Source organism: Lissotriton helveticus, chromosome 4_1 (assembly GCF_964261635.1).
Source record: "Lissotriton helveticus chromosome 4_1, aLisHel1.1, whole genome shotgun sequence".
Classification (NCBI taxonomy): Eukaryota; Metazoa; Chordata; class Amphibia; order Caudata; family Salamandridae; genus Lissotriton; species Lissotriton helveticus.
This window is the reverse complement of record NC_136063.1, coordinates 10,906,048-10,978,136: the sequence shown is the minus strand read 5'-3', so window position 1 is coordinate 10,978,136 and position 72,089 is coordinate 10,906,048.

Below are 72,089 nucleotides of genomic sequence, written 5' to 3'. Positions count from 1 at the left end.
CAGAACTGTTTTGAAGGGTGTTAACAGTCCCGAAAAAATTGTCTTAAATATATGTGGGATACCACTGGTATCAGACATATTTAGGATTTGGCTTAGCATTTCTGCGAAATGTACGGGGCAATTTGTTGATAAAAGGGTATGTATCTCTGCCGTTGTCCTAGCAACTTGCAGATCATACGTTTCTTTTGATGACGTCAAGGGCATAGTTGTCTGTAAAAGAACAGACTTAATTCTGCTTAAAGTATCAATTCGAATAGAAGAGATATTCAAAAAGGGCCACATTTTTGCCTCCCTGTCTGGAGTGCTGTTTGGATACAATACTTGCATACAACAAGTGACCATGGAACTAACGCTCACAAGATAAGCTTTTCCTGGAACCATGCCACAACAGCTGTGGTCCACTATTAGAATATAGCTCCCGTTAGAAAGCCGTTTAAAGAATGGCTCTATTTGTGTTGCAGGTGTGCCATGCTGGTGACATGAAAGGTTATTTGAAGTCCCCTCACAGGCCCCATGCAAGTTAATACCTTGACACAGAAGTATACCACTTGGTGATCGTTTACAATTGTTACCACTAAGAAATACATTCTGTTCCTTTTCACTATAACATGTGTGTGTGTAAGGTAATTTCCATGACGACTTAATGTACCCTTTACCCAACCTTTCATACTGGCCTGCTGGTATATACTCATGACAGTATTTAAATTGGAAAGTAGTTATTGGAAAAGTTATTATTCCGTGTATTATCCATTCAATGACAGGTCTTTCTGACATTGTCAATAGTAATTTCTCAAGTTTTTCAATGCTAAGAATCGTATAGTCTGCTCCTTTTTGTGCCAAACTGATTTGTTTATCAGTAAGGTTAAAGAGAGAAAATAATGACGTTGTGTTGATTAAACGCCGTGGTACGTAGCCTGAACGCAGCTTTTGCAACGTCCAGCCAAGCTGTAAAATAGAACGTAATTGGGACTGACCATGTTGTAACATTAGTAAGTCCTGCTCTATTATATAAATAGCAGATGATACAATACTGTCCAGTGAATATATTCTGCAGGACAGAGTCATTAACCTATTGTCCACAACAGAAAGTGATTTTTCCAAATTAATACGGTCAATTTCCCGTATTTTTTCTGCTGTTTTAATTTGCGTTTCTTTCCAAGCTTCGTTGTACGCAGCGTATATACCGGCCGCTATGCAACGTTTTTGACGCTGTTTACGTGGTCCCATTATAAAATCACGCAAGTCAGCACCGTCTTTAAGTAAAGTCAAGTGTTGCTTAATTTCTGCCAGTGTGGATTTCTGTAGCCATTCGAGGTAGAGTTTCCCTACACTGTATGTTGTAACTATCCCTGGATGTTGTCTCTGGGAGTATCTAGGGTCTGGCCTGGTCAGTTTGAACCCCTGTATTTTGTTCAGGAATCTATCTTGACAGTTATTTGTGTCTGTGGGCCAGATCAACCATTTTTTCCAATCAGGATGTGTTCTGTTTTGGTTAAAAATATGGGATACGTCTATCTCAACATCTGTAGTGCTATTACTGTCAGGTGTTGGCTTTGGAATAGACGGTTTGTTTAATTCTTTAATTTTGGCTAGGCCAAAACAAGTAGTCTGTTGAATGGTATCATTCAAGAAAATAATTTGTTCTGGGATCATGCAGGCTCTAAATAATGATTCTAAACCTTGGACCTGCCAATCTTTGGTACCCCAGATGGTTTTTCTTTCAATGTTCTTTTTCCAAAAATCAAAACCAAACGTAGTCATTTTTTCATAAAATGTTTCCGAATAGATTAATTTAGTGTTTGTCAGCATTGTTTTCACCCCTGTCTTATTTAACAGTTTGAAATAAAACGTTTCTGCATCACTTGTGTTAAACCCTGAGAAGTATGGGAATTTCTCGTAAAATGTTTTTGAACTACCTTTTGGTGGAGTTGCACAATGTTCCCATTGATTATAATTAAAAACATTTCTAGGCTGAGCAGATTTATGCAAATAGTGATGTGCAAAGTGGTTGTAGCAGTACATTTCTTCATAGTTAGATGAACCCTGTAAATAATCATGTTCTGTAAATGTTGCCGACATTACTAAATCTGACATCATATCATTAATACTTTCAAAGTCCCAATCATCAGAGAATGTGCTCGGTTTTACGAAGTCACTTAATGAAACCTTGAACTGATGTGGATATTTCAAGAGCTCTACCGGGCCATAGATTTTGGGGTCGATTCCGATCCGGTAAAATGCGCTCCGAATCGTCGTACGGAGCATTTTTCCCCGTACGAATCGTACCCGTAAACGTCCCCGTACGTACGACGAAGTACGATCCGTACCAGGAGCCAAAGTCCGTACGAGTCGTACAGGACTCCGTACGACTAAAATATCCGTACGAGTCTCACTCTGAACCTGCTGTACACGACATCGCTACGGTTCGCGGCTGGTTTTTACGACCCAGCAAGTACGATTCGTGTCGGGTACGCACCGTACGACCCTTTTCCTACGGGAGCTGAAAACAGTCGTAAACGCAGAGTTCGCGCCGAAACAGGTACGGAACGCCCCCCCCCCCCGGGTACGGCACGTACCCCACATGATTGCAGGGGTACGCGCCGTACCCCTGTGATCATGCGGGGTACGTGCCGTACACCCAGCGTACATGGGGTACGCACCGTACCCCATGTACGGTGGGTGTACGGCACGTACACCATGTACGCTGGGTGTACGGCATGTACCCCGCATGATCACAGGGGTACGGCGCGTACCCCTGCGATCATGGAGGGTACGCACCGTACGGTGTGTAGGTGATCGTGCGCTTTTCCGTACGAATCGACGTGTACCGTATGAATCGCGTCCTGGTCGGCCGATCGGGATCGGAATCGTCCGGTCGTACGGCGCCCGTACGAGTCGTACGGAAACGGCTCCGGATACGATTCGTACGGATGGGGATTTTACCGGATCGGAATCGACACCTTTGTAATCTGTTTTGTCCCAAGCTACCCCACCGGGTATTGGATTGGCTGTGACATTCACTGATGATAGTTCTCTTTTCTCGATGTGAGATGACTTGTGTGGCTTTAGGACCAAGTTGATGTTCTGACTTGCTGTGTCCATTGTACGGTATTTTCCCTCAATGAATTTTCCCAAACAAAGAACCATGATGAGCCAAAGCAGGAGGAAAAGTACACCTAGCACAATCCAAAATTCAATCCATGGAGAAATCAGATAGGTTTCTTCGAGTTGATGAAAGAGTTCTGTTGCTTTGTCTTTAAAAGTTTTTGTTGTTGGCTGTTCTTCAGGCTCGCTTGGATCTTCGGAAAAGTCATCGAAATTGATGAAGTAGCCAGATGCAGTTCTGTCAATTGTTGGAATCGCTTCCGGATTTTCATTTGCTTTTGGAATTTTCTTTGTTTCATTAGCATAGTCTGAGGCTACATCGTTGTAGACAGGTGTTTCTTGACGAACTGTTGCAATTTGGGTTTTAAGAGGCATAAGTTCCACGTAAACAGCGTCATAAACGTTGCATAGTCCTTTTTGATTCACTGTAGGTTTATCAAATGTGATTAGTCTCTCAGTTTGAACCTCTTGTATTGTAGCAAACTTTGGTATTCTGCTATTTCTTGGGAGTCCACTGGGCCTACTACTTATTATTGGCCACATGATTGTGGTTTTACCAGGTCGATGGATACAACACGGTTCTCCTTTTTACCAGCAAAGGGCGGTAGTACAACTGATCTTGTTCCGCTGACAGTTAAGACAGGTACTGCTTTTCTGTAAGAAGACCCAAATTCCTTCTTCACCGCGATCTTCTCTCTGACCAGATCCCCAATCTTTGGAATCCAGTCAGGCCTTGCTGGGACAGGTGGTTTATCTTCAGTGGCTGTTGGCTGCTGTTTTAACTTTACGTTGCTCAGGTCTTTTCTTGTTTCATTTAAGTCCTGTAAAATAGCCAAACGATCTTTGATATCAAATCATTTTTCTTCTACCACTGAAGTCTGACTATCTAAGTCCTGAATATGCATTCTAGTACCGAACAATAGTTTGTACGGACTGAAACCTTTTAGAGAATTTCTTGGCAGATTGTTAAGACTACATTGGACACTTGTTAAATGTTGGACCCACCCATCACCCGAACCTAATACCCTCGCCGTTATAGATTGCTTTATGTCTCGGTTTTTTCTTTCCACAATCCCATTTTTCTCAGGATTAAAGGGACAAGAGTACTGCAATGCAATGCCCATGCTGGTCATGGCCTCCTTATAAGCTCGAGAGCTAAAAGCAGGACCCTGGTCAGAATGTAGCATGCCAATTGCGTATGTGCCGATATAGACTCGCAAATCTTTTCTAACAGTTCTGGCGTCAGCCGAGCACTGGTGTCTACATTTTTAGTGAATCTAGTCTTAAATGATATAAATTGAGACACATTTTTCCTGTTTGATTTTGCGTATAGATCGCCTTATGCTTTCTAATAGGGGTACTGGCAATACTCCGGCTGGTTCGCCACTGCGATCTCTGTTGCAGTTTTGACAGCCCATTGCAAATTTGTAGTTGTGCAGGCTCATCCCCGGCCACCAGTATTCTGATTGTAATTCTTTCAGAGATTCATTGATCTTCTGGTGCCTTAGACCTAATCCCATATGTGCTTCTTGAATCAAGAACATTCTCCTGTTCGTGTTTGGAATTACTCTATCCCCCACTCCAGGGATTCGAGCAAAAGGAACGGAGTTTGCATCGATTATGTATGTATAATTGAGTGGATAGTTCACGGGTAGTGCTGCACAGTCGCCTTTTGAAGACGTTTTTACCGCCAGCATGGTTTCCCCGTCTATGTATTTTTCTGAACGCTTTTTTGTGGCTACGGAAGCCGGATTAGTTGCTTCCGCTGTGGCTGTGTCAGCCAATGAATTCCCTGCAACGTGAACGCCATCACGCTGATGGCTCAGTGTATGTATCACGTGAGTCTTTTGTAGTTCTTTCTGTAAAAGAACTACCTGTTCCCAAAGCTTTTTATGCTTTATTGTGGCACCTGTGTCATCTTTGTAACCATTTTGAACCCAGTTCTGCAAGTCATTATTGTAAGATTTGACGCAGTAATTCGAATCGCACACTATTAGTGTCGGGAATTCGCGATCGGCATTTTCAAGCGCCATCTTTAAAGATCTTATTTCAGCTCGCTGAGTTGAATAGTTTCTGAGTGATTCAGTTTTGGTAATTAATGGTCTGAATTTACCTAAGCGCCAGCGACCTTTAACAATCGCGCACGCTGCGTTGTAGGAATTTTTCTCTACATCGTAGTGTTGTGCAAATCTGTCCATGTAGATTACACATTTGTACTTTTTGAGAGGCAGAATTTCGATTGGCAGGGGATATTCTTCTTCATATTCTAGATTTTCTAGTTTTTCATTTCCAGGTCAAAATAGTATTTTACTTTTTCTGTGGCAAGAGAATTTTCCCATTCTATCCATTTTGAATCTAATGCCACGGTAGTCAAATTTCGTGGGCTTGTTAATGCCTCAAAGGCTGATTCTGCTGTTAAAACAGTTATCCTTCTGCCTTGGGCTTGGTCTCTTTCTCTTGCTACAGCTGTTTGAACCGCATTTACAACATTTTCCGCAAGACTGAATGTTTTTTCAGCTTGTGTGAACAAGTGTGATTTGTAAGCTATTGGTACCGTTTCTCCCTCATTAGAGGTCAGGTACGTGAATCTGCTTCTTCCTGGGATGACTCGGATTACAAGGTTGCGTGTGTTATCGCGAGTTTGCAATTTTGTTTTAGCTAACATGTCTGTTTGCAATGATCTCAAAATTTCTGTGTGTTTTTGAGTCCAATTGATTGGTTTAAAATCAGGTTTTATTAATTCATAGAGAGGTTTAACCCTCTCTGCATAATTTAGAATGTAAGTTCTTCCAAAATTCAGGAAACCTAGTATTGATTGTAAGTTCTTCAGCGATTTAGGTGCTTGGAGTACAGCGCACTTCTCTAAGAAATTGTCTGCTAGGCTTTTGCCTTCACTTGATAATTCATATCCTAAAAACAGGACTGTTAGATGGGCAATTCGTGACTTTTTAAAGTTGAATTTGTAACCCTCAGCTGCAAACCCAAGTATTATGGTGTTTACTCTTTTCAAGTCAGTATCCAAGTCATCATCTGTGAGATAGATGTCATCGACATAAGATAATGCCTCATCATCATATATTTGTAGTAACTCTGTTACCCTTGCTGAAAATAATCCTGGGCTATTCATGAATCCCTCTGGGAGTCGACAGAAATTTCTGCGACCCCATTATTGAGAAAGTGGTCAAATACCTGCTTTCAGGTGCAATGTTTTGACAAAAGAATCCATTAGAGATGTCTAATGTTGTTTTGTATTTTTTGCGCACGATTTATTCATTAGTGCTGCACTGTTTGAGTTTTGTACTGCAAATGTTTTGCAACATGAGTTAAGGTGTCTGTAGTCCAAAACTAGACGATATCGTCTGGCTTGGAGACAGGAAACAAAGGATTGTTCATTTGTGAGGTGCATGTTTCAATCACCCCTGGTATTCAAGTTGATCTAAGATCTCCCTGACTTGTTTTTTAGCTTCTCGCTTAATTGGATACTGCCTTTGTGCAGTTGGTTGACATTTTCACTGGATTTTGTGAGGAGGAGAGTCCTCATCCCATCCTACATGATTTTTATATAATGCAGGAGCTTGGGCTACTGCCCATTTTCTTGCATATGTATATTTTTTATGAATTGGAATATGATTTGAGAAGGCAGGCATAATCATTTTTTCGCCATGAGGGCACTCCCTGACAAACTCTGGTGGCCAGTATTTCTCAGCTAAAAGGATGTCATAGCCTTTGGAAAGGTTATCCGAAAATAGACCCCTTACTTTCCTAGTCTTTTATCCCTCTATGTGTAATGTTATTTCGTATATTTTATGAGGTTTGCTAACTCTGGTATCTGCAGTTTCCACCTGAATGTATTCATTCGTGTCCACTGTCTCCAGATGATTCATCAGGATCTTGCGAGCTATGGTCACTTCTACTGCACTGTCTAGCATTGTCTGGGCCCACTCTCCGTTTTTTAGTTGTGTCCTCAGTATCCTCGGCATGTTTGATTATTTTAACACTGGCTACCTTCTTTCTTGGAAATTGTAATTTTTTACTTTGAGCAGGTTCCTTGTCTTTGGACTTGACGTGCTCTTCCCTGTGTTCTGACCGTCCTCTTCTTTCCGATTTCTGCGAGGAAGTCTGAAAAGATCGAGAGGGACGTGTATCAATATCTTGATATCTATCACGTTTTTTCAGATTATCCCTATTTCTAAGGTTGTATCTTTTCTAAGAGGGCTCCCTCTGGGGAGACTTGTGTCCTTGGTCTGGAAATCTTTCTCTCCGCCGAGGAGACCTTCCTCTGGACTGGAATCTTTTTTCTTTGGGAGTGGATTGTTTATTTCCATCCCAACTCTTTTTTGGAGTGTTTAGATTATTTTTAATAAATATCTTTTCAGGATTTTCAGTTAGTTGGGGATTTACTGGTTTCCCACCCAAACTATCTCTTCCTAGTTCTTCATAGGATTTTTCTATGATTCTGGCAAGTTGAAAAGGTTGGTCTGCTATATCTGTTTCTTTAAATTTCTGGTGGTATGTTATGTCCTCCGTTGCCAATTGAACTAATTCTCTATATGCCTTTGTTAATTCTTTTATTTTAACTAAGAGTTCTTCGCTTGACATTTTTTCAATGTCTGGATGTGGTGTGTAACTGGCTAGAACCGGCCACGTTGCTCCTGGTCTACCTAGTGGACCGAGCCTGGTGATGTGATTATTATGTTTTAGGGCGCCTTTAAACCAGAGAAGGTGCTCTTGGTATTTTAATTGCATTTCCACCTCCTCGAAAGGGGTGTATTCCTCCGGAGGTTCCTCTATTTTGTAATAGTGGAATTCGTGTGTGACAGCGTTTGCTGCTGGAAAGTTTATCCATGAATAGAATACCTCTGTCTGCCTATATTCATGGGCCTCAATTACGAATACGACTATACCACCTCTCGATGTTAGTCCATTTTCTATAAGTTTAAGAGTTATAGTTTTTCTGATGTTGACCGGAATGAGTATAACATTCGGGTCATTCTGTAGGAGACTTGTGTCATCCTCTAGGAGTCGAGCTGCTATTCTAGCTGCCTCTCCTTCGTCTTCACTTTCCCCCATTTTAATGGCAGAAAGTTTTTTGTTGCAGATCAAGTTTCAAGGAAACAAAGATTAGGTGCACAATATTTTTGGAACACTGTATCCTTCAATGTTGACTAAACCAAAAACTATACATAGAAATCTCTTCCTACTAAGTTCCGGCAAATTTTAACCTTTTACCCACTCCAGACGTCTTTTGGAGTATTTACGGGAAAAAGGGTCTGTGTGAAAAAGCACGACTGAGTTACTCTGAGTCTTGCGTTAGATTTATCGCCTTACCAAACGTTGGGCGCCATGTAGTGTAGTTCCTATATACCCAATAGGCTCTGCACATTGGAATAATATAAACAGCAGTGTAGATGTAGGACTGAGGTCGACTAGGTCTCTACTGACTATATTAGACTTAAGGTTGGCCAGCTAGCTCAGAGGTCACTAGACACTTTCTTGAATAAGCGAGGAGGAGTTTAGCCTCCCTGGATAGACAAGAAGGGATTAGCTTCTGACAACCATATAACATGACAACTTTGCTCCCCCAGAATAAGAGTGTATCTCTAGAGTCGTGTGAAAACAATAGACAGCTATTTCACTCAGTCAAGTGTGCATACTTAGTTTCACCAGAGTGCAGAGAAAAGAGAGACGGGCGTTTTCAATAAAAGGTATTATTTATTGAGCAGTCTTCTTTCTCATGCAAGAGAAATGAATTGCCACAATTGTAATACTTATAGTAAAGTAAAGTGCGTACAGTAAAAGGAGGATTATAAAATAATACTGTAAAAGCATTGATATGGTTTTTTAGCCATATGATACTTTAAAATAGATAAAATATATACATACATATATGCATTGACTAATGTACTCAACTGGTGCTTCTAAATACGCCTACCCCGGTGTACCTGACCTAAGCCTAATACGTGGGAAGGAGAAAGTAAGTAGCAGTTTAAGTTAAGTTGGTTTTGCCAAGAATCTGACTCAAGAATTCTCTTTAAGGGTTTAGTCAGCTCCGTACCTGGGTAATAGAAAGCAGGAGATCTTGTATCTCTCTCTCAGGACTCGATATCCCAGTAACCCGCGAAGGTATCTGGAAACACCGGAGCTGGATTTCTCGGCAGGAGAAAAGACAGCGTCTATCTCAGTGCGTCAAAGGGGAGGGGCAGCGTCCGTGGGCTCTCGCATGAGCTGGGCTCTCGGGCAAGTAGATAGCTGCTCTGCTCCAAAACCACCACTGTGTGTTTGCTTAAGGCAACGTTGGTATTTTTATACCTGAAAGGTGCCGGGTAAATAAAGATGTCACTAAGAACTGGCCGTTCTTGCAGTGCTTTACAGGAGTTCTATGACGAAATCAAAACAAAAGCAAGGGGGATTTCCCAGGTTGCTGGGCGTTTGGTTTGTTTAGAGAACTTGTTGTGCTTTCTAGGAGTCCGGGGAAGTAGCCTTGCTTAATGTGACTGCATGGGCTACGACTAAAATGGATATGATTCGTTATGCCTTTATAGGGATATTATTGATTATAGCCGAACAAGGGCATAAAATAGAAATATCGATTTAGGTTCCTAGATAAAACACTACACAACTCGCCATCTTACTCCTCCTCTGCAGAAGCCTTAACAACAATGCAGTTTTTTAAAAGAAACGCAATTTAAAAAAGGATACGCTGTACACAACCACAGCTGACAGCTCTGTCTATTTCATAGCACATGTCCTGAAGGATGCATAGGATGTTGAAACAGGTGGAGATCACGGCGATTTTGAGATGGAAGAAGGAGTCGAGCTTGTTGCAGAGGTCCTGGGAGGGAGTTATGTCCATGTTTCGCTGGTAGGATTGGTGAATTCCTGATTGTTGCTGAAGAGTTCCTTGGAGTTGCTTGAGTTGGCGGGGATCTTTTTCTAGGAGAAAGTCCTTTTGGTGGATCTGATGAGTTGGTGGTATTCTGTCATGACGTTCTTGTATGTGGTGTGGTGTTCTGGGGATTTCCTGTTTCCCTATTTCTTTTCGAGGCATCTGCAGGTGCGTCTAGAATCGTGGTGGTCGGCGGTAAACCAGGTAGCCCTCCTGGGGTGCTGTCTGTCGGGATTGTGGAGGAATGCAAGCTCATCTGCGCAGTTGGCAGTCTATCTGTGAAGTTCTTCGGCTGCAAGGTTGGTGTTGGTTGAGGTGGGAGGTATCGTGGTTGAGGGTGGAGTTAAGGTGTTCCTCAGTGATCTTGCTCCAGTTAAATTAAAGTTAAATAATTATGTTACTAAACAGCTAGACTCAAACTTTGTGTAAAATATGTCTATGTATTTGTTTTTCCATTTGTCATTTGTATTGGTGATTACTGATGTCATTGTAACCCCTAGTGTTCCAGTAAAGAAGGAAAATGCATTTTTGATTTAGGTATTTTGACAAATGAATACAAAGGGAAAAGTAAAATTTGTATCTTACTAAACAACTACACTGAAACCTTATGTAAAATATGTCTATATATGTTTTTTATAGTTTGTTAAAAACACTATGTATTCGCAGTCTGTCCTTGGCAATGGCACTCATAGAAACATACAGGCACTATCTGTGCAATCATCAAGGACTTTCTTTCTGCCTCACTCTGCAAACATGCCTCCTGGCATAGTACTTGTTGTAGGATGAAGTGTCCTTGGCTATAGAGGGTGTTTGGGGCCCAAGTATCCCCCTTGTTACTTCCAGCAAGTTCCACACAGTCAGTTTACTAAGAGGTGTTCTGAGGCCACACTCCCTTTCTGCCCCTCTATGCAAACATGTCTCCTGGCACACTACTGGTTGGGGAGTAAAGTTGTCTTGGATGCTTAAGAACCTTGGGGACCCTCCTGGTACTTTCTATAAGTCCTACTCAGAGGAATTTCTGAGATCTGGTCAGAGGCCCCACCCCCTTTCAACACCATTCTGCAAAGACCATTGCTACTTAAAGAAACATGGAAATTCACTGAAAAAAAAGTCACAGGGCTCTTAAAGTTAGGAAATAGAATTTAAAAAGACCCTAGAAATTCAATAATACAAGCAAAGGTTACAGGAACATTATAGTTACGCTCACGTTTCACTTGTACAAAACCAGAGAAATTCAGAAGTTATAGTTAGCTGAGCTTACTATAACTCTTATGACCCCACATATTGCATCACTCATGAGATGGTCAGTAACATCACTGATGACATCACTGCTGATATCTCAAATTATACCACTGATGACATCATCCACAGAATCTCTGATGCAGCAACTCACACCCCATGTAACCATTCAAACACCCACTCAAACATCTACACAACCATTCTCAAAACCATTAACACACCCATACCAGTATGTATATACCCACTTACTGATTCATAAGTCTACACACACACATCCACTCAGTCACCCATACAGCCACTCATACACCCACTCACTCACTAATACAGCCACTGATATAGTGACTTTGAAAGCCATACAGCCACTCACAGTGTCAGTCACTCATAGAGCTACTCACACAGTTACTCACTCACCTATAGAGTCAATCAGACAGCCATTTACTTACCTATAAGGTTATACACACTAACCCTGGGCGTAGTACTACACTACGCTCGTGGAGCACGTGTAGTTTGCGCTACTACCCACTACGCGACTTGCACGTAGCACAGTGCAAAAATGTGTAGTGTAGCAGGCATTTTTTGCTTGCTCGTGATCCTCAACATCAAGTTGGCAACCGCGAGCGGGCAAAATCAACATCCTGGCAAGACTTTTTCCTCATTTGCGATCAGCAACATCAAGTTGCTGATTGCGAGCATGGAAAATAAACCTCCCGGTGAGATTCTCAATGCGGGGAGGTCAGGTTTCTCATTACGAGTGGTCGCGTATGCTCGCGAACGCTCGCGATGAGAAACTAACATTTCGTGTTGAGAAAGCTGCCGCTCGAGTACAAACCTACTCAAGCGGAACAAAACTACCGCTTGCACTGTGCACAATGCCGTTTGCAATGATTGCACAGTGAGGACAAGCATCCTGCACAGTGCAATCAGTGCGAACTACATTTTCCCTACCGCAGTACGCAGTTCGCGTAGCTACGCGTACGGTGCATAGTGCAAAGTGCACTTCGCGTAGCTACGCATAGCGCTCCTACGCAAACTACGCCCAGGTTTAATTTACACACACCTGCTCACATATTCTTACAGATGGTAACATAAATGTAAATTGATACTTGTACTTGTATAGCGCACTACTAACCCGCAAGGGTCTCAAGGCGCTTTTACGAATACCGCTGTGGAACCCATCCTGGCTTTCCCTGTGAGGTGTCCACTCCTGGGCACCCCCAAGGTGGAGGCCAGGCATCCTTAGCCTTGTGGGGGCCATTGTGGAGATTAAGCAAGCTATTGCCCAGAGTTGCATAATTGGAATAGGCACCGAGGCGAGAATTATCAGGTCTGTGGAATTTTTGAGCCCAAGACCCGCCGAGGCGGGGAATTGAACCCTGGTCCCGGGCTAGACCTCTGCATCAGGTCTAGCCCGGGACCAGGCTAGATATATATATATATATATATATATATACATATATATATACATATAATCAATGATCCACTCAGACTGTAGTGTAGTTCCTATATTACCAATAGGATGTGCGCATTGGAATAATATATCCTATAGGTTAGACGTAGGACTGAGGTCTACTAGGTCTCTATCGAATATTTTAGACTTAATTGTGAGTGCCAGCTAGCTCAGAGGCCACTAGAAACTTTCTCGAATTCACAAGAAGGGATTAGTTTCTGACAACCGCATAAACATGACAACTTTGTTTCCCCAAGATAAAACTGATCATCAGAGTCGTGGAAACAATAGTTAGATATGACACTCAGTCAATCGTGCATGTTTCGTTTCATCAGAGGTGCAGAGAAATGGATAGATGGGCGTTTTCAATAAAAAGATTTTATTGAACAATCTTCTTTCTCAAGCATAAGAAATGAACTGCTGCAATCCTAAAACTGGTTGTAAAATATAATGCATACAGTATAGAGTAGAATAAGATAATACTGTAAGAGCATTGTATGGTTCCTAGACCATAAATAAATACATACATAAATAACAGAGGCTAAAAGTACTCAACTGGTGCTTCTAAAATACGCCTACCCCGATGTACGTAACCTAAGCTTGGTATGAGGGAAGAAGTCAGTGAAGTTTAGAATAAATGTAGTATTCTTTTGCCAAGATTCTGTCCAAGATTTCTCTTAGGGTCTAATCAGCTCTGTACCTTAATTTGGAATGAAGAAGGTCAGTCTCAGGGCTCGATTTCCCAACAACCCGCAAGGGTAGCTTGGAAACATTTAAGCTGGATTTCTCAGCAGGGGAAAAGACAGCGTCTCTCTCAGTGCGTTTCCGGAGGGTCGGCCTCCTTCGGCACTTGCAGTAGCAGGGCGCGTTGGGAAAGTATATAGTCGAACTGCTCCAAACCACCGTGGTTTGCTAAGGCAAGTGTGGGCATATTTATACCTTGAAGTTGCTGAGTTTTACGTAAAGGTGGACATAATACCGTCGTTTAAGACTCTCAGTTCTCAGTTCTTTGAAAACTCCATGAGTTCTTGGACAAGTCAGTTCTCGAGCAAGGGAAAATCCCTAGCTGCTGAAGCCGAGTTTTCCAAGAAATCGTTGTAGATTTTCGGAACTAGCGGAAGTAGCCCTGCCCTATTTGGACTGCATGAGCTATGACTAAATATGGTTAGGATTCTTATGCCCTTATAAGGACATAGTGATTTTTAAGTATATAAGGGCATGAATCAGGAAATTTACAATAGTGTCCTGAAATGGTTCACAACACCCACTCCACGTTATCATGTTCATCTATAAATAAGTACTAGACATAAAAAGCTAGAGTATGTGTTTTTACAATCCCACCCTAAAAATACATCAATCAATCAATCAATCAATCAATCAATCAGGGGATTTGTAAAGCGCACTACTTACCCGCTAGGCTGCAGTTAGTGGTCAAAGAGCCAGGTCTTGAGCAGTCTTCTGAAGGCCGTGAGGTCTGCGGTCTGTTGTAGGTTGAGGGGGAGGGTGTTCCAGGTCTTGGTGGCGCTATGGGAGAATGATCTGCCCCCGGAGGTTGTTCTGTGGATGCGCGGGATGGCGGCCAGGGACAGGTAGGCGGAGCGGAGTTTCCTGTTGGGTGTGGAGAAGGAGAGTCTGTCGTTGAGGTAGGCTGGGCCGGTGTTGTGGAGTGCCTTGTGTGCGTGGATCATGAGTTTGAATGGGATTCTTTTGTCGACTGGGAGCCATGTGCAGGTCTCTCAGGTGGGGGGTGATGTGGTCTCGGCGCGGGACATCTAGGATCAGACGTGCGGAGGCGTTCTGGGTTCTTTGGAGTCTGTTGATGAGTTTGGACAAGGCTCCAGCGTAGGGGGCGTTTCCGTAGTCGAGTCGGCTGCTGACGAAGGGGTGGGTGACGGTTTTCCGTGTGTCCGTCGGGATCCACCTGTAGATATTTCGGAGCATGCGAAGGGTGTGGAAGCAAGAGGAGGAGACTGCGTTGACTTGGTTGGTCATGCTGAGCTTGGAATCAAGGATGACCCCTAGGTTGCGTACATGTTTTGTAGGTGCTGGGGGGGTTCCCAGTGATGTTGGCCACCAGGAGTCGTCCCATGCTGAGGGGTTGGGCCCAAGGATCTCCGTCTTGTTCGCGCTCAGTTTCAGCCTGCTTGCCTCCATCCAATCTGCGGAGGCTTTCATACCTTGGTGCAATTTGGATTTGGCGATGAGGGGGTCCTTGGTGAGGGAGAGGATCAGCTGGGTGTCATCGGTGTAGGAGATTATCTTGAGGTTGTGTAGCCTGGCGATGCCGGCGAGGGGAGCCATGTAGACGTTGAACAGCGTCGGGCTGAGTGAGGATCCCTGCGGGACACCGCAGATGGTTTTAGTGTTTACGGAATGGAACGGGGGGAGGCGGACTCTCTGGGCTCTGCCGGTGAGGAAGGAGGTGGTCCAGTGCAGGGCCTTGTCTCGGATCTCTGCGTCGTAGAGGCGTGTGCGTAGTGTGTGGTTGCAGACGGTGTCGAAGGCGGCGGAGAGGTCCAGGAGGATGAGGGCTGCTGTTTCGCCATTGTCGAGTAGGATTCTGATGTCGTCTGTGGCGGCGATGAGGGCGGTCTCGGTGCTGTGGTTGCTGCGGAAGCGTAACTGGGAGGGGTCCAGGATGTTGTTGTCTTCTAGGTAGCGGGTGAGCTGGGTGTTGACCATCTTTTTGATGACTTTCGCTGGGAATGGAAGCAGGGAGATTGGCCAGAAGTTCTTGAGGTCGCTCGGGTCCGCCTTGGGTTTCTTTAGTAGGGCGTTGATCTCAGCGTGTTTCCAGCTCTCGGGGAAGGTGGCGGTCCTGAAGGAGAGGTTGATGATATTGCGTAGGTGGGGTGTGATGAGGCTGTCAGCTTTGTTGGTGATGTGGTGAGGTAGAGGGTCGGATGGGGAGCCTGAGTGGATGGTGTTCATGGTCTTGAATATGTCTTCGGTGCTCACGTTGGTCCATTTGGTCAGAGGGTCGTGGTGGGTGGGGTTCGGGGTGTTCGTCGCGGCGAGGTCCATTGGGTGCCGCCGGGGGTTGAAGCTGTTGTGGATGTCGGTGATCTTGCGGTGGAAGAAGGCAGCGAGGGTGTTGCACCGGGCTTGCGATGGCGGGATGTCGTTGGTGCAGGAGCTGGGATTGGAGAGTTCTTTCACGATGTTGAAGAGCTCTTTGCAGCTGTGGGCGTTGTTGTCAAGGTGGTCTTTGAATGAGGCTCTTTTGGTGGTCCTGATAAGGTGGTGATGGTTGCGGATGGCTTCTTTGTGGGCTGCGCGGTTGGCGGGCGTTCTATCACTGAGCCAGGTGTTTTCGAGTTTTCGGCAGGTGCGTTTGGATGCCAGGAGGTCCGGGGTGAACCAGCTGGCTATCTGGCTGGTGTCTTTGTCGGTGGGTTGTCTCATTGGTGCTACGGTGTTGACTGAGTCTGATGGTGCGGGCCCCATCATCGGGTTCGGTGGGGCTGCTCAGTGGGTTGCGTGCGAGGTGTGTTTCTAGTAGTTCTTTGGTGACTTTGCCCCAGCGTCGGTGGGGGATCTGTGGGGTGCGGTGGTGGGTGATGGGTTTCTGGAAGGTGAAGTGGACGCAGTGGTGGTCGGTCCAGGTGAGCTCGGAAGCATGGCTGAAGGCAACGTGGGGGCTGGAGGATCAGATGGCATCGAGCGTGTGGCCGGCGATGTGGGTCGAGGTGGTGACGATCTGTTTCATTCTGAGGGTGGCGAGGTTGTCGATCAGGGTGGAGGAGTTGCTGTCGTTGTTGTTCTCCAGGTGGTAGTTTAGGTTGCCGTGCAGGATGTAGTTGGTGGAGGCCAGTGCGTGCGAGCTGATGAAGTCAGCAATGGAGTTGCAGAATTGGAATGTATTAAAAACATGAAATGTATTAAAAAAATGGTCGTACACAAAATGAGCATTTGTACAATATGCATCTAAGGGCAATGATTTCATTTTAAGCATATGATATTAGCAATGCTTACCAAATGAATCACAAAATTTACATTTATGAAATGGCTCTAGATACAGAAAAAAGGTTGAGACCATTCCATAGCAGAATATGCAAGTTAGTTCTATTTGTGAATTCGGTCAATATTGTTTCTAGGAAGTAGTCAAAGAATTCTGGTTCTCTAAGAATAGTTCTATTTTAAGCAGATTGCTATGTGCCAAAGTTCAGTCAGTTTTGGAAAAAAGTCAAGTTAATTTGTATTGAAATAGAGTTCCAAACTGGGAAGCATTTGTTTTGAAAAAAGTGAAGGTCGAATTTCAGAGTTCGAAAGAACGCTGTGGGCTAATTTCAAAAGTTATTCTCGGTGTCAGGAGAAAACATTAAGTCGTCAAGGCTGGCAAAGAAATCGTCGACCACAGTAGATGAAAGTTCACTACTTCATTAAGAAGGTCAGTTGTACATAAATGTGAAGCATCGCCGTCAGCGTCAGCCGCATTAGCAACGTTCATAGCAGATGGTACCTGTGTGCCTGTCGGTCCGCGTAACTCACCTCAAGTTTCATTTGCCTGTGACATCTCAATAAATGCTGTCATCAGGATTGGTAGCCGTTGGGGGCAACACAACACATGAGCCGTTACCGGGCCCAGTAATCCATCAACATCCGTTGGCATAGCCAATGGTAGTGTTAGGCACATATCTAACACGCATTCCTCTCCGCAAAGCAGGCATCGTAGAACAGGTAAGTTGCAATCTTGCCAGATTGGTCTGAATGACAGGAACCATGTGGTATTCAGATCTCTCAAACAAGCCAAGCCAAGGATCTGTGTTATTCTTTTACGATACCTCATGGCCTGGAGCACATTCTCCATGCTGACTTGGGTATCGCTGGTGGCCGGATTTGCCATAACGGAGCAGGAGTTCCAAAATGAGAGGCAGGCCGCTGAACACAGAATGTGTGAAGTTAGGAAAAATGCCCAGGACTGCTTCAAAGGGTGCTAACAGTCCTGAAAAAATCGTCTTAAATACATGTGCAATACCGCTGGTATCAGACATATTAAAGATACGACCTAACATTTCTGTGAAATGTATTGGGCAGTTTGTTGATAATAATGCATGTATCTATGCAGAGGACCTTGCAACTTGCAGATCATATGTCTCTCTCGACGAGGTCAGTGGCACAGTTTTTTGCAAAAGAATGGCTTTCATTCTGCTTAAAGTATCAATTTGTATAGTAGAGATGTTCAGTTAAGGCCATAGTGGCAACTCCTCGTCTGTCTTGCTTTTAGGAAACAATACTTGCATACAAAAAGTGACCCTGGCTGACACACTAACCAGATAGCCTATTCCTGGCATCATTCCACAATAGCTGTGATCATTTAACAAAATGTAGCTACCATTGGAAAGCTGCCTAAAAATTGGATCTGTCACCGCTGTGGGCGAACCTTGCAGGTGGCAAGAAAGGTTATTGGAAGAACCCTCGCAGGCTCCGTGTAAATTAATACCTTGACATAACAGTGCGCCGCTTAGTGAGTTTTTACAATTTTTACCACTAAGAAATACCTCCTTTCCCCCACTCCCACATTTGTGTGTGTATGGTAAATCCCAGGTTGACTTAATGTATTCTTTACCCAACCTTTCATACAGGCCCGCTGGTATCCGTTTTAAGCAATACTGAAACTGGAAAGACGTCACTGTTATCGTGATGGTGCCATGTATTATCCATTCAACTGATGGTTTCTCAGAAACAGGCAATGGTAATCTCTCCAGTTTTTCGATGCTCAGCACCGTATAGTCTGCTCCCCTCTGTGCCAACGAGATTTGTTTATCTGTAAGGTTAAACACAGTAAACAATGACCTAGTGTTGATTAAACGCCAAGGCACATAGCCAGAACAAAGGTTTTGCAACCTGTAGCCTAACAGCATTATAGAACGTAATTGAGATTGGCCATGTTGTAACATTAGCAATTCCTGTTCCATTATATCAATGGCAGAGGATACAATGCTGCCCAAAGAATATATTCTGGATGACAGAGTTGTTAATCCATTGTCAACTACGGAGAGTGCTTTCTCTAACTTAATATGATCAATTTCTCGTATTCTTTCAGCTGTTTCCATTTGGTTGACTTTCCATGCTTCATTTTATGCAGCGTATATACCGGCGTATATGAAACGTTTATGATGTGGATTACGAGGTCCCAGTAAGAATTCTCGTAAATCAAAGCCATCTTTAAGCAAAGATAAGTTTTGTTTTATTTCTGGAAGGGGGGATCTCTGTAGCCACTCAAGGCATAGTTTTCCTACACTATAAGTTGTAATTATCCCTGAATGTTGACTTTGGATATATCTTGGATCTGGTCGAGTTACTGTGAACCCTTGTGTCTTGTTCAGGAATCTATCTTGACAGTTATTCGTGTCTGTTGACCAGATTAACCATTTTTCCAATCAGGATGTGTTCTGTTTTGTAGAAAAATATAATTTACGTCTTCCTCCTCACCTGAAGTTATATTACTATCAGGTGTGGGCTTAGGTTTGGACGGTTTGTTTAAATCTTTTATCTTAGCCAGGCCAAGACAAGATGTCTGTTGAACAGTTTCATTTAAGAACAGTATTTGTTCTGGGATGATGCAGGCTCTGAACAATGCTTCTAAACCTTGTACCTGCCAGTCTTTTCTGCCCCAAACAGTTTTTGTCTCAAAGTTGTCTTCCCAAAAGTCAAAGCCTAAGGTGGACAATTGAGCATAAAAGGCTGCAGAATAAATTTGTTTAGTATTTGTCAACATACTTTTCATGCCTGTCTTATTAACATTTTTAAAGTAAATCTTTCTGGGTTTGTAACATTAAAACCTGTAAAATATGGACATTTTTCTTAAACATGTTTTAGAACTACCTTTTGGAGGGGTTCGGCAAATGTTCCCATTGATTATAAGTTAATTGAAGTTTTATGCAAGTAATGATGACCAAAATGATTAAAACAATACATGTCGTCATAATTTGATTAAACTTCTAAGTATTCATGTTTTGCAAATTTAGCTGACATTTCTAAGTCTGTCATCATGTTATTAACAGTTTCAAAGTCCTAATCATCAGAAAATGTGCTAGGTGAAACGAAATCAATCAAGGAAACCTTAAATTGGTGTGGAATTTTCAGCAGCTCGACAGAGCCATGAATGTAAAAATCAGTTCTATCCCATGCTATTCCACCAGGTAGAGGAACCGCTGTGATGTTCACTGATGACAGGTCTCGTTGTTCATGATGAGATGATTTGAGTGGCTTCAGAAGCAAGTTGATGTTCTTACTTGCTGTGTCCATTTTAATGTGTTTTCCATCTATCAGCCTTCCCAAACTTAAAACGAGAATGAGCCATAGTAGGAGATAAAATACACCTAATCCAATCCAAAATTTAACCCATGGTGAAACTAGATATGTATTTGCAAGCTGGTGACAAAGTTCCGTCAATTGTTCCTTGAAAGTTTTATTTGCTGGCGTTGTTTCTGGCTCACTGGGATCCTCAGAAAATTTATCAAACTTGATAAAATAGCCAGAGGCAGTTCTGTCAATAGTTGGTATCGCATCCGGATTATTTGAAATCGCTGGAGCTGTTTGTTCCCTTGACATGTTTGTATTGTAGTGTAGTTTCTATCTTCCCAATAGGCTCTGCGCATTGGAATAATACCTACAGCAGTAAAGGCCTAGGCCAGACGTTAACTAGGTCTACTACTGTCGATACTAGACTTAAGTTTTGGGTTTGCCAGCGTAGCTCAGAGTTCGCTAGAAACTTTCTCGAATGTTCAAGGAGGAATTAACTTCCCTGATTAGACAAGAAGGGATTTAGTTTCTGACAACCATAGAACATGACAACTTTGCTCTCCCCTAATCAAGAGTCAATCTCGAGAGTCGTGTGAACAAAAGGCAAATTATTTTACTCAGTCAGTACGTGCATTCTTAGTCTCATCAGAATGTAGAGAAAAGGAAGAGACGGTCGTGTTCAATAAAGAGGTGTTATTTATTGATCAGTCTCTTTTCTCATACAAGAGAAATGGATCGATATTATTGCAATACTTATAGTTAAGTAAAGTGCATACATTAAAAGCAATAGTATAAAGTAATACTGTAAAAACATTGATATGGTTTCTAAGCCATATGATGTTTAAAATGAATAAAATATATTTACATACACATATACATTTGACTAAACGTACTCAACTGGTGTTTCTAAATACGCCTACCCCGTGTACCTGACCTAAGCCTAATACGTGGGCGGGAATAGAAAGTTACAGTTTAAGTTAAGTTTGTTTTTGCCAAGTGAATAACTAAAGAATTCTCTGTGAGGGGTTATTCAGTTCTGTACCTGGAAGTTAGGATGAATGAGGAATGGTATCTCTCTCTCTGGTCTCGATATTCCAGGCTGCCTGCGAGGGCTACCCGGAAACGCCGGTGCTGGATTCTCGGCAGGAGAAAGCAGCTTCTCTCAGCGCGTCAGGAAGGCGGGGCTGCTGCCAGCGGGGTCTGCTCTGCTCTTGGCTTCGGCAAGTATGGCTGCTCCGTCTCGTCACCACGCGTGTGTTTGCATAGGGCAAGATCGGTAATATTTATACCTTTAAGGTGCCGAGATTGACGTAAGGATGGACATAGATACGTCAATAAAGATGTCATACGATTTGCTCGTTAGCACATTCTTTTACTAAAGTTCTCGGTGAAATCAAAACAATGGCCGCAGGGTTTTGCCCAGGTTGTCATAGGTTTGATTTGTTATGAGAACTCCGTATGCCTTATCAGGGGCTGGAGGAATATCGCTTGTCTAATTAGATCGCAAGCGTTATGACCTAATCAGATAACACGTTCCTGTGCCGTAGTGTGACTGCGTCAGATAACGGTATCTGCATCATGGGGAATTTCTGCCTCATGGGCTGACTGCTAGTTAACTTGTTGGTTTGTTTAACTAGAATAGGGTCAGGAATAGGGGGATCGATTCAGAACCGATAGGAATACATGACACCCACTCCACGCTAACTATGGACATATTTACTAATCTAGGCATAGTATAACATAGTACAACATACTATAGAGTAGTGTGTATACCTTACCACCCCAAAATACATAAATGCATTTTGAAATTTTCAAATATACTGAAAAAAATTGCAGACATATATATATGGTATGCACTCAAGCTGTAGAAAAATGCCAAAATAATCGCATTTGTATACATTATTGCTTATTTGGTATATGAGAATTACACATGAAATGATTTCTGACAAAAAAAGTTTCGAGACCATTCCATCACAGAATAAAATATCTTTATGAACATGCCAGCGGGCAGCTAATGTCTATAAGCTATCTAAAAAAAATGTTTTGTATTAGAAACCTTAGTTCTTTAAGAATAGTTCTTACTTTAAGCAGAAGATAGTGTCCCGAAAAATATGCACAAATATTTTGGGGCTGCTGGAAAAACTGCTGTCCGTGAACTGGAGCGAAAATGTTCATGTGACTTTATTTTTAAAGTTGAAGGCCGAATTCAGGGAACGCCGTGTGCGAGCTTGCTCAAATGTTTCTATTTCTGTTCGGGTGAGAACATCATATCATTTAGGCTTTCGAAAAAACTGTCAACAGCTTCCTGGGAAAGTTCCACTAACTCGGAAATAGGTGTAATCATGCATTCTTGCGCATGATTGTCTCCATTGACATTCTGATTTGCATTACTGACAGAAGGTCGTACCTGTTCGATGCTGCTTTCATCTTGAACTTCACTACCCATCAATCGTAGTGGTGAAGCTTCCACGAATGCCGTCATCAGGATTGGTAGCCTTTGAGGGCAGCACAAAGCATGAACCTTAATCGGGCTCAACAATGTTTCTGCATCCATCGGCGCATCCGATTGTAGCGTCAGACAGGTGTCTAACACGCATTCTTCTCCGCATAGCAGACACCTCAATACAGGTAAAACACATCTTTGCCACATTGGTCGAAATGATAGAAACCAAGTCATGTTCAGGTCTCTAAGCTGGGAGAGTCCCAGGATTTTTGATATCCGGTCCCGGTATCCAATGGCTTGGATTGTTTCTTCCCTTGTCGCAAGAGTTTTGTCTGTGACATGGGTTGCCATAACGAAAAATAAGGACTAAGAATAGGATTCCTGCAATTAGTCCCAGGATCAGGGGAAGTCCGCCAAAAATCGAATGGACGAAATCTGGAAAAATACCCAGTATGGCTTTGAATGGTGTTAATGCCATCGAAAATACTGTCTTAAATACCTTTGAGACCCCATTGGTATCAGAAATATTTAAGATTTCATTCAGGATTTCCGCGAAATGTACGGGGGAATTAGTTGATAATAATGTATGTATCTCTGCAGTCGTCCTTGCGACTTGTAGATCATACGTTTCTTTTGATGACGAGAGCCTGGTAGGCGTCTGAAGAAGGACTGTTTTCATTCTGCTTAAAGTATCTATTCGAATAGAAGTAATTTTCAAATCGGGCCATGCCCTTGCCTCCCTGTCTGGGAAGGAGCTGGGGAACAATGTGCGTCCACAGCACTTGACCTTCGCAGTAGTAGTTACTAGATAAGGAGTCCCGGGCATAAGACTACAACATCTGCGGTCTACAATAAGAATGTAACTCCCATTATAGAGTCTTTGAAAGAATGGTTCTATTTCTGTTGCAGGTGCGCCTTGCTGGTGACATGAAAGGTTGTATGAATTCCCTTCACAGGCTCCATGCAAACTAATTCCGTTACACAGAAGCGTGCCGCTTAGTGACATCTCACAATTGTTGCCACTAAGAAACACTTTCTGTCCTTTATTACTGACACATGCATGTGAATAGGGCAGGTTCCAAGTTGTTTTAAGGTACCCCTTTCCCAATTTCTCGTACATGCCAGCCTGTATATATTTTTGGCAGTATTGAAACCTGAAGGTTGAGATTGGAATATTTATGATTCCGTGTATTATCCATTCACTGACAGGTCGTTCTGACATTGTCATTGGTAATCTTTCTAGTTTTTCAATGCTCAAGATTGTATAATCAGCACCCTTTTGCGCCATACCGATTTGTCTATCAGTAAGGTTAAAGATTTGGAATAGTGACGTTGTGTTGATTAAACGCCAAGGCACATAGCCTGAACGCAGATTTTGTAACGTCCAGCCAAGCTGTACAATAGAACGCAATTGTGACTGACCATGTTGTAATAACAGTAAGTCTTGCGATAATATATCGATTGCTGACGACACAATGCTGTCCAATGAAAAAATTCTGGAGGACAGAGTCATTAACCCATTGTCCACTACAGAAAGTGATTTTTCCAAATTAATACGGTCAATTTCCCGTATTCTCTCTGCTGTTTCAATTTGAGTAACCTTCCAGGCCTCATTGTATGCTGCATATACAGAGGCTGCTATGAAACGTTTTTGACGCTGTTTGCGTGGTCCCAAAGTGAAATCACGCAAGTCAGCACCATCAGTAAGTAAAGTTAGGTGTTGCTTAATTTCAGCCAGTGTGGAAGTTTGTAGCCATTGAAGGCATAATTTGCCCACACTGTAGGTGGTAATTATCCCTGGGTGATGTCTTTGGGGATATCTAGGGTCTGGCCTGTTCATTTTGAAACCCTGTGTTTTGTTCAGGAATCTGTCTTGACAGTTATTAGTATCTGTGGGCCAGATCAACCACTGTTTCCAATTTGGATGTGTTCTGTTTTGGTTTAATATATGGTTTACGTCTATCTCTTCATCTGTATCAGAGTTATTGCTAAACATTGTTGGCTTTGGAATAGACGGTTTAATTAAATCTTTGATTTTGGCTAGACCAAGACAGGTGGTTTGTTGAACAGTGTCATTTAAAAATATCATTTGTTCTGGGATCATGCAGGCTCTAAACAAAGCTTCTATACCCTGTACTTGCCAATCTTTTGTACCCCAAACACTTTTCAATTCAACATTTTTGTCCCAATAATCAAAACCAAAAGTATTCGTTTGTTCGAAAAATGAGTCTGAATATAACAATTTTGTGTTGGTTATCATGGTTTTGGTTCCTGTCTTGTTTGACAATTTAAAATAAAATGTTTCAGCATTACTTGTGTTAAAACCTGAAAAATATGAATATTTGTCGTAAACGGTTCTTGAGCTCCCTTTTGGAGGTGTTGCACAATGTTCCCATTGATTATAATTTAAAACATTTCTAGGTTGTGCAGATCTATGTAAAAAGTGGTTACCATAGTGGTTATAGCAATACATACTGTCATAATTTGTAGAACCCTGCAAATAATCATGTTTGGTAAATTTAGCAGACATTACTAAGTCAGACATCATGTTATTAATGCTTTCGAAGTCCCAATCATCAGCAAATGAGTTTGGTTTTGCAAAGTCACTCAATGAGATCTTAATTTGGTGTGGATATTTCAGGATCTCGACCGGACCATAAATTTCATAGTCAGTGTTGTCCCAGGCTACCCCACCAGGTATTGGATTGGCTGTGAAGTTGGCTGAAGAAAGTTCTCTTTTCTCGACGTGTGAAGATGTGTGTGGTTTGAGGATCAAGTTGATTTTCTGACTTGCTGTGTCCATTTTAGCATATTTTCCCTCAATGAAGCGTCCCAAAGTAAGTACCATGATGAGCCAAAGTATGAGGATAAATGCACCAAAACCCACCCAAAATTCAATCCATGGAGAAATCAGATATGTTTCTTTCAGTTGTTTCAAAAGTTCCTTAGCTTTGTCTTTAAAGGATTTTGATGATGGCTGTGTCTTTGATTCACTGAAGCCTTCAGAGGAATCATCGAAGTTTATGAAGTAGCCGGATGCAGTTCTGTCAATTGTTCCAATTGGTTCAGGATTTTTGTTTCTTGCATTGTCACTTGGTACTTCATTATAGAGTGGTGTGTCTCTGCTAAATGTTTTTATTTGGGTTTTCAGAGGTCTTAGTTCTATTGCATTATTGCATAGTCCTTGTTGTTCTTCTGTAGGCGTTTCGAATGTGATGAGCCTCTTTGTTAGGACCTCTGTACTGGTAGCAAACCTTGGTGTTCTGCTACTTATTGGGAGTCCACTTGGCCTACTGTTTGTTATTGGCCACATGTTGTGGTTTTACCAGGTCGATGGATACAACTCGGTTCTCCTTTTTACCAGCAAGTGGCGGTAGTACAACTGATCTTGTCCCGTTGACAGACAAGACAGGAACTGCTTTTCTGTAAGAAGGCCCAAATTCCTTCTTTACCGCGATCTTTTCCCTGACTAGATCCCCGACTTTTGGAATCCAGACAGGTCTTGCTGGGACAGGTGGTGGTTCTTCAGTGGTTGTTGGCTGTTGTTTCAACTTTATGTTGCTCAGGTCTTTTCTTGTTTTGTTTAAGTCCTGCAAAATAGCCAAACGGTCTTTGATATCAAAGCTTTTTTCTTTCACCACTGAAGTCTGACTATCAATGTCAGAGATCATCATCCTAGTTCCAAATAATAATTCGTACGCACTGAATCCCTTCAGAGAATTTCTTGGCAAGTTATTGAGACTACGTTGGACACTTATTAAATGTTTGACCCACCCAGCTCCCGAACCTAATACCTTTGCCGTTATAGATTGCTTTATGTCACGGTTTTTTCTTTCAACAATTCCGTTCCCCTCAGGGTGAAATGGACAAGAGTACCGCAATTGCACGCCCATGCTGACCATGGCTTCCTTATAAGCCCGAGAGCTAAAAGCAGGACCATTGTCCGAATGCAGCATGCCAATTGCGTATGTGCCGATAAAGACTCGCAAATCTTTTATAACAGTTCTGGCGTCAGCCGTTCGCTGGGGCCACATCCATATGAATCTCGTGCATGAATCCACTGCGACCAAGATATATTTATAGTTACCATCCCTTTGTAAGGGACCGCAGTGGTCTAGATAAACACAGGCTAATGGTTTATCCGAGATTAGAAGGGGCGTCTGCGCTGGACGTCTCACCATTGATACTTTCATTTTTTGACATATTTCACATTCTAGAACATAGTTCCTTGTTTGTCTTCTCATTTGTGGCCACCAGTACCTCTGTTTTAATAATGATACTGTGGCTGAGACGCCAGCATGAATAGAAGCAAGCCCTTCATGTGCCGCTATTATTAGTCCTAACCTATGTTCCATGTTTGGAATTGCCCTATCCCCCACTCCAGGGATTCGAGCAAAAGGAACATTGTTTGCATCAGTTATGTATGAGTATTTTACTGGAAAGCCTTTAGGGAGTGGTTCTATCGAATCCTTTTCTGAAGCGCTGACAGCTTGTAATATTTCGCTGTCTATTTTTGTTTTTGACCGGGTGACGGCAGCTACGGAAGCCGTTTGCACAGCTGCCTTCGCGGCCTCATCAGCCAATGAATTCCCTGCAACGTGAACGCCATCACATTGATGACTCAGTGTATGTATCACGTGAGTCTTTGGTAGTTCTTTTTGTAAAAGAACTACTTGTTCCCAGAGCATTTTATGCTTGATTGTTCCACCTTTCGCATCCTTGAAACCATTCTGAAGCCAGATCTGCAAGTATTCATTGTAAGATTGAACGCAATAATACGAATCGCACACTATGAGTGTGGGGAATTCTAGATCGGTATTTTCAAGCGCCATCTTGAACGCCAGTAGTTCAGCTCGCTGAGCTGTACAATCTCCTAAAGATTGTGTTTTAGTTATTGCTGGTCTAAATTTTCCTTCGTGCCAACGACCTTTAACGATCGCGCACGCAGCACTGTAAGCTTGCTTACCCCCCACTGCGGGTTGTGCTGATCCGTCTGTATATATTATACAGCCGTACTGGTCTAGAGGCAGAATTTCGGTTGGCGGAGGACATTCAAATTCATATTGGAGAAATTCTTGTGTTTTTAAGTAAGGATCAAATTCGTACACCACGTCTGTTGCAGCAAGAGAATTAGCCCATTGTATCCATCTCGGATGGAGTGCTTTAGCATTTGGAATGCTTGCCTTTGTTACCGCCTCTAGGGCTGGTATTGGTGTCACGATTATTATTCGTTTACCTTGTGCCAGGGCTCGTTCTTTTGCTATAGCTGTCTGTGTTGCTGTAAGAATTTTTTCCGTTGGGCTAAATTTCATTTCAGCCTTAGTGTACAAGTGTGATTTGAATGCAATTGGTACCTTTTCCCCCTCATTAGAGGTTAGGTATGTGAATCCGCATCTCCCTGGGATTACTCGAATCACAAGATTGCGTGTGTTATCACGTGTTTCTAATTTTGTTTTAATTAGCATATCTGTTTGTAAGGATCTCAGAATTTCTGTGTGTATTTGAGTCCAATTGGATTTTTTAAAATCTGGTTTAATTAGATCATAAAGGGGTTTGACCCTTTCTGCGTAATTTGCAATGTATGTTCTTCCGAAATTTAGGAAGCCTAGAATTGACTGTAGGTTTTTTAGTGTTCTAGGTGCTTGGAGTACGGCACATTTCTCTAGGAAATTGTCAGCCAGGCTTTTGCCTTCACTTGATAATTCATATCCTAAGAACAGGACTGTCAGATGGGCAATTCTGGACATTTTAAAGTTGAATTTGTAACCCTCTGCTGCGAACCCAAGTATTATGGTGTTCACTCTTTTCAAGTGAGTCTCCAAGTCATCATCTGTTAAGTAAATGTCATCGACATAAGATAATGCTTCATCATCATATAGATGAAGTAATTCTGTTACTCTCGCTGAGAATACCCCCGGGCTGTTCTTGTACCCCTGGGCTAACCGACAGAATTGTTTTTGAGTGCCATTTACTGAGAATGCAGTTAAATATCTGCTCTCTGGTGCTATGTTTTGACAAAAGAATCCATTGGAGATGTCCAAGGTTGTTTTGTATTTTTTGCGCACTATGTTATTCATTAGTGCAGCACTGTGTGAGTTTTGCACTGCAAAAGTTTTGCAACATGTGTTAAGGTGTCGGTAATCCAAAACTAGACGATATGAATTGTCTGGTTTGGAGACCGGAAACAAAGGGTTGTTCATTTGTGAGGTGCAAGTTTCAATCACCCCCTGGTATTCTAGCTGATCTAGTATTTCATTTACCTGTTTTTTAGCTTCTTGCTTAATTGGGTACTGCCTTTGTGCAGTAGGTTGTGATTTTAACTGGATTTTGTGAGGAGGGGAGTCCTCATCCCATCCTACATGATTTTTATATAAAGCAGGTGCTAGAGCCACTGCCCACTTTCTAGCAAGTGTGTATTTTTTATGAATTGGGATATGATTCGAGAAGGCAGGCATAATTACTTCTTCGCCATGAGGGCACTCCCTGACAAACTCTGGTGGCCAGTTTTTTTCAGCTAGAAGGATATCATAGCCCTTGGAGAGATTATCCCAAAATAGTCCCCTTATTTTCCTAGTCTTATCTCCCTCTATACGTAATGTTATCTCGTATATCTTGTGAGGTTTGCTAACCCTGGTGTCTGCAGTTTCCACTTGAAGATATTCATTCGTGTCCACTGTCTCCAGATGATTCATAAGGACTTTGCGAGCTATGCTCACTTCTGCTGCGCTGTCTAGCATTGTCTGAGCCCATTCTCCGTTTTTCAGTTGTGTCCTCAGTATTCTCGGCATTGTTAACTACCTTGATACTGGCTACCTTCTTTTTTGGAAATTGTAATTTCTTTTTTAGCTGAGCAGGTTCCTTGTCTTTGGACTTGGTGTGCTCTTCTCTTTGTTCTGATCGTCCTCTTCTTTCCAATTTCTGCGAGGAATTCTGAAAAGATTGAGAGGGACGTGTATCAATGTCTTGATATCTATCAGGCTTTTTTATATTATCCCTATTTCTAAGGTTATATCTTTTCCCAGAGGGGTCACTCTGGGGTGACCTGTGTCTCTGGTTCGGAGATTTCTCCCTTCGCCTAGGAGACCTTCCTCGGGACTGGAATTTCTTTTCTTTTGGATTGGATTGTTTGTTTCCATCCCAGTTCTTTTTTGGTGAATTATTATTAAAAAATATTTTTTCTGGACTTTCAGTCAGTTGCGGTTTTACTGGTATTCCACCTAAACTATCTCTACCTAGTTCCTCATAGGATTTTTCTATGATTCTGGCAATTTCAGCTGGTTGGTCTGCTATATCTGTCTCTTTTAACCTCTGGCGGATCGCCACGTTGGCTGCTTCACCTTTTATGTTGGCTAATAATATAGCCGAGACCTGCTTGAAGTCTTTCAGTAATTTCATACCAAGAGTTAAAGCGGGCTCTGGACCGTATTCGTCTTGAATTTGTTTTAGCACATCTGGTATTACCGAAATGGATGGAACACCGTGCGTTTTTGTGTAGATGGAAGCAAAGACTGTACCCCAAGTGTCACAGTCCTCAATGTGTGGTGCGATTCCCATTGGGAGACAGATAGTCAGAATCCTGTGCTTTTCTAGCGGGGTGGTGTCAGGAAACACCGCCTCAATTTGGGTAATTTTCTGTGCCAACCAGAATGGTATTTGTTCCCGTTTAGCCGGTACTTTACCTAGGCAAGACTGGATGTTCTGTGGTGTAATTTTATTTGTGTTCCCCTGGTGAGGGGTCAGCTGTGGAAGTTTAATTGCTGGCTGAATTGTTGAAGTCCGCATCACATACTGAACTAATTGTCTATGAATTTTTATTAATTGTTTTAGTTGTACTAAAAGATCTGCTGCAGGCATTCTTTCGAAGTCTGGATGTGGTGTGTATCCGGCTAGGACCGGCCACGTTGCTCCTGGTCTACCTAAAGGACCGAGCCTGGTGATGTGATTATTATGTTTTAGGGCGCCATCAAATAAGAGCAAATGCTCTTGGAATTTGAGTGGTACTTCCACCTCCTCAAAAGGAGTGTACTCATTAGGAGGTTCCTCTATTTTGTAATAGTGGAAGTACTTTGTTACAGCATTAGCTGCTGGAAAATGTATCCATGAATAATATACCTCTGTCTGCCGATATTCGTGTGCCTCAATTACGAATATGACTGTGCCACCTCTAGGTGTCAGTCCATTTTCTATAAGTTTTAGAGTTATAGATCTCCTTTTGATGACCGGAATGAGTATTATATCCGCGTCTGCTGCTTGCATGGTAGCATCAGCATCTGCGAGTTCAGTTGCTAATCTAACTGCCTCTCTTTCTTCTTCATTTTCTGACATTTTACTGTCCTGAAGGTTATTTTGTTTGTTTGCAGATCAGGTTTCTTATGGAAACAGAGATTAGATGCACAATATTTTGGAACTGTTTATCCTTCAACGTTGACTATACCAAGAACCATACATAGGAGTTCCCTCCTGCGAGGTCTGGCGGATATAACCTTTCACCCACTCCAGACGTCTTTGGAGTATTTGGGAAAAGGGGTCTGAGTGAGAAAGCACGACTGAGTTACTCTAAATGTCTTACGTTAGTTTTATCGCCCTTTCCAAACGAGTTGGGCGCCATGTAGTGTAGTTCCTATTATCCCAATAGGCTCTGCGCATTGGAATAATACCTTCAATAGTATAGGCCTAGACCAGACGTTAACTAGGTCTACTACTGTCGATATTAGACTTAAAGTTTTGGGTTTGCCAGCTAGCTCAGAGTTCACTAGAAACTTTCTCAAATAGGCAAGGAGGAGTTGAACCTCCCTGGATAGACAAGAAGGGATTTAGTTTCTGACAACCATAGAACATGACAACTTTGCTCTCCCCTAATCAAGAGTCAATCTCGAGAGTCGTGTGAACAAAAGGCAAATTATTTTACTCAGTCAGTACGTGCATTCTTAGTCTCATCAGAATGTAGAGAAAAGGAAGAGACGGTCGTGTTCAATAAAGAGGTGTTATTTATTGATCAGTCTCTTTTCTCATACAAGAGAAATGGATCGATATTATTGCAATACTTATAGTTAAGTAAAGTGCATACATTAAAAGCAATAGTATAAAGTAATACTGTAAAAACATTGATATGGTTTCTAAGCCATATGATGTTTAAAATGAATAAAATATATTTACATACACATATACATTTGACTAAACGTACTCAACTGGTGTTTCTAAATACGCCTACCCCGTGTACCTGACCTAAGCCTAATACGTGGGCGGGAATAGAAAGTTACAGTTTAAGTTAAGTTTGTTTTTGCCAAGTGAATAACTAAAGAATTCTCTGTGAGGGGTTATTCAGTTCTGTACCTGGAAGTTAGGATGAATGAGGAATGGTATCTCTCTCTCTGGTCTCGATATTCCAGGCTGCCTGCGAGGGCTACCCGGAAACGCCGGTGCTGGATTCTCGGCAGGAGAAAGCAGCTTCTCTCAGCGCGTCAGGAAGGCGGGGCTGCTGCCAGCGGGGTCTGCTCTGCTCTTGGCTTCGGCAAGTATGGCTGCTCCGTCTCGTCACCACGCGTGTGTTTGCATAGGGCAAGATCGGTAATATTTATTCCTTTAAGGTGCCGAGATTGACGTAAGGATGGACATAGATACGTCAATAAAGATGTCATACGATTTGCTCGTTAGCACATTCTTTTACTAAAGTTCTCGGTGAAATCAAAACAATGGCCGCAGGGTTTTGCCCAGGTTGTCATAGGTTTGATTTGTTATGAGAACTCCGTATGCCTTATCAGGGGCTGGAGGAATATCGCTTGTCTAATTAGATCGCAAGCGTTATGACCTAATCAGATAACACGTTCCTGTGCCGTAGTGTGACTGCGTCAGATAACGGTATCTGCATCATGGGGAATTTCTGCCTCATGGGCTGACTGCTAGTTAACTTGTTGGTTTGTTTAACTAGAATAGGGTCAGGAATAGGGGGATCGATTCAGAACCGATAGGAATACATGACAGTATAGTCAGATGCTACATCATTGTAGATGGGAGTGTCTCGACGAACTGTTATTTGGGTTTCAAGAGGCACAAGTTCCATGGCTTTATTGCATAGGCCTTCCTTTCTTACTGCAGAATCTTCAAAGGTGATGAGTTTGAACCTGTTGGATAGTAGCAAGATTTGGTCGTCTGCTACATCTTGGGAGCCCACTGGCTTACTACTTATTATCGGCCACATGGTGTGGTTTTACCAGGTCAATTGACACAGACCAGTTCTCCTTTCTTCCAGCAAGGGGCGGCAGTAGCACTGTTCTTGATCCGTGGATTGCTAGTACAGGTACTGGTTTTCTGTAAGAAGGCACAAATTCCTTCTTGTCCCCTATTTTCTCCCTGACCAGATCCCCAATCTTTGGAATACAGACAGGTCTTGCTGGGACAGGTGGTTTTTCTTCAGTGGTCGTTGGCTTTTCACTGGTGTTGCTTAGACTTCTTCATGTTTCATTTAAGTCCTGCAAAACAGCCAAACAATCTTTGATATCAAATGGTTTTTGTTCCACTACTGAAGTGTGACAATCGAGGTCTTCAACCAGCATTCTAGTACCAAAAAGGAGTTCAGATGGAGTGATTCCACCCAGAGAATTTCTTGGCAGGTTATTAAGATTACGTTGGACATTTATTAGTTTTTTGACCCACCCATCACCCGAACCTAATACCCTAGATCTTATAGATTGCTTTATGTCACGTTTTTTTCTCTCCACAACCAAATTTCCCTCAGTATGGATTGGACTCAAAAATTACAATGCAACGCCCAAGCTGGCCAAGGCCTCCTTGTAATTATTATTATTATTATGTTTCTTATATAGCGCCTGAATCGACCCCCGAAGGGGTATCTCCGCGCTTGCCTTGGGAACCCGTCCTGGCTTTTCCCTGTGAGATAGCCCCTACAGGGCATCCCCAAGGTGAAAGCCAGGCATCCCGCCGCAGGGGGGCCGTTGTGGAGATTAAGCAAGCTTAATGCCCAGAGTTGCAGAGTGTGAACCCATGATTAGGTCAGGCACCGAAGCGAGAATTATCGAGTCCATGGACATTTGAGCTCAAGACCCTGCCGCGTCGGGAATTGAACCCTGGTCCCGGGTCTGACCTCTGCTTCAGGGTCTGCCTGCTCTAACCAGTGAGCCACACTTCTCCACCCTGTAAGCCCTAGAGCTAAAAGCAGGACCCTGGTCAGAATGTAGCGTTCCGATTGCGTATGTGCCGATAAAGACTCGCAAATCAAGCATAACAGTTTGGGCGTCAGCAGAGCGCTGAGGCCACATCCAAATGAATCTTGAGCATGAATCCACTGCGACCATGATATATTTATAGTTACCATCCCTTTGTAAGGGACCACAGTGGTCAAGGTAAACACACTCTAGTGGTTTATCTGAAATCAGAAGGGGTGTCTGTGCTGGGTGTTTCATTTTCTGGCAGATTTCACATTCCAAAACATAGTTTCTGGTTTGTTTCCTCATGCGTGGCCACCAGTATCATTGTTTTAATAATGAAACTGTGGCGGAAACTCCTGCAGGTGCAGAGGCAAGCCCTTCATGTTCTGCTAAGATTAGTCCTAACCTGTGTTCCATGTTTGGGATTGCTCTATCCCCACTCCAGGGATTCAAGCAAATGGAACATTATTTGCATCAGTTATATATGAGTACTTGAGTGGATAGCCATTTGGAAGTGTCTTACCACTGTCTTTAATTGAAGCAGTGACAGCTTGCAATATTTCGCTGTCTTTTTTCATTTTCGAACGAGTAGTTGCAGCTACGGAAGCCATTTGCACAGCTCTCTTCGCGGCTTCATCAGCCAATGAAGTCCCTCCAACTTGAACGCCATCACACTGATGACTCAGTGTATGGATCACGTGAGTCTTTTGTAGTTCTTTCTGCAAAAAAACTACTTGTTCCCAAAGCATTTTATGCTTGATTGTGCAATCTTTTGCGATTTTAAAACCATTTTGAACCCAGTTCTGCAGATATTCATTGTAAGACTGGACGCAGTAATATGAATCGCACACTATAAGTGTGGGGAATTCGCTATCGATATTTTCAAGCGCCATCTTGAAAGCTGGTAGTTCAGCTCACTGAGCTGTACAGTCTCCTAGAGATTGAGTTATTGTGACCATCAGTCTGAATTTACCATCGCGCCAGCGACCTTTAACAATTGCGCACACTGCACAAGCTTGTTTACGCCAATTGCGGGCTGTGCTGATCTGTCTGTACATATTATACAGCCGTAATTTTCTAGAGGTAGAATTTCAGTAGGCAGAGGACATTCTTGTTCGTATTGGAGAAATTCTTGTGTTCTCAAGTAAGGGTCAAAAACATATTCAACGTCTGTTGCAGGAAGAGAATTAACCCATTGTATCCATCTCGGATGTAGAGATTTTGCATTTGGAATGCTTGCCTTTGTCACTGCCTCTAAGATGTAACAACTTTAATGCGTTTATCCTGTGCGAGGACTCTCTCCTTTATTACTGCAGTTTGAACCGCTGTCAGAATTTTTTCTGTTGAAGTGAATTTCATTACAGCTTGTGTGTACAAGTGTGATTTGTAAGCTATTGGTAACTTTTCACCTTCATTAAAGGTTAGGTAGGTGAATCCGCATCTCCCTGGGATGATTCGGATTACAAGATTGCATACATTGTTGCGTGTTTGTAAATGTGTTGTTGCCAACATGTCTGTTTGTACTCAACGCAAAATTTCTGTGTGTTTTTGAGTCCAATTTGTATGTTTGAAATCAGGTTTGATTAGTTCGTAGAGAGGTTTAACCATTTCTGCGTAATTCAGAATGTAAATTATTCCGAAGTTTAGGAATCCAAGAATTGACTGTAAGTTTTTCAGCGTTTTTGGAGGTTGGAGCAGCGCACATCTTTCTAAAAAGTTTGTTGCCAGGCTTTTGCCTTCACTTGAAAGTTCGTATCCCAAGAATAGGATGTTGAGGTGGACAATTCTTGATTTTTTTAAGTTGAATCTATACCCTTCAGAGGCAAATCCAAGTATTATGGTGTTCACCCTGTTCAAGTGCCTGTCCAAATCATCATCTGTAAGATAGATGTCATCGACATAAGATAATGCCTCATCATCATACGTTTGTAGTAACTGTTACTCTGGCTGAAAATAACCCTGGACATTGAGGAAAAACAACCCAAATTACAACCGATGCCCAGGCTGCTGGCACAAGACGCCTCTTAGTTCCCATCTTGAACAGTTACCAAATAAAGAGACGGGCGCTGGAAGCGGGAGTGCAGGAACAGATTTTTATTTCCCATGAGGAGAGCCTGTCATTTCGGACACGCGCACAATGTCTTCAAGAGGTGCTCTAACAAGTTTCTCTGAGGCTCCGTCTTTTATACACAGGTTTATGATGTACAAACATTCCTTATTGCAATAAAGGCACTTTGAAGTACGAAAAGGCGTGTTTGGAATCCCAGCTTCAGGCCTATTCCCATACCAGTCGTTCGGATGTCGTTTCCCCTCCCAAATGTAACATGTGATTGTAATCTTGCAGCCGGACATTCCAACAGGACACGAGGGCAAGAGGGGGTGGTCAGATCTAAGGTTGGGCAGGCGATAAGATCGGCACTTCGGTTGGTGTATCACGCTTTGCTATGCGGGGCCAGGGGGGGGTACATCCATGTGGCTTTGTTTTATGACTTGGGACCGGGTCGGGAGGCCAGGCGTAGACGGGGGGTCATCAGAAGAGGGGAAGGGTGTTCCTGGGAGGAATGCAGGGGGTGTTGGTCAGGCGGGGTGTCACTTTTAGAGCAGGGTCGCGCAGAGGGAGAGGGTTTAATGGCCTATGCATGAGAGACCGGGGACTGTCGGGGATGCTTGCGAGGCTGGGGAGTGAGGGGGGAGAGAGAGACGCTGGCTATCGGGAGTGGGCAGAGAGGCCTTGGTGTCTAAAATGGCTGTCGTGTACGTGCGTGCATGGGCCTATGCTGGCGGGATGATGCGGTCAATGATTCGCGGTATTCGTTCTGCTTACAGCGAGGGGTATGGTGAACACAAATGAACGCCGCTTATGTACATATACATTGTCATTTCCACAGTCGCCGCTTTTTAACATAAGTTAGTTCATTTCCGTGTTTATCATAACTGACGGGGTGTACATATAGCCATGTGTGGTCAATGAAATAGCGTTGTCAATACTGGCGGATTGCATATAACCATGTGCAGTCGATGCGATAGACGAGGTGCAATACATATGAATTTACATTTGTCGTGATATATATATATACACGAGTCTAGAGATCTGTATACAACTCAGTCGGAGTCAATCAAGGAAATGTTCCGGCACATTATGGAACCATGTTCTGACTCTCTCTCCGGCGGTATCAATGTACAGTTAAAAGTGACCGATGAAACATTTTGAAAGCAATACAAAGTGGTTGAGGGAGGAATTCAGTTCAATACAAGCAAGTAGTCAGAGGGGGGGTAGAAAGTTCGGGAAAAGGGGTGGGGTCTTCGCCACAGTGTCTTTTTAGCAGCGAGCCATCACTGGTAGGCTCTAGTAGTTCTTCTTCTTCCGTTGGCGCTGTTGAGCACCGGCGGTGGAGCTATAGGTCCAGGTCGGATCAATCCTTACACGTTGCAGGGTGCGATCTGTCCTCTGCTGTTAGACCACAGTCCTGTTTTCTAACTAATCTTTTCAAGGGTGCCTCATGCTGGGCACCTGCATTTCTTTCTCCTTCCGTGGCAAACCCTATTCTACCTAAATGCTGTTCTTCTTCTCTGAGTCAAAATCCATGTGAAAAAAAGAAAAAAAGGGGGGTTTGTCGGATAATCGAGGGAACAGAGGGCGGAGTGGGATCAGATCTTTGAGACAAACCAAGGGAGCAAAGGATAACGAGCAGGCAGGCCCATCGATCGGGCTAAAAGGGGCGGGGACTTCTGGCACGCGTGGGTCAGCAAGCAGAGGGCTTCAAAGCAGCCCTACATCCTTTCATTTCCCGCGTTTGAGAGTGGTGCCTCGTCCCGCGTCTCGTTGCTCTGCGGCTCCACCTTTGGTCGAGGTCACATGTGCTTCATGATCTGCGGCTAGGTTGTGCGTCACGTCCGGCCCATCTCCTCCAGTGATTGTGTATCTTTGAATGGGTACAAAACAAGCTTTAGAGAACTGGCAGGAGAAGACATTTATACATTTCAATTCCGCCCCCAATCTTAAGTAGTTGGGGATACGTTCATCGGTCACAGTCAGAAGTTATCACTATGGAGTATGTATGCGGGCATTTCTACTGAGTTTGTACTAAGTCTATTTGGCGTTCATTCATGACGTATATTGGAGAGAAGTCAGACTCTTATCAACTGCGTATTCCATCAAACTCGGAATCGGATCCTACGGTAGAGACTCGTCTTTCTAACCCAAGCCCTGGCAGTCTTCTATCATCATGAAAGAGGAACAGAGGCTAAACATTCTTTTCTCGGGGAGCAACGGTTAATCAGGGTCATCAGTTATACTTCGGGATATGGAGCTGGGGTCAATCGGGAGAAACGAGGACGCTTTGGACATCCGTACTTGGGTGCAGAGGGGTGGGGCAGTCTGGGCATTGGGTATTGTGTTTCTAACGGACTGAGAACAGAAGGCCACTGACATATAGTCCCCTTATAAAAAGGCCAGATTAGGGGACATCAGTCGTCTTACCTGTCCTTTCCTTCTTAGCCAATTCAAGTTCCATCATTTAACAGAAAGGAGAGGTAGTAATATGGCAAATTACAATTGTTTTAGTTGCTGTCAATTTTGCCGAACACCTTTGTGTTCGAAAACCAATTAAGCTTGTGCCGGCGGGGCACAACGTTACCACACAAAGGAAGGGGGAACAGGGGGACTCTCAGAGAGGGAGAGAGTCGTCCGCATTTTAAACGAACTATTCGGTACACGTACGACATGGAGAGAGAGAAAACGTGTACAATAATAGGCCATTTAGTGCGCACACAACACAGAACAACAGGGGTCAAGTTATATAGAAACACAGGCTGAGGGACGACGTAGATCCATACATTACGTACACATGAATTCAGGCGGGGAGGGAATAGTACATGTATCATATACAAAAATCCAAGACAAAACATAGAACAGTGCTTGGCCAAAAAGATTTCTTCCTGCATGCTGCGCATCCTTAGTATCCTACTTAATTCATCTGGCTGCCTTTGCTGGTGGTCTCGGTTGCAAATACTTACACCTTTGTCAATTGTTCGGAAACTAACCTGGTCGGGCTAATACTCACGGTGGGATCTTCGAATCATTTTTAGCGAATGGGTATCCAGGATGAGGCAACGGAGGGTGTCAGTCGGGAGAACAATGGAGCAGCTTTGAGTTTCATGTCTATGAGGGTGCAAGAAGGAGGTGGTAAATCTTAAACATTGACAATATTCCTAGTCTTCCAGGAGAAGTGTACTCGGGTAAACCTCACCCCGGGATATTCCTGAACCTTTCCCTATTTAGTTATCGTATGAATTTACTCATGGGTGCACGTCATTCTTGGTTGCATTATTTGGGGTGCCGGTTGGAGTCATATTTTGTTATACTGCAATAACCCGTCAAGTTTCTGCTTCAGGCCACCCTCCCAGTCGCTGGGTTTAGAGAGAGAGAGAGAGAGAGAGACAGTCGTTTCTAAGTAAGGGAGTGCTATATCTTTGTTTGTTTGTCGTGTATAGGCACCATGTTCAGACCCCTTTTTCCCATTCCATCGGCCGTTCGATCATCACTTAAGTGGAGAGGAGTTGGCCTAACGGCTAGGGCGCTCGACCTCGGACCTGGGGATCTGGGTTCGAGTCTCGGTAACGACGCCAAAACCTCCTGTGATTCTGGGCAAATCACTTAATCTCCCCGTGCCTAAAATGAAAGTAACTGGAAAACGTAAAATGTAACGTAACTGGAAAAATATGTAAAGCGCTCTGATACCTGATTCGGTTCGGGTCTAGTTCGCGCTATATAAAACTGCAAAAAAAAAAAAAAAAAAAAGTCATACATAAAACATTTCTCTTATCAATCCAAACGGGTGCAACGTGTATTCAGTGGAGCTATACACATCAGGGCATCCACACGTGCATTCATATCACACAAATTCGTCACGTTCTCAGGGGCAGTCCCCATAGACAATATACAATTTTTCCATGCGGAACCATGGCGTGTTGCTTAGGTCTTCTCCATACTTTAGTCGACGTTCCGATGTGACCTGCAGAAAAGAAGGGAAAAAGAAGGGGTGGGGGCAGCGTTTTAAAACACATCAGCGCGCGTAAACCCGAAAATGCTTTTACTTACCACATACTCGACCTATCTCCGCGGGATGCAGTCCCTTTCATCTCGGCGTTTTAAGCCCAGAGGGACCGGTAGTGCGGGAGAGATAATTATTGATGGACTGTATATTGCATAGATCGCCCAAGGGTGGTATTATGGATCGTGTGTAGGGAAGGGTCAAAACAAAGGGCAGTCAGTGTAAAGTGGGGTGAACTCGTGCTCTCCTTCGAGGAGGAGGGATGGTCTACAGTGGTACAGAGTCATTTTTGTTCATCAGGCACGGAAACTAGAGGGCTAGGTGGCATTCCTTCGGAGTGGCTTAGGGGCATCTGAAACAACTTCCCTGATACATGTGGCACATAAAGTAAAGGCTAAATATCGGGACCTTTATCGATCGCTTTACGTTGCACAAAAATATAAAAAACACACACACAACAAACCTGGACCATTCACATTTGCGATATTTCTGTGTACTTTGCTTTTTAACCTTTAAGTAATCGAGTTGCTTCATTTCACCTGTATTTTACTTATATCGGAAACAGTGGCCATTTATTCGAAACTTACCAATCTAAGCGCTACAACTATGTTTGCTTTTCAAAAAAACCTTTATTTGAAAATGTTGGCGCACAAATACGGGCCTACAACCACGTGGGCCGGCCACGGTGCAGACTGGAACTGTACATGAGGGGATATTTATTTGAGGAAAACGTAACGGAGTCGGTGACCGTTGATTTCATAAAGGTGCGACAAGTGCAATAAAATCATATCGAAAATTCATTGTGGGCAAGTACAGAAAAAATTCGAACTTTCAATAATACGGTAATCAATGACGCGTCAGAACTTAATATCAATTCATTGTCCGAATGTTCAATCAGTACCCATCCCCTCCCGCCATGCGCTTCAAAAAAACTGCATACATATCTCATGATATCACGGCTGAGCAACCGGAACACAACAGGGAGTTGCGAGTTTCATTTGTATCGGCGCCATTTTGGGTGCGGTCAGGCAGGTCCAAGTATAGTCAAAATGTCTCCACCAACTCCTTGTTGGACCAGAGCCTCTTTCGGCAGTCCAAAAGTTTCGTAAAAGGGCAACAGAAGGGGCCGCCGATAAGAACCATCAGTCAAAGAGGGGAGGGAGGCAACAATCTTTCCTACTGGGTCATACTGGTGTTCCACCGGAACTGATCAAATTGGTAGTCATCAGGATTTTGGTCATTCAAACTGAGGTTGGCACCAGCATGAGAGCACCAACGTCTCGCGGCTACGTCTTGGTCGTTCCGCGGGCAATCATGGCAGTCATTCCCCATCGGGGGGGCCGCGGGAGTCGGGGGCCCCCGCGGTTCTCGTAGAATCTTCAAAGCTGGGGAGAACGCTTCTGGACGGGGACTCATTTTCTAGCTGACAAGCGACCAGGCCATCTTTGCACGCCAGGCCCAATCTTGCAGAGTCGACCGCCATGTTATGAGTTCCGCGGCAACCGGCAGTCGTTGGGTCGTAAGGGCAGACGGACTCCAGCCTGTCGGGCGTGGTGTTGCACCGCAACAGTGGACGAACCCTTGTCGGGTGAGTGGAGCGTTGGGGGTGCCGCTGAGGGGCCTCCACCTGGGGAGGTGGGAGAGGCTCGTCCGCGCCGCCTCTCCCTCCCAGTGCACCCTACGCCGTCTCCCGGCGCTGACTTTCGTGATGGCCGGACCAGGCGATGAGAGAGGGGGGGGTCGGAGGCATAAGCAAGACATCCCCTCCCCGTGGCCTGCAAGGCGCCAGAAGAGGAGAATGGAAGGACCAGTACATTTCGGGCCATCCCCCCACGTCTTCTCCGGCCGCTGACATTCGTGATGGCCGGACCAGGCGATGAGAGAGGGGGGGTCGGGGGCATAAGCAAGACATCCCCCCGTGGCCTGCAAGGCGCCAGAAGAAGAGGATGGGAAGACCAGTACATTTCCGGGCCATCCACCCCACGACCTCTCCGGCCGATGGCGGCCAGCCGGGCCCCGCCCTGCACGTGTCGAGGCTTTGTCTTCCAGATGGGCGTAACCGTGGACCTGTTGCACTTCGGGAACTTCCGGAATGGGGGTAGGCATCTGCTGACTTGTATCTATATTATGTTACCGTTATTGGGCGTGGCGGGCGGTGGGACAGACATGCTTGGAGCAGTGAGGGGCGGCGGAGCCTAGCTACCTCGTGGCTGCCGTGATGTCAAGCTTGGCTTCTCTCACCACTTTCATGTTTCTTATTGCGGGCTATTTCTAACATTTCTTATTTCTAGCGAAGTCAAAAAAAACTCATCAGTGGCCTACTGATTTTGCTCGATTTCTTTTTTCTTCCTTTTCTAGTGCGTTTCGTGCTAAAGTTTCTGTTAACAGGATACGGTGATTACTTCGTATTTTACGTATGTCCTTTTTATTAGGGGCGCCCTCCGGTTGAGCCAGATGATCTACCTCTAATAAGTGGTCCGGGTGGAACTAGTTTACCAATCAGTGGGGAGTAGATAGGCATGACAGATTACAACGGGGGACAAGGGTCCGCATTACCTACCCTTCACTACTTGCAAAGACTAGACAGAATATTTCTATTCCACGTTATTTGCAAACAGAGAATACCTCAAAAGAACTATTCTTTGAACAATAAATGTCCAGACAATCAATCAATCAGTGGGGAGAAAAACAGGCATGACGGATTACAACGGGGGAAAAAGTCCGCATTACCTATCCTTCGCTATCTGCAAAGGGAGACAGAATATTCCTATTCTTCTCTGTTTGTAGACAGGGAATATCTCAAGAGCGATAATCGATAAAAATCGATAACAAACAATCAGTGGGGAGAAAGATAGGCATGACGGATTACAATGGGGACAAAAGTCTGCATTACCTACCCTTCACTATCTGCAAAGGGAGACAGAATATTCCTATTCTTCCCCGTTTGTAGACAGCGAATGTCTCAAAGAGCAACAGAGCAATCAATCAATCAGTGGGGAGAAAAATAGGCATGACGGATTACAACGGGGGACAAAAGTCCGCATTACCTATCCTTCACTATTTGCAAAGAGTGAGAAACGTTCCTATTCGTCGCTGTTTGCAAACAGAGAATGTCTCAAAGAGAACCAATATTTCAAGTAGCAACCAAGGCTAAATGAACCAATCAATGAACAATACCAGTATTTAAATGCCGATTATCAGACGTGAAGACGTCCTACTTAACCTTACCCGGACCGGACCGTGTGGACAGTTCTTCGCCTTCCCTTTCCAGCGCCCGATCGTTCTCTTACTCCATGTTTTTACCGCAGCAATCCTGTGGGATCCCAGTCAGGACAGTAGGTCGCTTGAGAGAGGTCAGTTCGGAATCGGTGAAGTTCATTCAATCGGCAGCCGGACGAGGGCCCTCTCAAGGCAGGTATACTCCAATCGTTCAGTTGTTCACCCCATCGTCTGGACCTCTCTTACCGGACCTTATGTCGCTGATGGGCCCCGCGTTGGGACGCCAATTGAGGAAAAACAGCCCAAATTACAACCGATGCCCAGGCTGCTGGCACAAGACGCCTCTTAGTTCCCATCTTGAACAGTTACCAAATAAAGAGACGGGCGCTGGAAGCGGGAGTGCAGGAACAGATTTTTATTTCTCATGAGGAGAGCCTGTCATTTCGGACACACGCACAATGTCTTCAAGAGGTGCTCTAACAAGTTTCTCTGAGGCTCCGTCTTTTATACACAGGTTTATGATGTACAAACATTCCTTATTGCAATAAAGGCACTTTGAAGTACGAAAAGGCGTGTTTGGAATCCCAGCTTCAGGCCTATTCCCATACCAGTTGTTCGGATGTCGTTTCCCCTCCCAAATGTAACATGTGATTGTAATCTTGCAGCCGGACATTCCAACAGGACACGAGGGCAAGAGGGGGTGGTCAGATCTAAGGTTGGGCAGGCGATAAGATCGGGCACTTTGGTTGGTGTATCACGCTTTGCTATGCGGGCCAGGGGGGGGGGTACATCCATGTGGCTTTGTTTTATGACTTGGGACCGGGTCGGGAGGCCAGGCGTAGACGGGGGGTCATCAGAAGAGGGGAAGGGTGTTCCTGGGAGGAATGCAGGGGGTGTCGGTCAGGCGGGGTGTCACTTTTAGAGCAGGGTCGCGCAGAGGGAGTGTGTTTTATGGCCTATGCATGAGAGACCGGGGGCTGTCAGGGATGCTTGCGAGGCTGGGGAGTGAGGGGGGAGAGAGAGACGCTGGCTATCGGGAGTGGGCAGAGAGGCCTTGGTGTCTAAAATGGCTGTCGTGTACGTGCGTGCATGGGCCTATGCTGGCGGGATGATGCGGTCAATGCTTTGCGGTATTCATTCTGCTTACAGCGAGGGGTATGGTGAACACAAATGAACGCCGCTTATGTACATATACATTGTCATTTTCTACACTATCTTGAATCCTTGGGGGAGACAGCAAAATTGACGCTGTGTCCCCATTATTGAGAAAGCGGTCAAATACCTGCTTTCTGGTGCGATATTTTGACAGAAGAAACCATTTGAAATGTCTAATGGTGTTTTGTATTTTTGCAAACGATTTTATTCATCCGTGCTGCACTGTGTGCATTTAATACTGCAAAAGTTTTGCTACAAGATTTTAAATGTCTGTAATCCAAAACTAGACAATATGATTTGCGTGGTTTAGAGACAGTAAACAAAACATTGTTCATGGACGAGGTGCATGTTTCAATAACATCTTGGTATTCATGTTGATCTAAGAACTCCCTGACTTGTTTTTTAGCTTCCTGCTTTCCTGGGTACTGCTGCTGAGCAGTAGGTTGAGTTGTTAACTGGATTTTATGGTGAGGAGAGTCCACATCCCATCCCACATGATTTTTATATAATGCTGGAGCCTGGGCCACAGCCCATTTTCTGGCATAGGTGTATTTTTTATGAATTGGAATATGATTTGAGAAGGCTGGCATAATGACCTCTTCACCATGTGGGCACTCCCTGACAAATTCAGGTGGCCAGTCTTTTTCAGCCAGAAGGATGTCATAACCTTTAGGTATTTTTTCCCAAAAGAGTGCTTTAATTTTTCTAGTTATGTCCCCCTCTATCCGGAGTGTTACTTCATATAACTTATGTGGTACACTAACCCTGGTGTCGGCAGTTTCAACCTGAATGCATTCATTCAGATCCCCTGTCTCCAGATGATCATTCAGGATCCTGCGAGCTATGGTGACCTCTGCTGTGCTGTCCAGCATTGTCTGGGCCCACTCCTCATTCTTGAGTTGTGTCCTCAAGATCCTCGGCATGTCTGATTTTAATACTTGCTACCTTCTTTTTGGAGAATTTAGTTTTCTTATTTTTTGGGACGTGTTGATCGTCTTTGGACTTCACTCGTTCTTTTTTGTGTTCTGATCGTCCTCTTCTTTCTGATTTTTGCGAGGAAGTCCGAAAGGTATGAGAGGATTGTGTATCAGTATCTTGATATCTATCAGGTTTTCTTAAATTATCCCACTCTCTAAGGTTATACCTCTTTTCAGAGTGCTCCTTTTGAGAAGATCTACCTCTGGACTGAGAGCGCTTATCTTTAGGAAGTGACTGCCTACTATTTTCCCATTTCTTTTTATGAGTAGTTAGATTGTTTTTGATAAAAACTTTTTCAGGATTTTCTGTTAGTTCGGGCTTTACAGGTTTCCCTCCCAAACTATCTCTACCTAGTTCTTCATAGGATTTTTCAATAATTCTGGCAAGTTCATATGGTTGCTCAGTAATATCCAGTTCTTTTAAATTTTGGCGGATTACCACCGATGCTGCTTTACCTTTAATGTTAGCTAATGAATAGCTGAGACCTTTTTGAAATCTTTCAGTAATTTCATACCAAGATTCGAAGCTGGTTCTGGACCGTATTAATTTTGTATCTGTCTCAGAACGTCTGTATCACCGCCATAGATGGAACACCATGTGTTTTTGTGTAGATTGAAGCAAAGACTCTACCCCAAGTGTCACAGTCCTCCACATGTGGTGCAATCCCCATTGGTGAACAGATTGTTTGAATTCTTTGTTTCTCATGAGGTATACTATCGGGAAATACTGACTCTATTTAGGTAATTTTTGGAGCTAACCAGAATGGAATTTGTTCCCTTTTTGTGGGCAACTTACCGATGACTGACTGTATAGTCTGTGGTGTCATTTTGTTTGTGTTCCCCTGATGAGGGGTGTGCTGTGGAAGTCTTATAGCAGGTTGGACTGTTAAAGTCCATATGACATATTGTACCAATTATCTATGTATTTTGATTAATTGATTTAGCTGAGCTAACAGTTATGGACCAGTCATTTGCTCTATGGCAGGATATGGTGTATAGCTGGCTAGTACCGGCCATGTTGCTCCTGGTCTGCCTATTGGACCGAGCCTGGAAATGTTATTTTGATGTTGTAGGGCGCCTTTAAACCAGAGCTGATGCTCTTGGTAAGTTAGTGGATTTTCAACGTCCTCGAAAGGAGCGTATTCCGCTGGAACACATGTGTTGTTGGATTTGCTTTTGGAAATATAATCCATGAATAGAATACCTCTGTCTGCCAATATTCATGTGCCTCTATGACAAATATGACTCTACCACCTTGTGCCGATAGGCCATTTTCTATAAGCTGTATAGCTATGGCTTTCTGCACATTTTAAGGGATGTTCATAGCATCTACATCGTCTTCATTAAACCCTGTGGTGTCAAAACCTGGTTCACTTGCATTTACTGCTGTTCCACTGCCCCCAGGGTTGTCTTCGTCTGACATTTTGTTTAAGAAGTTTGCAGAGCAAGTTTCAATGAAATAAAGATAAGGTGCACAATATTTTGGAACACTGTATACTTCAACGTTGAACAAAACCAAAACTAATACTTAGGATTGTTCGTCCTACTCAGTTTACGGTGGATATTTTATCCTTTAACCCACTCCGGACGTCTATTGGAGTATTTACGGGATAAAGGGGTCTCTGTGAAAAGCACAACTGAGTTACTCTAGTATCTAGTGTTAAATTAGTGCCTTACCAAATGTTGGGCGCCATGTAGTGTAGTTCCTTTATTCCCAATAGTCTCTGAGCATTGGAATAATATATCCTATAGGTTAGACGTAGGAGTGAGGTCTACTAGGTCTCCATCGAATATATTAGACTTTATTGTGAGTGCCAGCTAGCTCAGAGGTCACTAGAAACTTTCTCGAATTCACAAGAAGGGATTAATTTCTGACAACTGCATAAACATGACAACTTTGTTTCCCCAAGATAAAACTGATCCTCAGAGTCTTGGAAACAATAGATAGATATTTCACTCAGTCAATCGTGCATGCTTCGTTTCACCAGAGATGCAGAGAAATAGATAGACTGGCGTTTTCAATTAAAAAGGTTGTGTTGAACAGTCTTCTTTCTCAAGCATAAGAAATGAACTGCTGCAATCCTAAAACTGGTTGTAAAATATAATGTATACAGTATAAAGAGTAAAATAAAATAATACTGTAAGAGCATTGTATGGCTCCTAGACCATTAATAAATACATACATAAATAACAGAGGCTAAAAGTACTCAACTGGTGCTTCTAAAATACGCCTACGCCGATGTACCTAACCTAAGCTTGGTATTAGGGAATAAGTAAGTGAGGTGTAGCATAAATGTAGTATTCTTTTGCCAAGAATCTGTCCAAGAATTCTCTTAGTGTCTAATCAGCTCCGCACCTTAATTTGGAATGAAGAAGATAAGGCTCAGGACTCGATTTCCCAACAACCCGCAAAGGTAGCTTGGAAACAATGGAGCTGGATTTCTCGGCAGGAGAAAAGACAGCCTCTCTCTCAGTGCGTCTGCTGGAGGGTCGGCTTCCTTCGGCACTTGCAGTAGCAGGGCGCGTCGAGCAAGTAGATAGTCGAACTGCTCCAAACCACTGTGTGTTTGCTAAGGCAAGTGTGGGCATATTTATACCTTGAAGTTTCCGAGTTTGAAGTAAAGGTGGACATAATAACGTCATTAAAAACTCTCAGTTCTTTGAAAACTCCATAAGTTCTTGGACAAGTCAGTTCTTGAGCAAGGGAAAATCCCTAGCTGCTGAAGCTGAGTTTTCCCAGAAATCATTGTTGATTTTGGGAACTAGTGGAAGTAGCCCTGCCGTATTTGGACTGCATGAGCTATGACTACTTATGGTCATGATTCTTATGCCTATATAAGGGCATGGATTGGGAAATTTACAATAGTGTCCTAAAATGGTTCACAACAAGACCCTCAAACACCCACTCACTGACCTATAACCTAAAAGAGGCAAGAGAGGTACAGAAAGGGGGAAGAGATGAAAAAAGCGGCAAAAGAGATGCAAAAAGAGTTTGAGGGGTGCAGAACGTAGCAAGACCGGTGATGAAAGAGTAAGAGAAGTGCGGAAAGAAGCAATAGAGGTGCAGAAAGAGGCAAGAGGGGTACAGAAAGAAGCAAGAGAAGTGCAGAAAAAAGCAACAGAGCTCAAGAACAACAGTAGTGAAGTTTAGAAATGAGCAAGAGAGGTGCAGAAATAGAAAGCAGAGGTTCAGAAACAGGCAAGAGGGATACAGAAAGAGTCAAGAGAGATGCAGAAAGTTGTAAGAGAGGTCTAGAAAGAGGGAGATGCGTACTTAAAGTGGCAAGAGGGGTGCAGAAAGAAGCAAGATAGGTGCAGAAAGAAGCAAAATTGGTGCAGAAAGAAGCAAGAGAAGTACAGAAAGAAGTAACAGAGATGCAGAAAGAGACAATATAGGTGCAGAAAGAGGAAAGAGAAGTGCAGAAAGAAACAACAGAAGTGCAAAATAATGCAACAGAAGTTTAGAAACAAGCAAGAAAGGTACAGAAAGAGGAAATAAAGGTGCAGAAACAGGCAAGAGGGGTGCAGAAAGAGGCAAGCGATGTACGGTAAGATAGGTCCCGAAAGAGGGAGAGGAGTGCAGAAAGAGGCATTACAGATGCAGAAAGAGGCAAGAGAAGTGCCAGAAAGAGGCAAGAGAGATGCACAAAGAGGCAAGAGAAGTACAGAAGGGAAGCAAGAGAGGAGCAGAAAGATGCAAAAGAGGTGCAGAAAGAGGTAAGAGGGGTTCAGAAAGAGGCAAGAGAGGTGAAGAAAGAGGCATTAAAGGTACAAAAAGAGGCAAGAGAGGTGCAGAAAGAGGGAAAGGGGTTCTGAAAGAGGCAAGAGAGATCCAGAACAAAGCAAGAAAGGTGAGGAAAAAAACAAGGGAAGTGCAGAAAGATGCACCAGAGGGAAGAGGGGTACAGAAAAGCGTGCAGAAAGAAACAACAGAGGTGCAAAACCATAGAAGAGAAGAGTAGAAACATGAAAGAAAAGTACAGAAAGAGAAAACTGAGTTGTAGAAAGCGGGGTACAAAAAGAGGTAAGCGAGGTCCCAAAGGAGGGAGAGTGGTGAAGAAAGAGGCAAGAGGGGCACAGATAGAAGCAATATAGGTGGCAAAAGAGGCAAGAGAAGTGCAGAAAGAAGTAACAGAGCAGCAGAAAGAGACAAGAGAGGTGCAGAAAGAGGCAAGATAAGTTCAGAAAGAGGCAAGAGAGTTGTAGAAACAGGAAAGAGAGGTGCAGAACGAGGGAACAGGTGATGCAGAAACAGGCAAGATAGGTGTGGAAAGAGGGAACAGGGGTGAAGAAAGAGGCAAGGTGGGTGCTGAGAGAGGGAAGAGGGGTGCAGAAAGAGTCAAAAGATATGCAGAAAGGAGCAAGAGAATTGTATAAAGAAGCAACAGAGGTGCAGGACGAAGCAAGAGGGGTGCAGCAGGAGGCAAGAAAGATGCAGATAGAGGCAAGAGAATTGCCAGACAGAGACAAGAGAGATGCAAAAAGAGGCAAGAGAAGTGCAAAGAGAAGCAGGATCAGTACAGAAAGAGGCAACAGAGGTACAGAAAGAGGCATGAGGGGTATAGCAAAATTCATGAGAGGTGCAGAAAGAGGTAAGAGAGGTGCAAGAAGATGGAGAGGGGTGCAGAAAAAGAGGCAAAATGGGTGCCGAAAAAAGCAAGACTGGTGAGGAAAGAAGCAAGAGAAATGCAGAAGGAGAAACCAGAGGTGCAGATAGAAGCAACAGAGGCACAGAAAGACGCAAGAGTAGTTTCAAGATAGGTAAGAGATGTGCACCAAGAGGCAAGTGAGGTGCAAAAAGAGGCAAGAAAGGTGAAAAAAGAGGCAAAAGAGTGACAGAAGTTGGTAACAGGTGCAGAAAGAGGCAAGAGAGGCGCAGACAGTGGCAAGAGAGATGTAGAATAAGGCAATAGAAGTGCATAAAGTGTAACGATGAAAGAAAATGTAGCAACAGGCAAGAGAAGAGCAGAAACAAGCAAAGGAGGTGCAGAAAGAGGCAACTGAGGTACAAAACAGACAAAAGAGGTATAGAACGAGGCAAGGGAGGTACAGGAAGTGGCAAGAGAGGTACAGAAAGAGGGAGAGAGATGCATAAATTAGCAAGATAGGTGCAGAAACAAGCAAGAGAAATTCAGAAAGAAGTAACACAGGTGCAGAAAAAGGCAAGAAAGGTACAGAAAGCTGCACGTGAAATGAAGAAAGAGGAAAGAGGGGTACAAAAAGAGGCAATAGAGGTGCACAAAGAGGCAGGTGAGGTGTGGAAAGAGGGGACAGTGGTGCCTAAGAGGCAAGAGAGGTGCAAAAATTGAGAACAGGGGTGCAGAAAGTAGAAAGAGGGGCAGAAAGAAGCAAGAGAGGTGCAGAAAGAAGCAAGAGATGTGCAGAAAGAAGCAACAAAGGTGCAGGAAGAGGCAAGAGGGGTACCGAAAGAGTCACATGAGATGCAGAGAGAGGTAAGAGAAGTACCAGAAATAGACAAGAGAGATACACAAATAGGCAAAAGAAGGAAGAGAGGTACTGAAGGAGGCAACAGATGTGCAGAAAGAGGCAAGAGGAGTTCAGCAAGAGGAGTTCAGAAAGAGGCAAGAGGGGTGCAGACAGAAACAAGACAGGTGAAGACAGAAGCAAGCGAAATGTAGAAACAGAAGCAACAGAGGTGTAGAATTAAGCAAGAGAAGTTTAGCTAGAGGCAAGAAAGATGCAACAAGAGGTAACAGAGGTACAGAAAGAAGCAACAGAAGTGTAGAAAGGGGAAGGGGCCTCACAACAGACCACATGGGGCAGGCAGGAGGAGCAGTTGCAGCACAGCAGACCAGGGAAGGCAGAAGGGTGTGACAGTAAAATGGACCATGGAGGACAGGAGGAAGGGGACATGGGCATGGAATGTGGACAGGCAGGGTGGAGGTGGCAGGGACAGGTTACAGTCATCTGACAATGCTAGGCAGGTGGCAGGGGGTGGCAGTTCAACTGAACAATCAGAATAGATAGGAGTGGCAGGTCTATAGAACAAGGTGGGCAAAAAGGATGGAGCGAGGGCATGCACACAGACATCAGAGGGCAGGGTAAAGGAGAATAGGGGCAACAAGCTAAGCACATAGGCTAAACAGGAGGTCAATGATGGGGCATAGAATTGGACAATGGAGGGCAGGTGGAGTGAACTGATACATCATGCTAAATGGAGGGCAGTGGCAGCACATCAGACCATGCATGGCAGGAGGGAGGAGGCTAGTCCATGGATTCAAACAACAGAGGATAAGGAGGAAGTGGATGGGGCAGCAATCTAACTGTTCAGAGAAGGCGAGAATGCCAGTGGCAGAACAATGGCCACTCAGGCTGTAATAAGGGAGCAGGGAAATGGACTTGGACAATGGATGTCTAGGAGGAGGGAAGGCAGGAGCAGCAAGCTTGGGTGGGGGCAGCACAATGCCAGGCCCAGCTTCCAACCCCCACCATCCATTGTGAAATGCATCTTACTTGATGTAAAAAAAAATTAGAAATTTGCTGAAAAAAATAGATGAGAGGGACGGTATAGTTGGACTGAGATTTCACTCATACACAACCAGTGAAATTACGCAGTTATAGTTACCTGTGCTAACTATAACTTATGCCCCCGCAATGTACTGCTAATGACCTCTGACATTACATTATTCATGACATGGTCAGTTACATCACTCATGACCTCACTCATGACATCTCAAATGAGCTGTGAATAGAATGGAAGTCTAATCACTAGAACTTTATTTAAAGAAAGTGTGTGTATATTAACTCCTCTTTTTTTCTTTTCTTTCGTGTAAAAACCATTATAATACGCAAAGTGCCCAAATGTGTATGGCCGATAGCCTTTCACTCTAAAGTAATGTGTAGTCCATTGTTTATGTTGATGTTTGCAATCCTAAGTATGTTTATTATGAATAAGTCACGTTGACGAACATACAGGTATGGCGGTCACGGGGCAAGATATGCTGAAATGACAATGTGTGCATATTAAGACTTGTTTTCTTTTCTTTATTGTATTAATTCCTGAATTTTCACATCGTGACCAGGCCATTATAGCCGCCAGCTTTTTGGATTAAAGTAATATATAGTACTTTGTTAATGTTGGCAACTGGAGGCATTTGTACATTAAAATAAGGATGCTACAATGACATCTTGAATCGTTATCAAGGTTTGGACGAGCCGAAAAGCGTGGATCACGTCCTTTGCAGAACAAATACTTCCAACTACAAACTGAGTGCTGATTCCCTCCTTGTAAGACTGAGAGGAGATTAAATACATATATATACAATTCACAGAATAAAGCCTCAAGTTTCAGGAACATTATGGTTAGAAATTAGCATTAAAAAAACCTCAGAAATACACTGAAAAAAACCACAGGTTTCATGGACGTCATAGTTAGTTAGACATTTCACTCATATAAAACAAGAGAAATTTGGCCGTTTTAGTTAGTTGTGCTAACTATAACTTGAGCCCCCGTAATGCACTGCAGATGACGTCACATATTATATCACTCATGACATGGTCAGTGACATCACTGATGACATCTCAAATGACATCACTGATGACATCATCCACATGATCATCTGATGCACCTCCTCACACCCTAAAATACAGACTATCATTCTCGAAACCATAGATACACCAATACTAGTACAGCTACAATATTCTGTGCACTATGCATGCAGACCTCTAGTCAGCTAAATAGCATTGATACAGTCTTTTAAATACTCAGTTAGTACCTATGCAGTCTAGGAATCCTTCTGTATGTCCCATGCACTTGTCCATTCACCCATCCAGCACTATGTACGTATCCTATCACAATGCCAATACCTAAGCACTTATAAATTAAATGGCAGGAGCGCCAGAGGCAAGCCCGTCTGTGCCCGTCCGCGCCTGGACCGCACCCAGTGCCAGAACCCCCGGACCCCACACACACCACGACACCAGACTCCAATACAACGCCAGCACTCTCCTCGCACTCAACACCGGCCGTGACAACCGATGCCTCCAGGCCGCCCCGAAGCGCACCCACAGACCTTTCTCTTGCCGCACCAGCAACTTCACCTGCAGCAGAACCACCAAACCTCCAAGGACCGGACCCAACCACCTTCACTGCATCCTCCTCAACACCCGCTATGCACGCAAACACGCCATCCAGCTCTGGGACCTGCTCGACACCTCCGCCCCAGACGTTGCCTTCCTGACAGAGACCTGGTGGAACGACTCCTCGGCACCCAACATCACCATAGCCATCCCGGACGGCTACAAGATCACCCTCAGGGACCGCACCAACGGAACTGGAGGAGGTCTAGCCATCGGCCACAAGTCCAACCTCTAGTGCTACACCCACACAGACAAGACCCTCAACACCGCTAAACACCTGCACTTCCAGATCCACATCGACCCCAACACCACCCTCAGAGGAACACTCGTCTACAGACACCCCGGAACCCGAGCTCAGTTCTGCGACTCTGTCGCCGACATCGCCAGCACCTACGCACTCGCCTCCACGGACTACATCCTCCTCGGGGACCTGAACTTCCACCTCGAGAACAACAACAATGCCAATTCCGCCACCCTCATCAACAACCTCACCATCCTCAGACAACTCGTCAACACACCCACCACGCTGCCGGCCACACGCTTGACCCCGTCTTTGCCACAAGCACCCGTCCTCGCCTTCAACCACACCACCGAACTCCACTGGACTGACCACCGCTGCATCCATTTCACCTTCCAGAAACCAACCATGCACCACCGCACCCAACAGCTGCTCCGCCGCTGCTGGAGCAAAGTCACCGAAGACCTGCTGACCTCCACCTTTACCCAGAACCCTCCCACCAACCCCACCGACCCAGACACCGCAGCCAGCAACCTCAGACAGTGGATCGACGGCTGCGCCAACACCCTCGCCCCGCTCAGGAAACCCTCCAACAACCACACGGGTAAGAAAGCCACATGGTTCACCGAAGAGCTCCAGACCTCCAAATGCACATGCCGAAAACTGGAGAAGAAATGGCTCCACGAACGCACACTGGACAGCCACGCAGCGCACAAGGACGCCATCCGCAGACATCACCACCTCATAAGGACAGACAAGAGGTCCTCCTTCAAAGCCCACCTGGAAAACAACGCACACAACAACGCACACGACAGCAAAGAGCTCTTCAACATAGTGAATGAACTATCCAACACCAACGACATCACGCCAACACCAGACTCCAACACCCCCTCGAACACCACCAGCACCAACCACCTGACCTTCTGGTCCAACGTCAAAGACAACAAGACGCGCATGGCCATGAACTCCATCCACTCAGGATCACCATCGGACCCCTACCTACACCACATATTCAACAAAGCAGACGCAACGATCGCATCCCAACCACAGAAGGTCATCAACTTCTCCTTCAAAACAGTGACATTCCCAGAAAGCTGGAAGCACGCAGAAATTAACGCCCGCCTCAAGAAACCCAAGGTGGAGCCCAAGGACCTCAAGAACTTCCCGCCCATCTCCCTGCTCCCCTTTCCGGCAAAGGTCATAGAGAAAATCTCCAACACACATCTGACCCGCCACCTCGAGGACAGCAACATCCTAAATCCATCACAGTCCGGATTCAGACAAAACCACAGCACCGAGACAGCCCATATCGCCACCATGGATGACATCAGGCGCCAACTCGACAACGGCGAGACATCAGCCCTCATCCTGCTAGACCGGTCAGCCACGTTCGACACGGTCTGCCACCAGACACTAAAGACATCCCTCCAAGAAGCCGGAATCCGAGAAAAGGCCCTGAACTGAACCATGTCCTTCCTCTCGGGCAGAACCCAGAGAGTCCGCCTCCCACCCTTCTGATCTGGAGCCACCGACATCATCTGCGGCGTACCCCAGGGCTCATTTCTCAGCCCGACCCTGTTCACGGTCTACATGGCCCCCCTCACACAAGTGGCCCGCCAGCACGACCTCAACATCATCTCCTACGCCGATGACACTCAGCTCATCCTCTCCCTCACCAAGGACCCGCACACTGCCAAAACCAACCTCCACGAGGGGATGAAGGACGTTGCAGAGTGGCTGAGGAGCAACCGTCTGAAACTGAACTCGGACAAGACAGAGGTCCTCATCCTCGGCCCCACCACCTCTGCCTGGGACAAATCCTGGTGGCCGATCACACTGGGAACAGCACCGACACCCACGGAACACGCACGCAACCTAGGATTCATCCTCGACTCTTACCTCTTCATGTTGAGGCATGTCAACACCATCTCCTCTGCCAGCTACAACACCCTCCGCATGCTCCGCAGGATCTACAAATTGATCCCTACCGAAACAAGAAGAACGGTGACCCAAGCCCTCTTCAGCAGCAGACTGGACTACGGCAATGCACTCTACGCAGGAATCCCCGCCAAACACCTACGACGACTACAACACATCCAAAACGCCTCCCCCCTACTGATCCTCAACATCCCTTGTCGCAGCCACATCAACTCCCCCCCCGAGATACCTGCACTGGCTCCCCTTCAACAAAAGGATCACCCTCAAGCTCCTCACCCACGCACACAAAGCACTCCACAACAAGTCTTTTCAATAGTCAGTTAGTACCTGTACAGACTAGGAATCCTTCCGTCCCATGCAGTTCTCCATTCATCCACCCAGCACTATCTACTTATCCTATCACTTCACCTGTGACGTGTATTTCGCCAATCACCCATCCAGCACTTTTACGTATCCTATCACTCCGCCAATTCCTAAGCACTTATAAATTCAACATGTACTCTCTTTGCAGCACTGACATTTTTCTAGTTACTAGTCATGTACCTAAGGAATGACATAACCAGAAAAACTAGTACTGCTACAATATTCTGTGCACTATGCATTAACACCTCCAATCAGCTACATAGCATTGATTAAGCATGGGCGCAAAATCCGTTCCGCTCGCGGATTTTTCGGATTTTCGGTAAATCCGCAATCCACGAACTCTCGCGGATGTGGCCAAAATACGCAAATCCGCGCGCGGGGGATTTTTTGCTTGTGTTCGCACTGCTCGCGGGCCGCGGCGCGGGCAGCAACAATCTCGCACTCGCGAAATTACAAAAATTACAATTGGGGAGGGGTGAAGGAAGTGACCCAGTCTCCAACTTCCTCTTCCTGTCCAGCAAGCTCCTCCCATTGCTTAGTCCATTTCCTGGCCACTTTGAATTCGATCTTGACTGGGAAGGATTACTTTTTGTGGATGCTGCTGGAGATTTGGCTTTGAGGCCTTTTGGATTACTTTTTGATTAGAAATTTGATTTACAAGTAAGTTGATAAGTTGATGTTGTTTGTTTGTGGTGATTTTTGTGTGTGTTTTTCGACTTTTTGGGGTGGGTTTGGGGGCTGGCTATGTGTGGGAGGCCATTTTGAGGCATGGTCCTGCAGGTCCTGGCCATGTGGATGGGGTCAGGCGGCCATTTTGAAGTCAGGCAGTGTGCTTTGTGCCCTATGCCCACCCAGTCTGCTCTGATTGCTTTCATTATGCCCAGGGGGCCTCGAACTCCCGCGGATTACCCGAAAATCAGATTTTATAAAAAAAAATATGCCTGTGTTCGCACTGCTCGCGTCCCGCGCAGCAACAATCTCGCACTCGCGAAATTGTAAAAAAATTACAATTCTGCACATGAATTGAAAACTACCAGGCTTAGTTATGGGTGCATGCATGATACAACTGTTTTTTTTAATTTTAACATTATTCTGGCCAGGGCATGGATGGCATTGGATTGTTGTGATTTTTGTGTGTTTTACGACTTTTTGGGTGGTGTTGGGGGCTTGCTATGTGGGTGGGGGCCATTTTATTGCCTGATCCCGTGTGGGAGGGGGTCTAAGGGCCATTTTTAAGCCAGTTTGTGTGCTTTATGCCATAGGCCTACACCCAGTGTGCTGTGATTTTATCATGCCCAGGGGGCCCAGGCCAGAATACGTCTGTTCGCGGATTTTGCTGGTTTTTCGCCACGTTCGCGTCGTGAAGCAACAATCTCGCACTCGCGAAATTGCAAACCACCAGCAGGCAGCCTAAACCTTCTGAAACTTGATGGATGGCATTGGATTGTGGTGATTTGATTGGTGTTGTGTTTTTTGACTTTTTGGAGTAGGGGTTGGGGGCTGGCTATGTTGGTGGGGGCCATTTTGAGGCATGGTCCTGGCCATGTGGATGGGGGTCAAGTGGCCATTTTGAAGGCAGGCAGTGAGCTTTGTGCCATAGGCCTGCACCCATTTTGCCTTGCTTTCACCCGTTTAGCCCAGGGGGAGTCAGTGGTACATGAAACTATAACCCTCTCTGTGTGTGCTCTCTTGGATCAATGTTAAATTCCTGTTTCCTCTTGTTTCCCAAAAATTTAGCAAATCCTAATTTTGAAATTTCCATATTGCGTGGTGTGCATGTGTGTATTCATAAATGCCTACTTGCAAACTATTTATTGAAGCGCTACATATGCAACATATATTTACTGATGTTCCTCTGTCTTCGTTTGCTTTTAGGTGCACAAAGTCAATAACTCCGCATCATCGTTGAGCATCAGTGCCAGGAAGAAGTCCTGCTGCGGCCTGTTGTTCCGACATCTGAAGAAGATGGCTCCAAAAAGAGGTGCCCGTAGCTCCTCTTGCAAGAAAAATTTCTCTACTAAGGAGAAGAAGAAGCAAGTGGCACCACTTACCAAGGAGACTGGTGGCTCGACCACTACATTTTTATGGAACAAACAAAGGCCCACCATGAGTGCTGCACAGGTAGCCTGTTTAGTGGTTCAATCACCAACGACCAGTGATGTTGGCTCATCGCAAGAAAGTAGCAGCACACCATCAACACAGGTTGTAACTCATCTCACAAGTACTATTCAACAACCAAAGCCGCAACAACAACTGCATGGGCTACTAGTACAAGCACAAGTACATGCGCAAGGAGCTGTCCGAGAAGGAGCTGTCTGAGAAGGAGCTGGCCGAGAAGGAGCTGGCCGAGAAGGAGAAGGCCGAGAAGGAGAAGGCCGAGAAGGAGAAGGCCGAGAAGGAGAAGGCCGAGAAGGAGAGGTCCATGGAGAGTTGCAAGTAGAGGTCAGTGAAGAGGGCCATGTAGCGGCGCATGGAGCGGTGCAAGTGCCCACAATGGTTGTTCTTCCAGAAGTAGGGGCACAGGAGGAAATTGACTTTGGAGCCGGGGTATCATGTCAGGAAGACGAAGGCATTCCTCCTGATGATTCATTTTCTCCCAGCTCCCCACCAAGGAAAAGATCAAGGAGTGTGTGTAGAAGTTCCTCTTCAAGCCCCGCTCCATCAGATGATGATCTGGATCTAGATTGGCAACCATCTCCGATGTCTGAGAGGGAGGCACACCATGAGCTGCGAAAGGTATCAAATGTTAAAAGGAAGGGCCCCGGAAAGCTCATACTTATGGATCCGAACGTCGGACTTGATGAAGTGGTGCATTCTGATGTTGTTGAACAGGATGACAGCAATGACCTAGTCATCACACACGTCATTCCAGCCACACCGGCCATGCAGCAGACAGACATTTATACCCTATCCCGACGTCATGCTGAGCGTGACCCTGGCGACGTGGCACTGGTAGCACCACCAACGCAGTCAAGTAGTACAACAAGTTCAACAAAACTTACAGCTCCCATATTTTCTCCCCAGAGGGGGACTCCATCCAGCTCGACTCCCTCAAGTAGGGTTGCTGCAATAATTGCACAACCCAGTAGATGTCTGCAAGCCTCATCCACCACTGCTTCATCTGGCATTGGCAGTATCATCTCGTGCGGCAAAACCAGAAGTTTCCAGTCCCCAGTTTGGAACTTTTTTAGTGTCCATGCAAAGTATGATAACATAGCCGTTTGTTGCATTTGTAAGACTAGAGTTAGCCGTGGTAAGACTGGTACCAACTATGGAACCGGAGGCCAGATAGGTCATCTTCAAAGAAGGCACGCTATCGAATGGTTTGCGCACCTAGCAAACATCAAGGGAAAGCAATCCCAAAGGGCAAGTGGCCAAAATATACCCATACTAGGTGTTTCATCTGAAGATGACGGGGAGGTAGAAGAAGCGTCAGACATTTGGTTAAGTTTCTACTGATAATGGCAGCAATGTAGTTAAGGCCATGGAGAACGGTTACTATTTCAGAGTGCCGTGTTTGGCGCACTGTATGAACCTTGTTGTGCAAAAGTTCTTGAAAAAAGAACTTGCAGTCGACCAAATACTGACCATCTGCAGAAGAATATGCACACACTTCAACCATTCTTTTAAGGCCCGGAAGGAGCTGAGGCGCCAGCAAAATGTACGTAGAATGCCAGTGAAAGCACTTATCCAGGAGGTGGCAATACGTTGGAACTCAACCTTCTACATGCTTGAGCGTCTGCATGAGCTGTTTCCAGTAGTCAATGAGTATTTCTACAACCTGGGTGGTGATACGACAGAAATGATGCTAGCGGTGGAGCAATGGCAGCTAGTTAAAAGCCTGACAGACATGATTCGTCCTTTTGAGGTCTTCACGCGTGACGTCAGCAGGGAGGACTGTTCTTTGAGCAAAGCTATCCCATTGTTGCTGAAGCTCGAGCACCAAGTCAAGGTGGTGTCTTCAGAATTAAAAGATGCTGGAAAGAATGAAGCATATGAGTTGGCGCAGAGATTATTACAACGCCTAGTTAGCAATAAACGACTTGTAAATATCAAGAAACAACAGCACTACATTTGTGCTACTATTCTGGATCCACGTTACAAAAAGCCATTGTTTGGCAAAGTAATAATTCCTTTTGAAACATCAGATGTTACAGAGTACAAAGGTTGGCTAGCTCAGTCAGCCATTCGTTTTGAAAGAGAGCGGAAGGAAACTGTAGGAGAAGACAGTACTACTAGTGAATCAGCAGGCCATCAGGCGTCCCAAAAAAACACTTCTGCATCTGTGCCTGTGACAGAAGTGAGTGACTTTTCCTCTGAGCCGTTAACCGCACCAGCAACCGTATCATCTGCACCAGTCACAGGCGATATGTCTGAAGCGGATTGGCTAAGTGAGCTAGGGTTTCCTTGTCCCAGAAAGGACACAGAAGTGCAAAGTTCAGGTATCCGGGAGAACATTGTTTCAATGGTGCAGGCCTATCTGGATGACTCAACAGCGGTCAATATTACTGAGGACCCATTGGCGTATTGGCATGGGAAAAGAAAGATATGGCGAGAGCTCACCAACCTGGCTATCAATTACTTGTCTTGCTCACTCGCAAGCGTGTCTTCAGAATGTGTTTTAGTTCTGCTGGTGGCATTGTGACTTGCAAAAGGTCCCGCCTCTTGCCTGCAAATGTGGAGCGGCTCACCATGATAAAGATGAACCAGCACTTCATACCATCAGATTACAAAGTACGAGAATGCACGCAGGAAGAAGAGGACACCGACCTACCTGAGGAAAGTTCTCCTCAGTTACCAGAAGTACTACCGACTCAATTTGCAGAGTTTGAGGACGAGCTCTGCTTCCCTGACAGCGAGTTCTGAAAATTAGTCAATGATTCATTAACTTTAACATTAGTCCTTATTCACTTTTGTTCCTGTGTGTCTGTCTTTCTTTTTTTAGCAAGTGCTTCATCACATTCACAACAAAACTGTAATCAACCAATCAAACAACAAGCCCATCAGCAGAACTGTCTTGATTTTGATGCCGCAGCATTCCTCAGGTTCACAACAGTTAGTTGACAAGAACTCAGTCCTGGTCGTCTATCCTCCTCCTCCAGACTCACCCTATCCATTTCCCGTAATTCTGATGCCTGGAATCTGCACAATGAAGAAACTTACGTTGACGAGTCCCCTAAAGAGGGACTGTCTGGAAGTAGTGAGTCCTCATTTAAATACATTTTGCTAAGTGTGACTTTTTTGCGTTTGGGTTTACGGGTCTTGGCTGGGCCATTGCTGGCAAGGTCTATTAAGGGATGAAATTGGTTAGGCATTTACTTTGGAAAACATTTGGCCTATTACACGTGAACGTTTAGGCTTTATTATTGCTCGCTTGCCTGTCTTAGGGGTGCTGTCTGTGGGGCTTCTAGGATTTTGGGGTCTGTGAGCACCGCTGCCACATTTCTAATGTTGATTGCTTTTGTTTTGCAGAAAATCCACGCCGGGAAACTCCAGTTGGGGCCCTGCTGCAGAACGCTTTAGGACACTGTGAATTCCAAGTGGAGCCAGCCCTCAAACACAAATTACAGGTAAGATAAGCGTTTGGATGGGAGGTAGTATAATGGAGTATTAGGAGAGGCGAGAGAGTGACAGTGGTACTAGTAGTAAAGTCCTAGGACTCTTCAATTAACAAACTCTGTGACAGGCATTTACTTTGGAAAACATTTGGCCAATTACACGTGAACGTTTAGGCGTTATTATTGCTCGCTTGCCTGTCTTAGGGGTGCTGTCTGTGGGGCTTCTAGGATTTTGGGGTCTGTGAGCACCGCTGCCACATTTACAATGTTGATTGCTTTTGTTTTGCAGAAAATCCACGCCGGGAAACTCCAGTTGGGGCCCTGCTGCAGAACGCTTTAGGACAATGTGAATTCTAGGTGGAGCCAGCCCTCAAACACAAATTACAGGTAAGATAAGCGTTTGGATGGGAGGTAGTATAATGGAGTATTAGGAGAGGCGAGAGAGTGACAGTGGTACTAGTAGTAAAGTCCTAGGACTCTTCAATTAACAAACTCTGTGAAAGGCATTTACTTTGGAATACATTTGGCCAATTACACGTGAACCAACACGATGACAGTGTTCAGTAAAACGAACTTACTGCAAAACCACCACCCACCAGGCTCAAAGGTAGTAAAAAAAAAGATATGCTCAGATAAAGTTTGAAAAAGTATATTTTTATATCCCTAACAAAATAATCTCCCACAAGACCCTCCCTAACCCCAACAAATAAATAGTCCATCAAAAGTCCCCAAAAAACCCAACTCCCAATTCCCACCCCCCAAAAGTCACTAAAAAAAGGGCAAGGGACACTCTAGGGATGCATGGTGTTGTTAACTTTGGCCTCCAGGGCATAATGCCTTAGGGCCAGGGCATCGTATTGCTCCCGGAGGGTGGCGTGATCTAAACGGAGGCCCTCCACCAAATTTTGGTACTCTTTCCATTTCCGGACCTCCGCCTCCAGGTCCGACACTCTGCGGATTGCTCGGCGCAAGCGAGCCTTTACAGTACTGTGAGGTGCAGCCTTTGCTGCTCGGCGGTGGCGTCTGCCAGCACGGCTCCGTTTGGCTGGAGCACTGCGCTGACCGGCAGAACGTGGGGTCACTGAGGAGGATGCAGATGTTATATTGGAATTACTGGACTGCGTGTCGTCCCCCTCCAGTTCCACCAGCCCCCGATATTGGGCAACAGTTGCATCCAGCCTCCAATGCCGGGCCAGTACAGCCAGCATACTCCTTGTTGGTTTTGTTTTAGTATGACCAACTATATGAAGAAAGAAAGACATAATCTGTAACCAATGCTCTTTAAGAATATGATTAACACAAAATGATTCAGCAGGAAGTTTTGTCACAGTACAACTAGCAACTAGCCAGCGCAGTACAAAAGAAACTATTCAGGCCAATATCATGGGCGTCCGCAGGGATGGGCAAGAGAGGGCGCGATTGCCCCCCCTGGATCGCAGGTCCATCCAGTGCTGGCCCAGTGACAAATTACAATATGGTAATTACAGCAGGCTGGGACCGACAGACAGATAGAGGCAGAGACAGAGAGAGAGGAAGACAGAAGGAGAGAGAGAGAGGGAGGGAGCCAGAGGGTGACAGAGGGAGGATGAGGGAGGGATACAGAGAGAGAGGGAGGGGGAGAGAGAAAGAAAGATGTGTGTAATGTGTATGCCAGGTCTGGTGGCTCAGTGGACGAAGGCATCCGCTGCAGGGGCATGATTTCAATTTCATGGTCATATTTTTTTTTGTTGCTCTAGATACACCCCCCTCCCCCACCGACTCTGCCCCCTTCGGTGCCGCCCTTGGCCACAAACCACACTATCAATCATGTCAGGAGTAGGACTCAGGAGATGGTGATGATGTTGCACCCCCCCCTGGAAACATTTCATAGTATGTTCGTAGTTCATCCAGTGACCGTCTACTCTCTGTAGATACACATCATATGCTATCTAAGAGTCAGATAGTACCATGATCCAGCTTACCTGTACCCGCCACCACCACTGTCTCCTTCCTCACAGTCTGTACTTCTTGGTCCTCTTGCGCCGCCTCCTCCCCAGAGTGGTCCTCGGACTCGGAGTCGATCACTATTACCACATCCGAGCTGGCCCCGCCACCAGATGTTCCCCCTACAAAGTAGATTTAAGAATGTTAGATTACACCACTCACTAGTAGTTGGTCTAAGTATGAATGAAGAATGTGAAAACAACAGAAAAAGTAATTGACTGTCTACTCTAGTCTAAAGTAAAAATGTCCAAGGGGCTTGTAAATCTGCCCCTTTGTGTCTAGCATTACGCAGTTCTGTAAAGTACACTCATACATTACTCAGCCCAATTAAATGAACACAAAATAGAAAACAAATAAGCAGTGGCACCGCCACAGAGAAGGAGAACAGTGCACCTGAAATGCACAGAAGATTTTGAAATATTAATTTACCTCTCCTATCAATGTAATCAGCAGCATTATTGCTCTTTGTAAAAAGTTAAAGCAAACATTTGCAATATAACACAGTCACACAGAGCAGGAGAAAAAACAGAGTAGTGAGTGATGAAAAAATTGCTACTACTACTCACCAAGCCCGGGGACCTCCACTCCCAGCAGGTCTAGCAGGTCGCGCTCCCGGTCCAGGATATCGGTCCAGCGGTGGGTCACTTGATTGTAGGTGCTCTGGACCCCCGTGATGTCAAAAAGGGCCCGGTACACCTGCCCCCACCGCTTCCGTCGCTCCTGGCAGTTGGTATAACCAGCAGCGATCCTGCCGCCTGCCGCGATGGTCCTGGGGAGACGGCGCTGCACATAAAAAACGAGTGAGCCCACCTCCTCAGGGCTGAAGATCTCCCTGGGCACCACCATTTCCGCCCTCAAACGGCCACACGGGAGCCGGGCACGGGCTGCGGTGCCCGTCTTGGGCAGCTTGACAGCTGTCTTCACCATGTTCTGGGCAGGTGAAAAAGACAAAATGAAAAAGAACAAGAGTAGGGAAGAAGGAAATAAAAGTTTAAAAAAGTAGTTGAAAAGTAAACAAAAGTAGCCTAAAACACAAAAATATAGACCTAGAAAACTAGAGGGATAGAAAAAAAGTTAAATAGATCAAAAAAATATTAAAACAAGCAAAGGATGGCAGAGATATACAGAGGATAGAAACACCATGCCCAGACACATAGGAATGAATGAAAAACAAGATGGCGGCCCGAACACGTGCGTGTAAGTAAGTTCGCACGCGATTTCTCTCGCGAACTCGTGCAAACTTGCATTCGCAAGGCGCTCATTGCGCGAGATTACACATAGCGGGCGGAAACGGAAATACGTCACGCAAACAAAATGGCGGCGCCCATACTCAACCTTGGGGTAACTCGCACGAGTTCGCGGCTTCCACGGTCGATTTCGCACGACGCCGCGCCTCGCGAATAGGGCGAAATTACCGAAAAACGAGTTTTGCAAAAGCAAAACCAACGAGCAGGTGCAAAAGTTCGAGCTCATCAATTGTAACCATTTCCCTGTAGTGCTTCCTGAAGGGGCCCTCCAGAATCCGGTTGCCTACTTGCAACTATTGTGTGACCCTGCTCTGACAGACACAGAATAGTTACAAGTATGCCATTGCATCCTGTTATTGCAACAAAAAGGAAAGGGAGCAGACAAGCAGGTGCCAGCCTTCATTAATGTCAGTTGGGGCAGGGCAGGTGCTGTTGTTTGCAAAACTTAAAGCACTTAGCAGTTGTGCTTGGCTTTGCAACAATAATGTACACTCACTGGTCAATCAGAGGGTGCTGTGATGGCACCGAGGGTGGCATGGGTGTGCCAGCCAGAGGGTGGCATGGGTGAACCAGAGTGCCAGTGTTGACAGAGGATGGCAGTGCTTTGCTTTGCCCCAATAATGTACACTGGTCAACCAGAGGGTGCTGTGATGACACAGAGGGTGACATGGGTGAGGCAGAGGGTAGCATGGGTGACCAAAGAGAGTGCCAGTGGTGACAGAGGGTGGCAGTGATGAAGAAAGCCTTGCAAACAGGCTGGGCACGTAGAAACAACAAGTTCGCAAAACTGGCGACCCGACAAGTAAGTTCGCAATTTGCGAAATTGTACAAAACCCTCGCGAACTTGCAGAAATCCGTGCGAACACACACCCCCCAAAAAAATACGCAAATCCGCGAGAATTGGCGGATTTTACGTATTGTCGCAATCCGCAAATACGCAAATCCGCAAATTCGCGGATTGCGAATCCGCAAAATCCGCCCCTGCTTAGCATTGATACAGACTTTTAAATACTCAGTTAGTACCTATGCAGTCTAGGAATCCTTCTGTCTGTGCCATGCACTTCTCCATTCAACCATCCAGCACTATCTACGTATCTTATCACTCTGCCAATACCTAAGCACTAATAAATTTAGCATGCACTCTCTTTGCAGCACTGAAATTACTCCAGTTATTACCTACTGGCAGTCGCTAGTAGGTAGTTATAGTTAGGATCGATTTCCATAGGGAATTCGCAACATTCTATTTGGAATAACTTTGGTGCCGGTTGAGGAATCAGCCTGAATCTTTCAGCAACTTTGCCTCGCGGCTCTCCGCTCCTTCCCTGAAAGTTTGGGGGGGGATTCGTCAAGCGGGGGCCAAGATAAAAGGGGGGTCCCAAAACATGTTTTCCCCATGTTAATTTCCATAGGGCGGTCTGTCGCAGTTTTAGCTCGAACGGCTGAATGGATTTTCACCAAACTTGGCAAAATTGTAGGGACTGGTAGCCCGATGTGCCTTTGCTATGTCTCAAGATATGTGCTCCAGAGGATTTTGAGTAATTTAGGTTAAAAAAAATGTATATGTCTGTAAGCGCGCCCCGGTGCGCGTACCGGGGAGCGCTCTGGGCGCGCCACGCGACCTGCGCACGGGAAGCTGATTGGCTCTCGGGTGTCTGTAAACATTCGAAACAGTCCGCAGCGGCCGCCATCTTGTGTGTCGGTAGGTTCGAGACACAAGAGGTGGCAAAAAACAAAGGGGGAAATGACCCCCTAGGTTTGATGTGGGGGCCATAAAAGGGGCCCGCAGGTGAAAAAAAACAAATTAATTTTTTTCGATTTTCGCGGGGGGAGCGTCCGGTACGAGCACCGGGAACCATACCGGGGAGCGTACTTTGGTGAAAAATAGTGAAAATAATAGTGTAAAATAATCATTTTGAGCGATTACAGGTAGGGTAGCTCTGAAAAGAGCTTTTGGGTTCTGTGGCTGTTTTAGGTACCTACAAGTACGTCCCACACACACCCACATGCACACAACCCCACACCCCCACACACTCCCCACACACACCTCACACACGCACACCTCCACCCACACCCAAACACCCCACACCCCCACACCGACACCTTGCACATCCACACCCACAACCACACATCCCACACACCCAGACACACACACACACACCTCACCCCCCAACACACACACACGCACACACAGATACCTCACAGACACACCTCACACATCCCACACACCTCCCCCCCACACACACGCACACCTCACAGACACATCCACATATCCCACACATACACACACATCCTACACACATACTCCCCACACCCACACACACCCCACACACCTCACACACCCACACTTCCACCTACACCGAAACACCCCACACACCCACACCCACACACACACCTTACACACCCACATCCCCACCCACACCCACATACAGCACACAGATATACACCTCATCCCCCCAGACACACACACACACACACATACACACCTCACAGACCCACCCTGCACATCCCCCACACACAGCTCCCCCACCCCCACACATGGGGAAAACTCAGTGAAACACTAAAATAATAATTTAAAGTGCTTAGAGGTAGGGTATCTCTGAATAGAGTTGTTGTGTTGTGTGGGTGATTTAAGTACCAACATGTAGGTACCAATGCAGAGTCTTAAATTCAATGTACACCGTTTACTCTGTAGATAATTTGCATGTTGTTATAGAAGTTATTGTGGTATATGGAATCCATACCATAGTCTGTCAGGAAAACAAAGAACATGGAGGCAGGAGATGAAAAAGAGATGTCAAATACACATTGGAGATAATATAGTGGGAGAAAGGAAGTATTTATGAGCAAAATTACTATGTAAAACAAAAAAGTTGCACAGTTTACTATAAGTTTGACTTTACATTATAATCAATTTGGTAGTAGTTTAAGAATTAAATATAAAAATGAATAATGTCTCAAACAATTTTAGAATTATTAAATATAAATTTATTTTTGAGATTCATTTTCAAAATTTGATAGAACGTCTAACATTTGACTGTCCGAAATGTCCTCTTTTTGAGTGAACATAACTTCCAACATTTGAGTGTCAGAAACGTCCTCATATTGAATTAACAAATCCACAGATTCTACACATTGTAGAAGTTCATGGTCCCGTGATTCATCCATGAATTCCAAGTCATGGGGTTCAATGATTTCCTCATTGTTCATCTCTAGGACAATTTCAAAGGAAACGTTCTGTTCTCCTTCCATTTCTGTGCTGAAATTTGCATTAAAAAAAAAATCAGTAGAAATATGGCACTGTTGGGTTTAAGTTCAGACAGGTAGTTTTGATTTTTTAACAGTGAAGTTAACTTTGGGCAATGTATGGTAACAGGCAGGAAGTAGAAATATAAAAAAGTGTGTGTGAAGAAACGTAAGTAAATTCATAATTATAGCAGAGAAGCCTAAGTCAATCCATAAATATAACAGAGGAGCCTATCTCTATCTATAACTATAGCAGAGGGACAGTAAATAACTATTAGAAAACGTTTTTAAAAAATAACTTAAAGTGCCCCTTACAAATTATCAACTTACTTTACAGAGAGGTGAAGAAGACAAAATGCGAAAATCCTTTTAAGATGTACCTCAGGTAGTTGTAGTCAAAATGGCCGTGTTTCCCTCTCATTTTTCATTTATATTCATGTACATAACCAATCAAATGTCAGGAAAAAAAAATAGAAAATGAAAGTAAAATTTTAATTGGTTGTCAATTCTAACATGTGTTTTTGTGAAGTAATTTACCTCAGGGTATTTAGAGAGGTCTACAGGCTAAATGGCTCAATGGAATTCCATCGAATTTAGGAAAATGGTAGGGATTGGTATGTAGTATGAGCTATTCTATATTTGGTGAAAGTGTCTCCAGTGGTTTTTATGTAAATTAACTTTTACCATTTTTTTAGAGCGCTTCCCGGTACGCGTCCCGGTACGCGTACCGGCAGTGCTACAGGAATCCTCCATTTTGTTTTTGGTAGATTTAAGACAGAAAATGGAGGACAAACAACGTTGGGAATGGGTATAAGGGGCATCGTAGGCACTCCTTGACCCTCTAGGTTTTCTGAGGGGGTCTTAGGAGGCCCAAACAGGCAAAAAAAAAAAATAATAATAATATTTTCTGCGGGGGGAGCGCCCTGTAAGCGCACCGGGAAGCGTACCGGGGAGCATACTATGGTGAAAAATAGTGAAAAAAGTTAGAAAAAGATAATCATTTGGAGTGATCAGAGATAGGGTAGCCCTGAAAAGGGCTTTTGGGTTCTGTGGCTGATTTAGGTACCTACAAGTAGGTACCAATGCACAGTCTTAAATTCAGGAGGAATATTCTATTCCCCTCATCTGAAAAGTGCACACCATCTCTCCTGTAGATATCTTGCATGTTGTAACACAAGTTATTATTGTATATTGAACCCATTCCATAGTCTCTCATGTAAGCAGAAACAGATTTATTCACATGTTTCCGTGCTTTCTCAAATTGTGGACAAAATTGATTGGACCACTTCCATTTCTGCCTTTGGCATATGCTGGAATATACCAAGGCAGTTTGAGGAAAAAGTGCCTTCAATTGATCAAAGGTGTCCTTTATAAGCATTTCCAGACCTACCCCAGTCAAAGTACCCAAGTCATTTCCTCCACAGTGCACAATTAAAAGGTCAGGGTGTGGCAAATGCAAAAAGGTTTTCACCAATGGTATCAATTGGTGACATTTCAATCCTCTCTGGCCAATCCATTTAATCTTCACATTTGGTAAGTCAAGGTTGTGAAAATTTCTGGTAGCTGCATACCTTTGAGCCCAGTGGATATAGCTATGTCCAATAATCCAGACAGAATACATGGTGAGAGGAGATTCTGATGCAGTCAGATGAAGTGTGGAAAAGAAATGGCAGTTGGAACAATAGGAGTTTGCAAAAAAAAACCTGTGGAGTTTCAGTGCTCTTGAATCACAAGCAATGATTGGTAGAATGAGATAGTTGAAAACTGAAAGTTAGGGTGCATGGTTGTGTTCTGTGTAAGAAGTAATTTGAATGGTTAAAAAAAAGTCATTTAAAGAAACCTTGCACCAGAAAAGCTGGTGTATTCGCAGGTCAAACATCCTTGATGAGGTGATTTGCAACATTGTAGAATAAACTTTTAACCCTGGGAACTCAGTGAGGAGGGAGTTGCTATGGTAACAGGTAGGAAGGGCTGAAGGGGGGAAGGGTGTTGATTTGAAAATACAGAGGGAAGAGATTTGATTGGTTACCATGAGCAATATGTGTGTATAATTAGAGGTTTTCTGTGCCTTTATGGTTTGCTGTGTCTGGAGAACATACCTTTTGCTCTGCTAAAGAAATATTGGTGTGTGTATCTGACACTGTTCTGAATCTCCTAAAATATTTGTAAAGGTGAGTTATGATTCATTTAATATACATAGAGACTTGTATACTCTATGGAGAAGATTTGGAAGCAAATTGTGTTTTTTTAATGTTCCTTTGTGTCATGCTTTTTGATAATGCTTGGTAAAAAGTTTTTACTGCATAGAGTAATTGTATTTTGCAAAATTGTGAAGTTTTAGTCGTGACATGGAATGCTTCTACATAGGACCTGTGCTGTGTATTGTAAATGTGATGTCAAAAACGATTTTGGGAACAATGAATGGTTTTTACATTTTTTTAATAGGAATAAAGAATGCGTGCATGTTTAATAGAAATACATTTGACTCTTTACAATGATGTTACCTGTGTTAACTCAGTGTAGGAAGCATATTGAGTTTGTTTGCATAGAGGAATTGTATTTTGTAAAATTGTGAAGCTCTATGTGAAAGCTTTTGCCTCAGTCTTATTCCTGTTGTGAGGCAGGTGCAAGATTTTGCCTCAGTCTTATCCCTGCTGTGAGGCAGATGATTGTAAATAGGATCTGTGCTGTGTTTCCTAAATGTGATGTCAAAAACGATTTTGGGGAAAATAAATGGTTTTTACATTTTTGAGTATAATGTGGCGCAGAGGTTTAAAAAGTGACGCATCTACCTACATGTGTCAGTTTTTAAATATGGGGCAAAAAGGTACTTGTTTGGGCTTTCCTGGGGAGCGTAGGTGGTGAGGCTTGTGTCTAAGAGTCCAGTGGACTAGGCTTCATGAAGCATATACCTGTCTGCATTCTTAGACGCAGGTGTCAATTTGACTCTTTACAATGATGTTACCTGTGTTTTAAATCAGTGTAGGAAGCATATTGAGTTTGTTTACATAGAGGAATTGTATTTTGTAAAATTGTGAAGCTCCATGTGAAAGCGTTTGCCTCAGTCTTATTCCTGTTGTGAGGCAGGTGCAAGATTTTGCCTCAATCTTATCCCTGCTGTGAGGCAGATGATTGTAAATAGGATCTGTGCTGTGTTTCCTAAATGTGATGTCAAAAACGATTTTGGGGAAAATAAATGGTTTTTACATTTTTGAGTAAAATGTGGCGCAAAGGTTTAAAAAATGACGCATCTACCTACATGCGTCACTTTTTAAATATGGGGAAAAAAGGTACATGTTTGGGCCTTCCTGGGGAGCCTAGGTGGTGAGGCTTGTATCTAAGAGGGAAGTGGACTAGGCTTCCTGAAGCATATCCCTGTCTGCAATCTTAGAGACAGGTGTCAATTTGACTCTTTACAATGATGTTACCTGTGTTTTAAATCAGTGTAGGAAGCATATTGAATTTGTTTGCACGGAGGAATTGTATTTTGTAAAATTGTGAAGCTCCATGTGAAAGCGTTTGCCTCAGTCCTATTCCTGTCGTGAGGCAGGTGCAAGATTTTGCCTCAGTCTTATCCCTGCTGTGAGGCAGATGATTGTAAATAGGATCTGTGCTGTGTTTCCTAAATGTGATGTCAAAAACGATTTGGGGGAAAATAAATGGTTTTTACATTTTTTAGTATAATGTGGCACAGAGGTTTAAAAAATGATGCATCTACCTACATGCGTCAATTTTTAAATATGGGGCAAAAAGGTACTTGTTTGGGCTTTCCTGGGGAGCGTAGGTGGTGAGGCTTGTGTCTAAGAGTGCAGTGGACTAGGCTTCATGAAGCCTATCTCTGCTGCATTCTTAGACACAGGTGTTTTGAGGCAAAATCTTGCACCTGTCTCACAATAGGAATAAGACTGAGGCAAACGCTTTCACATGGAGCTTCACAATTTTACAAAATACAATTACTCTATGCAAACAAACTCAATATGCTTCCTACACTGATTTAAAACACAGGTAACATCATTGTAAAGAGTCAAATTGACACCTGTCTCTAAAAATGCAGACAGGGATATGCTTCAGGAAGCCTAGTCCACTGCACTCTTAGATACAAGCCTCACCACCTAGGCTCCCCAGGAAAGCCCAAACATGTATCTTTTCCCCCATATTTAAAAAGTGACGCATGTAGGTAGATGCGTCACTTTTTAAACCTCTGCGGCACATTATACTCAAAAATGTAAAAACCATTTCTTTTCCCAAAATCGTTTTTGACATCACATTTAGGAAACACAGCACAGATCCTATTTACAATCATCTGCCTCACAGCAGGGATAAGATTGAGGCAAAATCTTGCACCTGTCTCACAACAGGAATAAGACTTAGGCAAACGCTTTCACATGGAGCTTCACAATTTTACAAAATACAATTCTATATAACTATATAACTCAATACTTTCTCGGGAAGCATAGGTGGTGAAGCCTGTGTATAAGAGTG